This window comes from Equus caballus, chromosome 6 (genome assembly GCF_041296265.1).
Source record: "Equus caballus isolate H_3958 breed thoroughbred chromosome 6, TB-T2T, whole genome shotgun sequence".
Taxonomy (NCBI): Eukaryota; Metazoa; Chordata; class Mammalia; order Perissodactyla; family Equidae; genus Equus; species Equus caballus.
Genome location: NC_091689.1, coordinates 36995310 through 37067398, shown reverse-complemented (window position 1 = coordinate 37067398; position 72089 = coordinate 36995310). Strand labels below are relative to the sequence as shown.

The 72089-nt window shown below is 36.2% G+C and overlaps 1 long non-coding RNA gene and 3 pseudogenes across 3 annotated transcripts; 1 reads left to right on the top strand and 3 right to left on the bottom strand.

Moving 5' to 3' along the window:
* Nucleotides 1-16511: 16511 nt before the first annotated feature.
* On the bottom strand, nucleotides 16512-17570 carry LOC138924888 (olfactory receptor 4C15-like; annotated as a pseudogene).
* Nucleotides 17571-18370: 800 nt separating this feature from the next.
* On the top strand, nucleotides 18371-50320 carry LOC138924609 (uncharacterized). Of its 3 annotated transcripts, XR_011439598.1 has the most exons (4): nucleotides 18371-18568; nucleotides 23859-23958; nucleotides 47846-47940; nucleotides 48023-50320. It is a non-coding gene; the product is annotated as an uncharacterized lncRNA (long non-coding RNA). The 3 variants fall into 3 exon arrangements; XR_011439597.1 differs by having other exon boundaries at nucleotides 47846-50320; XR_011439599.1 differs by lacking the exons at nucleotides 47846-47940; nucleotides 48023-50320 and adding an exon at nucleotides 39840-40036.
* On the bottom strand, nucleotides 29571-30469 carry LOC138924517 (olfactory receptor 4C6-like; annotated as a pseudogene).
* Nucleotides 42892-43831, bottom strand: LOC138924516 (olfactory receptor 4C3D-like; annotated as a pseudogene).
* Nucleotides 50321-72089: the final 21769 nt, after the last annotated feature.

Sequence of the window (72089 nt, the reverse complement as noted above, 5' to 3'; positions counted from 1 at the left end):
AACTAGAAATCAACTACAAGAAAAAAGCAGAGAAAGGTGCAAAAATGTGGAGACTAAACAACACGCTTCTCAACAAACAATGGATCATTGAAGAAATTAAAGAAGAAATCAAATATTATCTGGAGACAAATGAAAATGAGAACACGACATACCAAATCATTTGGGATGCAGCAAAAGCAGTCCTAAGAGCGAAATTCATCGCAATACAGGCTCACCTCACTGAACAAGAAAAAGCTCACGTAAGCAACCTCAAACGACACCTAACAGAACTAGAAAAAGAAGAACAAACAAGGCCCAGAGTCAGTAGAAGGAGGGAAATAATAAAAATAAGAGCAGAAATAAACGATATTGAAACAAAAAAGACAATAGAAAGGATCAATGAAACAAAGAGTTGGTTCTTCGAAAGAATTAACAAAATTGACAAACCCCTAGCCAGACTCACCAAGAAAAGAAGAGAGAAATCGCAAATTAATAAAATCAGGAATGACAGAGGAGAAATCACAACAGATACCAATGAAATACAAGAGATCATAAGAGAATACTATGAAAAACTATATGCCAACAAATTGAACAACCTGGAAGAAATGGACAAATTCCTAGACTCCTACAATCTCCCCAAACTGAATCAGGAAGAAATGGAGAATCTGAATAGACCAATCACAAGTAAGGAAATAGAAACGGTAATCAAAAACCTCCCCAAAAACAAGAGTCCAGGACCAGACGGCATCTCCGGAGAAATCTACCAAACATTCAAAGAAGACTTAATACCTATTCTCCTCAAACTGTTCCAGAAAATTGAGAAAGATGGAGAACTCCCTAACACATTCTATGAAGCCAACATCACTCTGATCCCCAAACCTGACAAGGACAACACAAAGAAGGAGAACTACAGGCCGATATCACTGATGAACATAGATGCAAAAATCCTCAACAAAATTTTGGCAAACCGATTACAGCAATACATCAAAAAGATTATACACCATGATCAAGTGGGATTTATACCAGGGACACAGGGATGGTTCAACATCCGCAAGTCAATCAACGTGATACACTACATTAACAAAATGAAAACCAAAAACCACATGATCATCTCAATAGATGCAGAGAAAGCATTCGACAAGATCCAACACCCATTTATGATAAAAACCCTCAGTAAAATGGGTATAGAAGGAAAGTACCTCAACATAATAAAGGCCATATATGATAGACCCACAGCCAACATCATACTCAATGGACAAAAGCTGAAAGCCATCCCTCTGAGGACAGGAACAAGACAAGGGTGCCCACTTTCACCACTCCTATTCAACATAGTTCTGGAGGTGCTGGCCAGAGCAATTCGGCAGGAAAAAGAAATAAAAGGAATCCAAATAGGTAACGAAGAAGTAAAACTCTCGTTGTTTGCAGATGACATGATCTTATACATAGAAAACCCCAAAGAATCCACAGAAAAACTATTAGAAATAATCAACAACTACAGCAAAGTAGCAGGGTATAAAATTAACGTGCATAAATCAGTAGCATTTCTATACACTAACAATAAACTAACAGAAAAAGAACTCAAGAACTCTATCCCATTCACAATCGCAACGAAAAGAATAAAATACCTTGGGATAAACTTAACCAAGGAAGTGAAGGATCTATACAATGAAAACTACAAGACTTTCTTGAAAGAAATAGGCGATGACATAAAGAGATGGAAAGACATCCCTTGCACATGGATTGGAAGAATAAACATAGTTAAAATGTCCATACTACCTAAGGCAATATACAGATTCAATGCTATCCCAATCAGAATCCCAAGAACATTTTTCACAGAAATTGAACAAACAATCCTAAAATTCATATGGGGCAACAAAAGACCGCGAATTGCTAAAGCAATCCTGAGCAAGAAAAACAAAGCCGGCGGAATCACAATCCCCGATTTCAAAACATACTACAAAGCTACAGTGATCAAAACAGCATGGTACTGGTACAAAAACAGGTCCACAGATCAGTGGAACAGAATTGAAAGCCCAGAGATAAAACCATACATCTATGGACAGCTAATCTTCGACAAAGGAGCAGAAGGCCTACAATGGAGAAAAGAAAGTCTCTTCAACAAATGGTGCTGGGAAAACTGGACAGCCACATGCAAAAGACTGAAAATTGACCATTCTTTTTCACCACACACCAAAATAAACTCAAAATGGATCAAAGACCTAAAGATTAGGCCTGAGACAATAAGTCTTTTGGAAGAGAATATAGGCAGTACACTCTTTGACATCAGTTTCAAAAGAATCTTTTCGGACACTGCAACTCCTCAGTTGAGGGAAACAATAGAAAGAATAAACAAATGGGACTTCATCAGACTAAAGAGCTTCTTCAAGGCAAGGGAAAACAGGATTGAAACAAAAAAACAGCTCACTAATTGGGAAAAAATATTTACAAGCCACTTATCCGACAAAGGGTTAATCTCCATAATATACAAAGAACTCACACTGCTTAACAACAAAAAAACAAACAACCCGATCAAAAAATGGGCAGAGGACATGAACAGACATTTCTCAAAAGAAGATATGAATATGGCCAATAGACACATGAAAAGATGTTCATCATCGCTAATCATCAGGGAAATGCAAATCAAAACTACACTAAGATATCACCTTACCCCCGTTAGATTGGCAAAAACATCCAAAACCAAGAACGACAAATGTTGGAGAGGTTGTGGAGAAAGAGGAACCCTCATACACTGTTGGTGGGAATGCAAACTGGTACAGCCACTATGGAAAACAGTATGGAGATTTCTCAAAAAGTTAAAAATAGAAATACCCTATGACCCAGCCATCCCATTACTGGGTATCTATCCTAAGAACCTGATATCAGATATCTCAAGAGTCCGTTGCACCCCTATGTTCATTGCAGCATTATTTACAATAGCCAAGACGTGGAACCAGCCTACATGCCCAGAAACTAATGATTGGATAAAGAAGATGTGGTATATATACACAATGGAATACTACTCAGCCATAAAAAAAGACGAAATTGGCCCATTCACAACAATGTGGATGGACCTCGAGGGTATTATGTTAAGCGAAATAAGTCAGTCAGAGAAAGACGAACTCTATATGACTCCACTCATAGGTGGAAATTAGTATATTGAGAAGGAGATATGATTGGTGGTTACCAGGGAAAAGGGGGGGTGGGGGGAGGGTACGGAGGGGGAAGTGGTGTACCCACAACATGACTAACAAAAATGTACAACTGAAATCTCACAAGGTTGTAATCTATCATAACATTAATAAAAAAAAAAAAAAAAAAAAAGGGAGTCTATAGTGCCATAGGAGAATTAAAATGTAAATTTTAATCATTATCATTAAAAAATCACCAGTCTTTAGTTTAAGAAGCATTCATGCAATCTCTTCAAATCCTGTGAACTCAAGACTCCTGGACTTGCTATTCGGCTTTTTGAAATAGCATAATCCACAAGAACATGAGCTCTGAAGACAGGGATTTTCTTTTTTTCACTGCTACCTAGAATAGTACTGGGCAATAATAGGAAGTCAAAAAATATTTGTCACTTCAAATTAAGTTTTCAGTAAAAAATGTTTCTGTGGATGTGCCAGGTGCTAAGTGCCCATGGTAGAGGCTGCTAGTTTTCCAACAAAACCCATTCTCCCTTCTTCTGCAGTAACAGAGGGCACCTGTGTTCATGGCGACCTGAGCACAGCTGACATTCTCCAGCCCCTTTGCATCTAGGTGCAGCTCTGTGACTATGTTTTTGTCTTGTCAATTGGATGTGAGGAGAAGGGATATGTTAATTTCTAAGCAGAAATCTAAATATTGCACTGTACTCCTCAAGTAGATTTCCCCTTTTTGACATGTGAAACTAAGCTGGTGGTGTCACAACTGTAGGTAACAGTGCTCTATGGCAATGCTTCTCAAACTATAATCTGCATATGAAACTCCTAGAGTTAAATTCAAAGCATGATTCATTAGGTGTAGGATGAACTTTAGGATTCTGCATTTCTAACAAGCTCCCAGTGATGCCAGTGATACTAATATTTGCATCATATTTTGAACATGAAGACCTTAGGAGATGACCAATCAGCTGCTTGGGAGAAACCTGACTTCCTGAATAAAAAGGAGGAGATGCACCCCCCTGCCAACCTGGACCATCTACCTGCAATTGTTATATCAAATAGAATAAACTTCCTATAGTTTAAAGCACTGGGTTTCTCTTTTATAGAAATCTATCCTTATTCAATATAGAGGAAGAAAATCTCAAAGATTACCTGCTAGAGTTGTGTTTTCTTTTCTTGTTGTTGTTCCAGCATTATTGAGATATATACTTGACATATAACATTGTGTAAGTTTAAAGTGTACAATGTGATGTTTGGATCCATGTATATATTATGAAATATACACCACAACATCAGTTAACACATCCATCACCCCACTCTGGAGCAGCTATAAGTCAGTGTCTGACTTTTAGACTTACAGGCAGCTCTGAACTCTGTTAATACCCAGAGATGGGCAGGCTGTCATGGACTGGCTCATTTTGACCAAACACAAGAGCACTTGTGATGTAAACCAGAATGTGAGCTTAAGAATTTCCTCAAGCTCACCTCTGCTCACTTCTTAGCCTTCAGTCACAATGTAGCAGTATTTGGAGCCACCATAACAGTAATCACACTCTGGCATGGAAATTCTGTGGTTACAACTGTATATAAGTTGGTCATAAGATGACCCAGAGTATACTCATATGAGTTTCAAAATTATCATTTAAATGAAAACACGAAATGAGGCATTCTTATAGAAACCAGCAAGTCTTAGTATTAGGATCTCTCTGGTTTAAACTCATCAAGTTCTAAGCACTCAATTACAACAACTACCACACATACTTAATGAATTTCTGCCATGATGAAAGCGCTCTACAACTGGCTTGGTATATAATCCTGATAAAGCAGACAAATCTCATGCCTTCTTGGAGCTTACATTCTAGTGGGGACAGACAAGTGACAATAAATACAATAAGTGAATTACGTAGTATGTTAGATGATAAATGCTATTAAGAAGGAAAAAATAGAGTAAGATAAGAGATCAGGAGCACTGATGGGAGTGCTGTATTTAATATGGCATAAGGGAAGGCTTATTGAGGAGAGACTAGAATAATCAAGTGAAGCTGTTCACCAGGCACCTTACTGGAAAAGAATTCTAAACAAAGAAAACAGCTGAGGCAAATGCCCCAAAGTGAAGCCTGCCTGCTGTGGTCAAGGTTGCAAGGAAGCCAAGGGTGGCTGGAACCAAGGGATGTGGAATTACCAGAAGAGGCCAAGGAGGCAAGAGAAGGCTAAATAATTGCAGAGATTTCTCCCTTTTGTCTGAGTGAAATGGGACCATTGCAGAGTGTTAAGCAGAGAAGTCCTGATTTGCCTCTAGTTTCAAAAGGAGTTTCAGTCTGCTGTCCTGGAAGTGGACTTAGCAGAAAAAGAGTAGAAGTAGTCAGCATTCTTAGAGTTTATGGCTGTGGTCTGAGTGAGAGAGAGTGGCCGCTAAGGCCAGGATGACAGGAGAATTAATGGGAAAATATATCATATACTGCAAATAGTTTAAAGGCAAACTTTTTTTTAATAGGTTAGGTGTGAGCTCTGATATAAACTTTTGTGACTCCATGTTTTTGGCCTGGGAAATTGGAAAGATGGAATTTCTGGGGAAGGCTACAGGTAGAGTATATTTAGGGTGAAAACAGTCATTAAGTGTGAAAATGTCTATTAGATATACAGAGAAAGATGTCGAGCAAGTAGTTGAATATACAAGTCTGGCATTCAAGTGAGAAGTGTGAGATGGAGATGTAAATGTGAAAGTCATCAGCATAAAGATGGTATTTAAAGTCACAATAACCCTTGATTTTATTTTAGAGTTTTAATATAACATTTTAATGAAACTTCTCTGAGCTTTAGTGTCCTAAACACATGCATCTTCAGAGAAATCTCAGCGAATCTCAATTAACAGAAAAAGAAAAAAGCTTCCTCATAACCGATGACCTTCCACAAACACTTTTACCCAGAGTATTTGGGCAAAACTCAAGATGAAAAGATTTCTCCCCTCCATAACCTCATCTCCATTACTACTTCCCCTTTCTCCTTTTCTCTTTTTTCTTTTCTGTTTATATAATGTTAAACAATAGCAATTAATAGCAATGCTAAATTTGTGGCAAAACTGGCAAGGCAAGTAGCTTATCAATGCCTTATGTTACAATTCAGGAAAATCCTGCCTCATCATTTGCAGGACTTATACTTGAGAGAGTCTCCAGTAAAGAGTAAGAGATATAAATAAATCTTCCAAACTTTTATTATCAGATTGTGAAGGTCCATCAATGTCATTATCCCCAGGAGAGGTGCTTATACAAAATTTCTCAAAGAGGCATTATATGAGTTCATTTACCACAATTTAGGGTCCAGTCCTCAGATCTGTAGAAAAATAGTCTTGATTATATTTATTCTCAGTGATAGATCCATTAGTCACTCCCTCAGGCTCCTGTTCTCCATACTCATTGGTTAACAGAAGCTGAACAGGAATGTAAATTTAATGAGATACATTAAAAAGTATAAATCAAAACACCAAAGTGCTTATCCCAGTCACTGGTCAATATCTTTCTCTCCAGGAAGGAAAATCTCCATAGGAAGCCCAGTTGACATACAAAGTTTTTTTGCTAAAGCTAGAACTCAAGTAGCCATAGCCTGAGACATTTCTCCTAACCCAGAAGTGTACCTGCCAGCCAACTGGCAAGTCTGACACACAAGTCAGTGAAACACTTCTCTGCACTAGGACTATACCTGATACCTAATGAGGGATTTTGCTTCCTTAATCTATTGTTCTCTGTATATCCAAGCTAGAAAACTCACTTCTGTGGACATCTTCTCCTTTTGGATGGATTATTATGACATTAGCTCTATTTTTTACGTCAGTTGTTGCCTTTTTTATATACATGATCTCATCCATGAGGTGTTAGAGAGATAATTCTCAAATTGTTGCCAGTCCATCAATCAAAGATTAAGGAAGTTTCCACAGACTTAAATTACAAAAATAGGTATGTATATAAAACTAAATAGTATGCACAAAAAATTAACATGATAAACAGAAAATTTGTTACAGTACATGAAGAAAAATTATGAATCAATACAATGCATATATTTGTTCTAACTAGAATTGTCCTTATTTGAATAGAAGACCATGAATTTTCTCCTCGTACGTGTTCAACAGGCAAAGGAAAGGCCAGTATTATGGCTGTTACAGAGGGAAGACAAGCATCAATTAGGGACTTAATTAGCTGATATATATATATATGCTCCCTTGGGATCATAAGTTTCTGTGCTATTCACCGTTGAGCTGGAAAAGATAAGATCCAGATTTAGTAGAATCCGGAACTGATTCACCAACAAAATGAATGAGTCAAAATTGGGACCAATTTTTCAACTTAGATCAGAAACACGGAGAAAAGAAATACAAACTAGAATAATGTACAGAGGGAGGTAAAGCCATAGATACAACAGGATCTGGCTCATGAGCTGCAATGCAGAAAGCAGAAGTGAGGAGTGGGTTGATCCTCCCACAAATACTGCTGTTCTCAATATGCTGACACTCTGTGATATTGACTCAAAATGAAATGTGTCTGTGCTCTGTGATCATTTTTCATATTTCTCCAAACACCCCCCTGGAAGAGGATTAGATTGCCTACGTTGGAATGACAACATTTTCTCTTTTCTATTAATCCAATTTTATGTAAACTTTTACATAATAGGCAATTTGAGTCTTCTGTTTTTGCCACCTCGAGTCAGTTTTTGCACCATAACTTTCTCTTGGCATTTTTAACTTCTTCATTCCTCAGAATGTAAATGAGGGGCTTCAGCAAAGATGCCCCAATAGTGTAAAGCACAGCCACCACTTTTTCCAGTGGAAATGTGGTTAGAGGGTGAGAATATGTGAATATACATGGAGTGAAGAACAAGATGACAACAATAACGTGGTAGGTGCAAGTGGAGAGGGCTTTCCTTCTTCTGTATGCACTATGGTTACTCAGAGAATATAAGATATAAATATAGGAGATAAGCAGGATCACAAAAGTCACCATGCATACAGCAACAGAATTAAACACTATGTTGATTGATGACATACCACTTTCAACAAACATTGCATATCACGGAAATACTGATCGTAACATTGGGGCCACAGAAGGGTAATTTCCAAGCTAAGAGACTCTGTGCTGAGGAATGGATACAAGACCCACCCATGCCAGGTTCACCAATGCACAACAGACACGCTGGCTCATGATAGTTGTGTATCACAGGGCTTAGAAATGGCCACATAGTAATCAAAGGACATGAAGATGAGCACCAAGATCTTCATGCACCCAAAGAAGTGAACTGCAAAGATCTGGGTCATGCACTCATTGTAGGAGATGACTTCCTTCTCAGAAACAGAATCTATAAGCAGCCTAGGAGCAGCAGTTGGTAGGAAACACATGTCAGCAAAGGATAAGTAGAAAAGGAAGAAGTACATGGGGCTTCCAAGCATCTGGCAATGTCTTGGTCATCACAATAACTAAATTGACTGACAGAATTGTGAGGTAGAGAAACAAGAAGACCACAAACATTATTTTCTCCTTTAGTACCTCCTGTGTTAACCCAAGCAGAATGAACTCATTCAGACTATTTCAGCTCCACGGTTACAGCGAACATAGACAGGACGCAGATGAGAAATTGTTCATCTGCAAAGAACATGAGGAAAATGGTGACTTGGCAATAGCAATGGACTTGGACTCTGAATTCCAACTTTACAGTTCTGATTCCATTAACACATATAACTCAGTGGTCCTCAAAGTTTTTCATGCATTATAATTGCTTGGGAAACTTTTCTTTTTAATGCTACTGTCCATGCTTTAACCATGGGTATTTATTCAAGGTTTTCCTATGTGGATCATTATTTTGGGGGGAAAATAATAAGCCTACAAGTGATTGTGCCCTCTGCCAATGTCTGAGGACTAATGGCTGTGCTGCATGATCTTGATCAAATCACTTTAACTTCTTAAAACTCTTTCTACATATGAAAATTAAAAATCCAGTAGACATTTTATTAAGTATATGTATATGATGTATATGAGCATATAATATATATATATATACACATCTCAATTACTGAAAAATAACATCCCTATATATTTTTGAAATAATTCCTTTAGAGAATCCCTCTTGAGAAAACACATTTCTTGATTTGGACACCAGTTTGCATCCACTATTCATGGCTCTTAAATATCTTGGCTGGATTATTTTTTAAGAGGAAATTATTCCTCCAATTTTAGGCTTTTAGTGGCCATAATTTTACCTTCAGTGTCAGTCATGGCACATAAAATATTTGAGTAAATCACTGAGGGTGACATTATTGAGGAAAATTACTATATATTTGACATAATATATTACTCATAGAGGATGCATGGTATCAAGTTCCACATCCCATGGATCCAAAGTGATGTGCCACTTCTTATATTTCTATAAATTGAACAATGTCTTTACTCATATATGATTCTCCTACCACTATATTTCAGAGATTTGTATTCTTCCAATTTTTATCTCTCGGAAAACATAATTCAAAAACTGTTTCAAAATTTTAACACACAGATATTTCCCATTATTCTACTGTATTCTTTGTTTATATACATACATATCTATAGAATTCTAATCGCTCTGTAATATTATACTTTTTATTTTTGATTGTTAAAAGTCTTTCTGCATGCAGTTAAAGAGTATCTGTAACACAATTGTCCATTTTAGCAACTGTAAGTTAACATATCAACATTTCATAATATAAATTTTATAATTTATTTTTATGTTACTTCTTTTCAAATGTTGACTCTAATAAAAAGCTTTTGAATAAGCCTCTTCTCTCTTATAGCCTTTGCTTATTTTTAATATTTTATTCAGCTTAATTTTCCAGGAGGTTGCTGACATGAAATATGAAAATTTTCATAATTATTAATGGCCTTTTTATTTGTTTCAATATTTATTAGAGAAATTTTAATTATAAAACAAAAATATTTTCATAACAAAATATCCAAAGTTAACAGTAGATTGCAGGGTAAAAATAGTACCCTTGAAAAATGTATAATTAACCAATTCCACACTTCACAATTAACTTACTTTCTTACCCATTCTTCCAGGTTTCTAAGTGTTATATTTGTCTTGTTAAATATCCCGTCTTATGTAAAGACTGGATCATTTTCCATTATTTCTAAGATTATAGAAATATGGAACAGATTCCTAATAAAAATTTGACTTGGGGCATTATCTTATTTACTTGGTTAGTAGCATTAAAATCATGCTATATATTTCTTTGATTAATGATATGGTATAACACTTTATATATTTTATATTTTTATTTCTTGTATTTCATCTTTTCTGAATTATATATATCTTTTGTAGTTTTTTTTCTCTTTTTTCCAAGGAAGAGTCACCCTGAGCTAACATCTGTTGCCAATCTTCCTCCTTTTGCTTGAGGAGGATTGTCCTTGGGCTAACATCTGTGCCAATCTTCTATTTTTTGTATGCGGGTTGCTGCCACAGCATGCCTGATGAGTGGCATAGGTCTGCACCAGGGATCTGAAGCCACAAACCTGGGCTGGCAAAGTGGATCGCTCCAAACCCAACTGCTATGCCTTGGGGCAAGCCTCTGTAGTTAAGTTTTTGATATTTTTAAATTTTGAGCTCTTTAGTTTTTGTTTCATTTTTATATAGTCAATCTATCAAGGTTTCTCTCCTTTCCAGTTTAGTCTATTACTTCAGTTGGGGAGTTGTCATCTTTACTATGTCTCATAATATTTCTATGATTTTTTAAAAATATTAACGACAAATGATCTAGAATTTATTTTAGCATGCATTTTGAGAAACTTTTCCTCCTTCTCATGAATCACCAATCCATCAATGAATTAGTAACACAATCAAGTCATCATATATGTACTAGGAACCTACTCACATCTGCAGTCACTGTAGTGTGGCATTGAAAGATGTCCTCAACCTCTTTACATTCAAGTTTGAAGAGTAACATGCCTGTAGATAAGATAGTTACTTACATAAGAATTACACACAACTGTATGTGATAATACCAAATCAGTTTTGATTCCAAAGGTAGAAAGATCCCTAGAGAATAACCTGTTTGGTCAGTGAAGATTCAAAAATGAGAAAGAAGTGGAGTTATGGCTTCAAATGTGTTAAGCTGTATATTCCAATGAGTTTTGGGTGAGAAGAGTGAGTAAAAATCAATCATAAGAAGAGGAGAAGCAGTAAATGCTTCAGGTAAACATAAAGATGATCTCTGTAAAACTCCACTCTCATTAATTTAAAGTTGTAGGAGGTATATTTGTGGGCAGATAATGGACAAACATGAAAGTGAGGTCACATAATTCTATTTTGTTTTATTTTAAATAAATAAAGAGAAAGCATTTGGGGAAGTGAGTACAGAGAAGCAGCACTTGACAAAGTGTATGCATTAAGTCAGATCAACCCCACTTCAGAATCTGATCATTCAATTCAGTTACTATTTCCTAACACTCCTGGACAAGCCTACCTCTCTGATTTTGGGGTCATCACAGTAGTGAAGCATGCTGTTTTCCCTGCTTTATTCCTTATTTTTTTCCTTTACTTTCTGAAATGTTAACCAGTTCACTTATATTTTGTACCACAGTTCTTCTCTTTCTTTTCTCATAAATAGATGTCTGGTTCTATCTCCTATGCTCCTATACTGCTATATGCTTTATTAAACATATACATTTAATTCAAAATGACAAGCCCATATTATATATTGTTCTTGTTCTATAATCTAATCTTTTAAACAGATTTTCATTTTTTTAATTTCATTGGATCTGTGCATTTTCTCACAAAACAAATGTGGCCATTTGACATGTTTTTTTTTTCTGTGTACAGAGTTTGAGCTCTGATATGGAAAGTTTTACCAGGTACAGTTAGGCTACAACTAGAGTGAGATGCTACTGGATAGTATCTCTCTCTAGCATTCACCTTCTATGTCATATAAAACATCAAATCCCAGTCATCATGTAGATTGCATCCCAGAGAAGACAAATCCTGAGCCATCAGAGAAAGATGCCAAATGATACCTTAATTCCCTGTTCTGACTCCAAATCAAGCTCTGTAAACTTCATGATGAGACAAACATCCAAGCAGAAAACTAGAAACCTAAGTGAATAATAGTGAAGAGAAGGAAAGAGCAGAGACTGAATGAAGTCAGAGTAGGAGAGAGGAAAGTCATAGTGAGCAGACAGCAGAGAGAGAGTCAGGTAAATAGATAGCCATATAGAGCGGAGAGAATTGGAGTTATTATTTTTAATAAAAATATTAGAAAAGTTAGTTTGACCCAAGCTTTCATCCAAGAATTCAGCTTCTTTCTCCCTTAACACTGCACTATTACTTGCCCCCAAACCAGAGAGGGGGTGCAGTTGTAGGTCACGAGAAAGCATTGTCAAGGAACTTGAAAGCCCAGGTGTGTATAAAGTGCAGCCCTATGTTATGCCCTGTCCCACAAATATCAGCACTGATCGAAAACTCTTCAAATGAGCAGACCCCTGAGAAAGAAACTTCTGCCACGTGGTCCTCAGGGCCATGGTGCTGTTTGGTGCAACCTTTGTGAGCAGAGATGCTTTTGAGAGGTAGTGTAGTTTTGTCCTGAGGCTGGGGAAGGATTAGGAGCTCTGGACCACGATAACACTTCATTGGGGGAAATACTCTCCAGTACCCCAACTATTTGTTGGGTGACACACTGAGAATAGATTCCATCAGGTTAGTCTAAAGGAAGCACATAAAGAAAATATTTCAGATGGATGAAAAACTTACCTCTTTTCTTATAAGCAAAGAGATGACTTGCAATAAAGTATATTTTTCATATCTACCACTTTAATTTACTTAGACGGTGAATTATATGAAGCCTGAATGAAACATGCAACCTATACTTTATGCAGATTTACAATGCTTTCTATCCTAGAGGTTATGGGATGTAGGAAGTTTATGGGGAAAGAGACTGCTGCACGTGGCCGTGCTTCATGGTTCCTGAGCAGATGCACTAGGTGAGACAAAACCACACTTCTACTGGAGCAGGGGAGAGCATCGTGAAAAACAGGGGAAGTTGCTTAATTTGGTTCTTGGAAAGTTTTGGAGAAAACCCTTCTTGTGCTTTGAGAGAGAAATGCCTCTGAAGAGCTAGCTTCCTGAAGTTTCTCTTTTGGAAAAACATGAGTTAAGTGTTTTCTTTATATTGCATTGGATATTTATACTAATTCCCACAAAAGTTTGCAAATGCCTAAGGCAGGCTTTTAGCCTCAGGAGCTCCAAGGAAACCATTACTCCCTACTTTGTCCCAAAGGATGTCCAATGAGATACTTAGCTCAGACAGTCCAAGGGCAAAAGTAGACTTTGGGAACAATTAGTTAAACTTCAACTCACTATGACTTGCAGATGAGGAACCTCTGTTCCCTTCTCCATGTGATTTGCTCAACCCATCTCCTCTAGAGGCATGGAAGTCCCTCAGCTCAGGTATGGCTAGATAAATGAAATATGTAAGGTAGACATGAGTCTGGGTCTCACTACTTATCTGCTATGTGAATTTAAGTGTTTCTCAACCTCTTTAAATTCATATTTTCTCTTTATAAAAGGCTACAAGTAATAATCTTTATTTATTTATTTTAACATTTTTAATGTTATGTTCTCCCATTTCTAATCCTATCTTTGCTTATGAATCAGTGTACAGTAGAGGACATGAAAGAAGGAAAAGGGAAAGTAATTCTTGAATACTTCTTATGTTTTTCCTTTTTCTTTTTAAAGATGTATGCCCTTCCACTTACAGGGAAGACATGTGTTTATTTTAAATTGTTGCAACCTATTAAAGTTTGGGTAGATTACATTACAAAATTTCTTTGTTACCTGGAAAACCATGTTACTACCCAGCCCTCTGGTGTAAGAATTACCTGAAAGATATGACATTACAAGCTAGGTGCCTTAAATGAGGATGAAGTGAGAGGTCCAGAGTAGGCATGGAAGGAGAAAGATGGGCGATGGAAATTGAGGTGGAAGAATGCCATGAATAGATGATACCTTGCTCTGCACTTTGCTGAAGTGTCTAGTGGCAACCAACAAGCCCATGTGTCTCAGAGAAAATCATATCCCAACATCTGGCCTTTTTAGTTACAAATGGACTAGAAGAATCCTGAAGAAGGTTTTTAGGATGTTGCTTAAAGTCTTTGAGCCTCAGATTCTCCATCAATTAAATGAGAATATGAAAACCTACTCATATATATATATATATATATATATATATATATATATATATATATATATATATATTGCTGAGGAAGATTTGCCCTGAGCTGACATGCGTTGCAGTCTTCCTCTATTTTATAGGTGAGGGACCATCGCAGCATGGCCACTGATAGATGAATGGTGTAGGTCTACACCTGAGAACTGAACCTCGGCCACTGAAGTGGAGTGCACTGAACTGAACCACTAGGTCATTGGAGCTGACTCTGAAGACCTACTTTAAAAAAAAGACTTTATAAATACTGAAATATATAACATATGAAAGGAAAGAATCCCTGGCTCAGAGAAAGTGCAGAGGAAATATTTGTGCTTTTGTTAACCTTCCTTAGACACAAGAAGCTGAAGACTAAAGAAATTAAATAACTCGCCTAAGGTCATGTTGCTAATTAGTAACAGAACTGAGCCTAGAATCCAAATCTCTTAAGTACAAGTCCAAATCACTTTTTATTTTAATAAGATATACAGTAATGTCATAAGATTTCTTGGCCTGGAAAACAAGAACAGCCAATGGATGAGTCCATGCATTAAACTTCCCAGTCATAAAGCCCTAAATTAACTCCCTATGTTTGAGGGAATAATTAGCCTTCCCAGTTCTGGTGAAAACACTTTGCAGAAGCTAGTTTCAAAGGAGACCATTAAACTGGCCAAAGGCAAGAAGCTGAGTCAATGATCTCTTGATGTTCCTTCCAGCTCTGAAGTGAACTGACCCTGAGGGCTCATTAAAATTCACTGTACCCTGAATGACTGGATTACCTAACTGGACTCCATGTTCTGTCAAATCAGTGCCAGGGTTTTACTGAAGGCAGTTGACTACAGTCATTCATTCATGGAAACTGTCGAAATGGGATGAGATGATAACTGAGGTTTGTATTACTTTAAGTTTCACCCACCTCTGTCTCACCTCTAGTTTTAGGGTGAATTAGGACCTTAATTTAAACTCTGCTCATTTAAAGTTGCATTTTACTAAGATAAGGGTTCCAGTGAATAACTCAGAGACTCTGGCAGAAAATTAATATCATATATACTTCTTTGCATCTGAAATGGAAGATTAAGTAAAGAAAAAAATGATTATTTAGTATTTTTGTCTATAATACTCAATAAATAAGCATTTCATTAGTGTTAATGTGTTGAGGACTGAAATAGTTTTCTGTAAATAATTTATTCCAGAGGCCATTTGGCGATCTGAGACAAACCTTAATTATGGGAATGACATGAAAGAGGTGTCTGAATTTGAATGATTTTTTTATTGGTTGTTATTCAAATAGAATTATTTTGACCTAGGTAGAAGACAAAGGCAAGAAAATTCAAATAACCAAGTAAATTAAAGTAGAACCCTCTCTTGAAACCTATTGTTGACTCGAATGTCTCTGGTTTCTGATCCTCCTGTAGGGGAGGAAACTCAGCTCACTGTATATGCAGCTTTAGTACTGGTTTCACTCATAACAGCTTCCCTCAATAGTGACCTTTGATTGTACTTGTGTAAGAGATGCTCATTGCTGACTCTCTTATGGAATCTGGCTCCTCTTCCTCTCCCATAGCTGATAGGTATGGGGTGGTCACCTGACCCAAGAGAAACTCATCCATAAGCAAGCCTGGGCCAATCAGGCTTTGTCTCTCAAGAAATTCACCAAATGATACAAATTCTGTAGAGATGGTCATGGACCATGTCAAATGATGGGGTCATGTGATACAGGTACACCTACAGTTAGGTTCTGAGAATGCTCCAGTCTCTGCCCTTCTTGAGTTCTGATTGTTTTTCATCAGTCACAGACATCAGTGCCATAAATATAAACTTCTTTTCACTTGAAATAGTTTGAGTGTCTGTTCCTAATCTCTAAGATATTTTTCTCTTCCTTCCATAAGATTTTTTTAAAGCATGAGGTGAATGACAAGCAGTCTGATTTCTCTTTTCATTCTTTTTTGGTTATTGGATTCTAAGCAAGCATAAAATTCAGCTCTTTCTAATTTACATATGAGGATACGGAGTAACCAAATTAGAGTTGATAAGTGATCTATGGATGAAAACCTTATTTCTTGACTCTCATGTTAGTGCTTTTTTTATTTCATTACATTACCTCCTATCAAAAAGACCTATTCACATAAAGTTTTTGTATAAGAAAATTTGACTTTTTTACTCTTGACTAAAAAATTTTTTCAAAGTTAAATATTTTATTTTTCATTGGAAAACATTGTTATTCTGTACCACACTTTCCTCATGGCATTTTTCACTTCCTTATTCCTGAAAGTGTAAATCAAAGGATGGAGCAAGGGAGTTAGGATGGTGTGAAATATTGCCACCATTTTGTCAAAGGAGAAAGCAGTTGGAGGTCATACACAAATATGCATGGGACAAAGAACAAAACCATAACAGCTACATGAGATCCACAGGTGGAGAGAGCCTTCCTCTGCCCTTCAGTACTATGGGTTCTCAGAGAGAGAAAGATGACACCATAGGAAAGAAGCAATAAGGACAAGATTATTATGCAGATAAACCCACTGTTGGCAGCCACCAAAAGGCCAAAGATGTAAGTGTCAGTGCAGGCAAGCTCCAGTAATGGGTTCAAGTCACACATGAAATGATCGATGACATTGGGGCCACAGAAGGGCAGCTGGAAAGTAAAGAGAATTTGTATCATGGAATGCCAGAAGGCCCCTATCTAGGCTACCCCCATTAAAATGCTACAGAGCCTCCAGTTCATGACAGAAGAGTAATGCAAGGGTTTGCAGATAGCCACATAGCGGTGATAGGCCACGGCAGTGAGGACAATGACCTGCACCCCTGCAAAAAGATGCTCAGCAAAAAGCTGGGTCATGCAGCCTTCAAAGGAGATGGTTTTCCTCTCACAGAGAGAGTCCACAATCATCTCTGGGGCAATGGCAGAGGAAAAACATGCATCCAGGAAGGATAGGAAATCCAGGAAGAAGTACATAGGGGAGCCCAGGAGTGCCAGGCTGATCATGACAGTCACCACAATTAGCAAGTTGCCCCCAACAGCTGCAATGCAGCCCAATGAAAATACAACAAATACTATTTTCTGAACATTTGGATTCTTTGAAAGACCCAGGAGGACAAACTCAGTTACAAAGCTTTGGTTTTGCATGATTTCCAAGGGAAAGTTGAAAGCTACCACAAATGAAGAGAAAGTTACTTCAGACCAGTTTATGGTATCATAGTCATCCACAAGTGGAGGCATCCATCTGAAAAATTATCTTATGTGCTTCTGTCATCATTGAGAAAACAAAATTATAAAATTGCAGAAGGTGGTTTAGGATGTTAGGCAGAATTGAGGTGGAGATAAGTTATTAAATACTTTAAAATAGCCAGAGTTTCAGTTTGGGGTAATGGAGGTATTCACATGTGGAAGAGATGAGAAATAGTTTTCATCTCAACCACCAACTCTGATCACTTAATAGTGGTTTCCTGGAGTGAATTGTTGAGGATTCTAAAGTCGTATCCAAGTTCTGAAGAAAGGAGGGCTGTCAGTTAAGTAGTGGTGCCTTTCATTGCATGGAGTCAGAGCACAATGACTGGCACACCATCCCTGATCAGGAGACTCATATCTACAAATAGAAGAAGAAATGACACCCAGTTAAAGAAGCAGTTGAAAATCATGACAACTCCCCTAATTATTTCTTTAAATGTCTGAACTGAATTGGGACTTTAAGATTGATTAATTTGTTTTTTTATAAAAGAGAAAGCTCTATGGTAAGGTGCCTAGCTCAATACTAACAGATAACAAGTACGCATGTGTTGAGTTGGTGTTTTCCTTCATTCGTCATTTAAAAATAAGAACAGAGGTTTATAAAAAAAATAACAATACCTAACGAAGAGTGTTTTCCTTATGACTAAGTTCAATACTATGAAGAAAGCAATTATTCATGGCTTAGTGCATGGGAAACAGCCCATGGTAGGTCTTATTATCCCTATTTTACTGGGAGGTAACTCATGCTTAAAGAGATAAGGCCAAACAAATAATAGATGCTGCATCTGGAATTGTAACACAGGCTGGTTTCGACACCCAAGTCCCTCCCACTGGATCAACAGGGAAAGAAGCAAAGATGCTTCTTTTATAAGAAGAACTTTAGAGCAGGATTGGCCTTTCTACAGTCTCCATCCACCTGTAGATGGTAAAGCATTGTGAGTCCTTTGTTCTGTTTAAATGCAGCCCCTTAATGAAAGTCAAAGAGCGAATGACAGATTGTCAACAATCACACAGGTAAGAAATAGAAACAATGTGTCACATATAGTCAGAGTCTTGAGGCTTTATTAATTACTTACTAATTATGTATACAATGTGGCTCAATTGATCAAGTACAACTTGCCAAAGTATATCTGTTTTGAATTTATGACTGTATTGTAAAGTAGGGATGTTCATGTGTAGCCTATCCACTTATCTCACAGGATCATGATGAGGGTCAAATTGGAAAATGCAAAAAAACGCTTTTGATAAAATGGTTTTACAAATTGTGGTAACTACACTCTCACTTAAAAAGCCAGCCACCTTACCCACAGAAAGTTTTTCCATGAGTCATCCAGATAACTACTTCAACTTTTGACTTCATTTTCCATAGCAAGACACAACTTCAGAGAACTATTCTGTCCTCACCTACATGTATATAACAAAAACTTATCAGCCAGACAGTGCTTGTCTGTGTGTGTACATGTATATATAATTATTGTTTGTTAAATAGGTGAATGAAAGCATAATGAGGCTTACTGTGAGAATTAAAAATAAGTTGATTTTTATAAATGCCACCTAGAGCTAACAAAAACAATTTTCAATGTTAATAAAACTAGCAAAAGTAAAATTGCATGTACTAACATCTATCTATTTTCTTACTTTAAAATAACCATTTCCATTATGTTTCCAGCGTAGCAGTCATTCTTAAACAGTGCCAGCACTATAAACTTCACATCCAGCTACAAGCTGTCATAAAGAAAACAAGAGCATAAAACAAACCCCATAAGGTCATGAATCAATCAACAACCATTTATTAAAAAGTAAAGAATACAATAAATGATCTAGCAGTTATTAGCTTATCCTAGGGTCAAAGCAGAAAAGACAACCAAATGAAATGAGTAGGAACATTAGCTCCAGACTCATACAGACCGAGGTTCAAATCCAAGCTCTTCTACTTAGTTATATTATGTTGAGGTGTCGAGGAAAAGTAACATAAGTTCTCAAAGACTCGGGTTCTTCTTCTGTAACTGAGTGAAAATAAGAATGCGTATTGAGAGAGTTCTTGCGAGAATCAGATATGGCAATGCTCATAAAAATGTTTATGTAGTTAGAAGCACAGGAGAACATGACTATAGACAGTGAGAACAGCCCGCAGAGCCATTGACATAGAGCAGAAATGACAACGTTTTCACTACTAATTCCTGCTCCACCATGACTGATGTTGGTACTTTTTTTAATAATACTTTTATTTATTCACAAATATAAAATATTTTATGGTACTGTGCAGATACAGTGTTGTTTAAATATGCAACACTTGCAAATGTCCTTAATAATCCCTGAATAAATTATCGGAGCCCTCAGGCCCACATGTGTCTGCTTCTTCTTCAGGTAGCTTCATTGTACAAAGAAAGCCAAGTTGGGTAGCGAGGTGGAGAGGAAGACCAAAGTTCTAAATTAATCTAATAATAAAATAATTCTTAGGCGCCCCACTTTCCTTTTCTGAAGAATTTCCAACAATAGTACCATTTCAGAATTAAAATGTTTATTAGATATAAACAAATCAACCCTCTCTTTTTTCTGATAAAATAAATTTCCAAAATTAATGTTAAAACTTTGACAATGGAGAGTACAGTGTCCTCATAGTTTATGATCACAAATTTATGACTTTAGGTCATTTAAAAGGTAATTATCCTAAATGGAATGTGTTGTGCTGGATCGAACCATAAAACAGGAAAAGGGTAGTAGTGGGAAAATTAATAAAATATGAATAAAACCTCGTGTTTCATTGAGTAATATATCAATGTGCATTATATATTTTTGACAAATATAGTCATGGTGATGTAAGATGATAATATTACGGGAAGTAAAGGGAAGAGTATACAAGAATTCTCTGTACTATCTTGGTAATTTTCCTATTAGCCTTAAATTGGTCCAAAATAAAAATTTAATGAAAAATAATACAATAATTGTTCGGTTTCTGCTATCAAAAGGCTAGCAATCCCATCTTCATCACTTAACAGACATGTTTCATTGAAGAGATTGCTAAGCCTCTGAGTTCTCTCCCACAAGATAGACGCAGTAACACTTGTCCAAGCTGCCCGGCCCATAGGAGTCAATAAGACAGTTATGAATATGTTCTGTGATGTATAATTCAAAAGGAAAATTTGAAATATTGATTTCAGCATTATTTTTAAACAGTATCTACACACACAAAGTGAGCTAGAAAATTAAATCCATCATAAAAATAGAATACATATTTTTAAAATCATGTTTTTTTAATTATATCAATCATAAAATTGCAATGAAACTACTTCATGCATGTAATTCTTTTGGAAAACATTTTAGCAAATATTTCCAGAATCGTAAACATGTTTACACTCATCATACTAGTAATCCCAATCTTAAAAATTGTTCTAAAAGTGAAATAAGGTGTAAGTTTTACAATGGAAGATGATAAATGTCATTTATAATAGTGAAAATTTAGAAATATCTAAAATGTTCAATAATAGAAAGGTGTTTATGTGAATTGGACTACTACAAATTAATAGCACAGTGTTCTGTGAACAAAATACTAATTAATAATATGAGGACATAGATGGTAAAGCATTTTTACAATATGGTAAATGAGAAAAACAAGAAAAATTGTGATAACTTTATCCATTTGAACATTTTAGTATAATTTTAAAATCAAGAACAGAACATATGTAAATGGTAGAGACTTTATTTTCAATTCGTACCTTGATCTAATTACAAGATTTAACACTAAAATCTTTTAACATTTAAAACCAGCAACATTGTATTTTCCATCATCTGAACTGATCAGAAAAAGGAGATGGGGTTTGAGGAGAATTTTATTATCTATCTTGTATAATTAACTTGCATAGGAGGAACTAATATCCTAACATAACGTAGAATCTTGTACTAAAACTTTAAACTATTGTAAACCTTCCATAAGTAGTTGTATCATGGACCCAGCCTTCCCATCTCTCACTTTGATCAGTTTTAACGGCATATACTCCTATAGGAAGCAACTTATTCTGTTCACATTTCCCCTGGAAGATTCCATGGTCTTTCCTCTCTTGATATCTTACTCTTTAATATGCTGAAGCTGCAGCAAAGATTGCTCAGGACCCCTCACAGCCTGAACTATGGGCTCTGGGCGATCCTGTGGGGCTGTGACCTTGGGAATTTTGTCTCCCTAATATCCACAATGTCCACTATTTCCTTCCTATTCATTTTGGTAACAAAGTAATTCTAGTATCTATTCTTTTGAAAATAATAGAAATTTAAACTTTGAAGTATGTATAATGTTCAAACTTATATGAGGAATTAGTTGTAAGGTTATTAACTAGTGTTTTGTAGTTATATTTCAAGCAGTAAATTTTAGATGCATTTATATGTACCTATCTCCACATAACAGTCACATCTGCATATAGTTTCATAAATAAATATATTTATTGCAAATTAAAAGAATACATTAAAATCTCATTCTTTCTTTTTTTATATATAAATCAGCCATTTTGGGGTTTTGGTTTTACCTTTTTTTTTTTAAGATTGGCCCTGAGCCACCTGTTGTCAATCTGTTTCTCTTCTTCTCCCCAAAACCCCCCAGTACATAGCTGTATATTGAAGTTGTAGGTCCTTCTAGTTCTGCTGTGTGGGATGCTGCCTCAGCATGGCTTGATGAGTGGTGTCAGGTCCATGCCCAGGATCTGAACCAGCAAAGCCCTGGGCCACTGAAGTGCAGCACATGAATTTAACCACTGGGCCAGGGGCCGGCCCTAAAATGCCATTCTTAATTACTCTCCTTATCAAGTTATTCAGTGTACTATATTATAGATCTAGGATTATTATTTACCTGTGCAATAAAAGAGTTTTTTTCTTTGTCTATCTAGTTAAACATGTTTATTTCCACGACAATCTGGAAAATATGTTCTCTTCAGTTTTCACATCTTCTTCACTCCCACCAATATTACTTGCTGATATCCCTAAATATCTTAAGTTTTATACTCTTACTATTTCTGTAATTGGGGGAAAAAATAACCTTTCTCTGTTTCCACTTGTGTCACTCCTGATAGATGCCTGACCTTCTCTTGCCTGTCCTCCTAGCTATTCAGCTCATCTTAAGAGAGAGGTAAAGCCCCAACAACCAGCACTAAACCAGGCCAGAATTTTGGCCATTCAAATATTCTGAACAATTCTGATGTAGATATCGAAGACCATCTATGACATCAAATATACTCAGAGAAAATTAAGTTGATTTTAACCAACATTTAAAATTAGAGACTCGGGGCCGGCTCTGTGGCTGAGTGGTTAAGTTCATGTGCTCCGCTGCGGCTGCCCAGGGTTTGAATCCTGGTTGCGGACATGGCACCGCTCTTCAGGCCACGTTGAGGTGGCGTCCCACATCCCACAACTAGAAGGAACTGCAACTAAGATATACAACTATGTACCGGGGGGGTTGGGAAACAAAGCAGAAAAAAAAAAAAGATTGGCAACAGTTGTTAGCGCAGGTGCCAATCTTTAAAAAAAAATAAATAAAATAAAATAAAATTAGAAGACTCTGGTCTGTGACTTAAGTCACTCTTTCTTACCTTGAATGTCCTTCCCTGTGCCACTTGTTGGGGCTTTGTTGTGGGAATATTAACTGCTATACTATATATCAATAGCTCTGTAAAGGTAAACAGCACTTGAATTACCATGCTCCTACCTCGGTATTCTGTATACAGCCTCAAAAAAATCCCACTTTTTAATGTAAAACATCAGGAAGGGTACAGCATTAGAGCATGAATGATAAGTTAGAATACATATAGAAAGAATAAATGAAATGCTATTGGACAGCAAAGACAAAAATGTGCACCCATTGCATTTCGTAGTTATTTAGATTTAACTCGGAGATGAAAAACTGAAGATAGGTCTAATTTAATTAGACTTGAAATAATAGGGACTCCTAACTCCTCCAAAAAAGTTTACATTCTAATAGTAATGTTATTCATTGAGCACATATTATGTGTCAAGTTCTGTCCTATTGACTCTACGTGTATTGATTTAAGTTTCCAAATCCTTTGAACTTGATAATATTATAATTCCCATTAAAAATGAAGATTATGAGGCCATAAATGTTATGTACTAGCTCAGGTATACACAGTTAAGTGATCGACCCATGCGTTGTATTAAACTTGAGAGCCCACACCACAACACCCATAATTTTACGTACAATATCACAATTTAAAATCCTCTCTGCAAATGCAGAAATGTGAATTACAAATCTCACCATGTGTTGGTTCCTTGAAAATTCTGGTGACAGCAATCTTCTATTCTTAAGGGAGAAGAGTGCATTCAGTGGCTGGCCAAAGCGTGACATATGTTTCCAACTCTTATTTCTACATCTAAAGGAGAGAGGAAGAGGATCTCTGGCAGATGAGGTAGAGAACGTTGCCCACTCCTTCTCAAGTACTGTCTCCAACACAGTCTCATGGAGAAAAAAATAAAGAAGCAAGAGTTTCCTCCTTGATTTCCAACTGGAATTTAAAGAGGTTTCTCTGAGAGGTCATGAGCCTGCAGAATTGCCTCTCAGTTCCCCCTCAGGATTTGGAAATTTCCCATCAGTATGACTTTCCAAGACACAGTTATCTGTGGTTTGACTTACTCAAGCGTTTGTCCCCAACCAATTAGAGGCTTTTCTAAGTTTTTCTCCTTTTTAACTGCTCCTGGGTTTCGATTTGAAGATGCTTTCATTTTCCTTCATATTCAGGAGAACACTGTGGGTACTCAGATGGAAAGTAGTGTCTCTGGGCAGGTTTTGGGTAAATGCCTTAAATGCAAGAGCCTAGTGCTGGAATCAGGCACATCATCAATCCATAAGGACATGGAATTTTTTGGGACTAGAGCAGCAATAAGTGCTTGTTAATGAATAACAAATTTTATTTATAAGTGTACAAAGATGTACAGATTAATCTAAAATGTTCTTTTTTCCTATCAGTATCTGATCTTGATATGCCATGACTTTAAAACCAAAAGCACAATTTCTCATTATAAAGGATATTTTACTTTTTCTTCTTTTGAAAACAAGGAATGTCAGATCTCTGTGATGGAATGTGGCAATGGGATAGAAGCATGAGCGAAAACTTGAATGTAAGCTCATAAGGTCCCTTCAGAGAGGATCCATACCGAGGAATCTGTTGGTCTATACACTCTTGCATCCAACCTATTTTTATGTCTATCACCCCTCACAGAAAGAAGCAGAAGTGAAGTGACTCATCAGAAAGTAAAGGCCCAAAGCACCTTCACTTCAATTGCCTATGGTATTAAAGGATAAGTGTTATTTTCTTTTGGGGGGCGGTGGAGGATTATTTTCGGTTTTCTATTGAAATTTTAGATGGTTTCCTGACCCAGAAACACCATCTGACATGGATCACATTCCTGGAGGGGATCCTATTATTAAAGTATGACTCAACAGCAGGACTCCAGGAATGAGTCCTGGAACCCTGGTTCCTACATTAGACCACACTTACCATCTTGTACTTTATTCCATGCCCTGCTTTGCTTAATCCTTTATTATTTGCTTCCATTAGAGGAAGTGAGAGGGATAACACTAAAATAATAGTGTGAAGATGGAGTGCAACAGATAATACAACAAGCATGTTATTGGTGCAAAAGTTGGGTGAATTCAAAAAAGTTTACAAATCAGAAAAGAGAGAGAAGGACAGAGAGAGAGACAGGCACAAAGAAATGTGTGAAATGGGGGGATGAGCACGAGGGAAATAAATAGCAATTTGTACTTCTGGAATTTATCCAATAATCCATTCTTCTCCACAGATTTAAAATTTCACCTTCATCATTTATCAAATTATAAAATTTATACTATATCTCTAAAGATAGATGCTTCTATTTCTAGGCCATTTTTTCCATTCTTTAGGATTCTTTATTCCTGGGCATATAACAAAATATTTACAAACCAGATCTTTATGTTATGTTCTGACATCTAGTAGATACAATCACCTATCTCTGTTCTTCTCACTTTGTTTATATTACCAACTCTATAGAAACTCAGGCACACATCCATATAAACTTTAGAACTAGTTTATCAATTTCCATGAAAATATGCTTTGTCATTGGGGGAAGGTGTTATTAATTCATCACAAAATTGATATCTCTAAAAGCAGTTCCTCTCCCTAGGGTGTGCAGAACCACCCAAATATTTTTTACAGGATCTCTAATTATACAAATAGTTTGATGTAAAAAGAATTAATAATTATAAACAATGTGACTAAAGAGTATATTACAAAGTTCATGACTCAGTGTAAGATATAGTGCTTTATTAGTGGAGGTTTAGGATCATAGGTAGAGAGCAGGTACTTACATATTTGTTTATTGTCCAGTCAGAGCACAGAAAGATTCTTCCCGGTGTCCAAGCATCTCTCTTCCTGTCCAGGTCTAGAATCCATCTCTTCTTGTTCAATTCAGAACGTTTCTATGTTGGAAAAATGCCTCTAATGTTCTTTGATACCATCTATTTAATATTGTTTTACATCATAACTAATGATGCTGCATCATTTATCAGACTGTCTGTGAATACTGTCTTCCAATCTCTCTCAACGTTTCCTTGATAATGAGTGCAAATACAAATCTGATGAGCAGAGTTTGCAAGAAGATGTGAACAATAGTTCATTTCCCAGTCACGTTAAATGATTGGAATTTTGTACTATAAGTTTAAAACTAGTTACCTTCCAATCATGTCTACCCATGAGCTCTTTAGGCCATAATAAAGGCATTTCAGGAATGTGATGTCCCACAGCCCTGCCTTCCACACACCACCACCAGCTGGGAGAAGAGATGAAAGACCTGAGCCCAGACAAAGAAAAGTGGTCCTGTTCATGCAAGTTAGGCCCCTCATTACACGTGGTTTAAGACTGGAGAGTACAATGCTACCACATCCAGGGGAGGCAAGAGACAGCATTAATCAGAAGGGCCAGTTGGGATTGAGGAGCAAAGGTTTTAAAAGACCTTAAAGGAGATAAGTATATTCACCTCTGAGGAACTGTCTGGCACATGGCACAGAGCCTGTGGAAGGGCTCTAGTGACTTCCTTGGGTGTTAGCAGGAGGGAAGACAGAATATAGAATGCCTGCCACCACCTCCACCATCGTCAGTGCTATACATTTTGCACTGCAGTCAGACCATGCATAAATGTGAGCTGAGAATGGCCTACACCCCTGGCCCAAGCCAAGGGTCAGCATGGGGCCATTTATAGCCCATGTCTTGAACTTGTTCAGTGTCTCCCAAAATCATCACGTAAACACCATTCTAGGAATCAACTTAGTACAAGAGTACAAAAGAATAATGCACCAACCTGTGAAAGCCATTTGCTTGACACACTGCCCTACTAGAACTGAGGTTCTTGCCACAGGAGAAATTTGTGGAATCTAGCTGACAGGTTATAATTTCACCATGGATGGTCAGAACAGCTCTTCCTTATGCAATGGAAGATGTAGGTTCTGGACCTACTTTGACACTAGGAAAGTTACCCAAAATATTACAAATATTTAAGTTTAGGGATCTCATTATGATCCTTCTAGTTCTTTAACTCTATAATTAAAATACAAAATAATCATTAGAAACTTCTTACAGAGATCAATGTTATTACACTGTCATAGATGTTTTCTTATTCTTTGACATGAGGGAAGGTGAAGAATTGTGGCATAAATTCAGGAATTTAATTATAAATTACTGTAAGCATGCAGTAAACATTGTGTCCTACTAATATCAACATAGCAAAAGTTAAATGGAAGTTGTCAGGGATTTTGATGCCAAATTGCTCTGTCATCTAAAAGCTCATGAAGGATTTGATTTCTAATTGTTATATTAATAGAGTCACTTTGATTTCCATGTTCTTTTGGAACTTGAGTGTTTAAAAATATAGCGTTCCCTGATCAAGACCCTGCCTATCTTCCACATCTCTAGTTGGACCGCGTTCCCCCAGTCCACCGTGCACTGATTACCCTGACCTTCTTCACTTGAGACTACATCCTACCTTAGTGTTTCTGCACAAGCTTTTCTCTTTTGCCTTAGATCTTCTTTCTATTGATATGCTTAAGGATCATTCTATCTCATCATTCAGAAATCACTTCTCAGAAAAGCCTCCATGTCACCTAACTAGAGTTACCTTGTCACACATGCACCCCTCTATTACAATTTTCTGAGAATCAGTTATCCTCTATGACTTTATTTTCATTTGTATATATTGTTTATCTTCTGCATTAGAATGTAAGCTACAGGACAAAGGGAAACTTATTTTCTTAGTCATCACTGTATACCCAGATCCTAGAAGAGTATCTGACACTTTGTAAAACTCAGCAAATATTTTTCAATGAGTAAATGATCCTCATACTTAATGAAAACAGCTGGTGGTAATTAATGCTGGATTTATATTGCACATATACAGTTTTCATTTAAAAGTAAAGATATTGGAGCCAGCCATGATGGCCTTGTGGTTAACATTCAGTGCTCACCACTTCAGCAGCCCAGGTTTGTTTCCCAGTTATCGAACCACACTACCCATCTGTCAGCTGCCCTGCTGTGGTGGTGGCCCACATAGAAGAACTAGGACAATTTACAACTAGGATATGCAACCATACACGGGGACTCTGGAGAGGAAAACAAAAAGAGGAATACTGGCAACAGATGTTAGGTCAGGGTGAATCTTTCCCTGTAAGTAAATAAATAAATAAAAATATTGATTTAAATAGTTTGTTTGAAATACTGTAACTAATATTTTAACTATTGCCGTAACATATATCATATTTTTAAAAACAAGAAAACCATAACAGAATGCTGAATCATGCTATGACCTTACGCTTCCCATATACCTAGTCAAGGGAGGTAGTTTAAAAAGGCGTTAGTGTCTCTCTAGTGACAGCAACAAAAGGATCGGGGAGAAAATAAATATCCTTTGGATTCAGAAACCAAAATCTATAATGTAACAGCAAGAATCATGGATCTGGGAGGAAGTAAATATCCTTTGGATTTAGAAATCCATATCCATAATGTAACAGCGAGAACCATTCTCCCACAGTTAAAAAAAATATATCTATAGAGTTGTACTTTTTTTTATAAAGAATATATAATGTCAAGATATAGACACCAGCTTCTAAAGTATCTTGACTCCAGCATGATAAATTCTTATTCTGCTTCACAAAAGGATAAAAAAGATAGTGGAGAATTTTGGTAAAATGGCAGCCTCCATGTTAAATAGCAAATTATTTATCTGAGATTGTACTTGCTTCCAAGTAGAATTTTGACAGCAGACAAACTGGGAAAATTTTACCTCCTAAATTGTTTCTATCTATTTATTCTCCCTTACCTTCTTACCCAACCTGTGAAATTGCAAATATAAAAAAAGTCTCTTTTAAACTTATATTCATTCAACAATATTTATAAGCACCTACTAGGTCACTGGCAGTGTTCTACCAACAGCATGAGTGAATAAACACAATCTTTGTCCTTACAGGAATTACAATCTTGTAGGGAAAACAGACAAAATAAAAGTCAAGAAATAATTTATTAAAGTACATTTTGTGATCATTGATATTATGGATATAACTGGTTGAAGGACTATAGAATAACTCAGGGGATGATTAGAAAGAGTCAAGAGGAAGGACTTGTCTAGGAAGGTGGGAGTTCATCTGAAAATGGAAAAATTGAAGTGGAGCCAGCCAAGCAAAATCTCTGGGAAAGAGAATTCCAGCAGTGATCAGAGAAAGAATAAAAGCTTGGAAAGTCTTGAATTATTCAAAAGACAGTTTAAAGAGAGAGAGAGTGGCTAGAGCCTTGTGAGAAAAAGATGGAGTACAAAATGCACTGGAGAGGTGGGCAGCCACCTGACTGTTGTATCTTAACCTGATTTGCATGCTTAAAACGTGCCCCTGGCAGCTTTGTGCCCAATGGGTTGAATGAATGTGGAGAGTAAGACCTCATTGCCCTTGTTGGAAAGCTTTGTCCTCAGCATATAAGCTAGTGACTGCCCAGGGTCCCTAGTTTTATCCACAGTTTCTCATGAAGTTTTTCATCTCTGTGTTCCTCAAGGTATAGATCAAAGGATTTAACTCAGGCATGATGATGGAAATGGACTCAGCCGTTGTCTTTTCTACGGGCTAAGGGGCCACAGGCCTCATGTACATGACAATGCACAACACAAAGAACAAGGCAACCACTGTAAGGTGGGAGCCACAGGTGGAGAGAACTTTATGCCACCATTTAGAACTGCAAGAATCCAGAGGGCAGAGGACGACCACATAGGATGTGATGAGGACAAGGAAGATGGTCACACACATCACCCCACTGTTGAGGATGACTAAGAGGCATAGGATGTGGGTGTTTATGCAGGCCCATTTCAATAATGGAAACAAATCCCACATAAAGTGATCAATAATATTGAGGCCACAGAATTTATTTGGTACATGAAGAAAAGCTGTATCTCTCTGTGCATGGATAATCCTACCAAGGGCCCACCCAGGAGCAGGCAGCACACCCGAGAGCTAATGATGGTCATGTAGTGCAGGGGCCTACAGATGGCCACATAGTGGTCACAGGCCATCACAATGAGAAGGGTGATCCCCACACCACCAAAGAAATGCTCTGCAAAGAGCTGGGCCATGCAGCCTTTGAGGGAGATGGTAGTGCCCTCAGAAAAGCAGTCTACAATCATTTTGGGAGCAATGACAGAAGAGGAGGTGGCATCCATGAGGGACAAGGAAGTAAGGAAAAATTCATAGGTGATCTCAGACTCTGACTTGTGACCATGGTGGCCAGAATGTATAGGTTTTCCAAAACTGTGGACATGCACATGATGAGAAGCACAACAGAGTATATTCTGCAGCTCTGGATTCTTTGTAATGTGCAAAACAATGAATTCTGTCACATTATTAGGATTCTCCATTTATTGTGGGCTTATACAAGCACATTGCTCTGAGCTTGAAAATCTACAAAAGAATCATATCTTTAATTAGTAGTCACTGAGTGTATTGCACATTTTTGCACTCTTTGCCACACCTTTTTGTTTGTGTGAGTAAAATTGGCCCTGAGCTAATATCCTCTTTTTGTTTGAGTAAGATTTTTGCAGAGCTAACATCTGTGCTGATCTTCCTCTGTTATGTGGGATATCACCACAGGGTGGCTTGACCAGCAGTGCTAGGTCTGTGCCCAGGATCTGAACCTGTAAACCTCAGGCCACCAAAGTGGAGCACATGAACTTAACCACTATGCAACCAGGCCGGCCCCTATCACACCCATTTAACCTACCTTTTTCTCCAGCCATTGATACAGCAACCAGCTGCTAACAATTATGGCCTAAACAACTTGATCCTACTGATCCCCTCAAAACACCTCTTCACACCAGTATGTCTCTTGCTTTCTCTCTTGATACTTGCTGCCTTAGACACTTAGAAGACCCTGCTTCATTATTCTGATGTGTACGTACACCTGGAAAGATGAAGGAATCAACCCACCTTAAGGAAACCTTGGATCATTAGTAGATAGAAGCCAGTGGATAAATGATGACCAGCTTAACACAATCTTGGATTAACTTTCTTCCCTCCCCTGTTACACTCTCCCCATTTACTGCCTCCCGTATGTTTTCCAAAATAAAGTACCTACATGCCAGCTCTTCTCTTACCCTCTGCTTTCTGGAAACCTCAGGCTAGGAAGCCTACCTCCACTTATCACTGGGCACACCCAAGAACCAAGAACCTGGAGCATTTTGAGTAAATTCTCATTAATTTATTCCACATACTTGTTGAGCACCTGCTAGTTGAAGAGCCTGTAAGACAGGTCATGTCCCAAGGACTCTCCATTTACTAACAACTGTACTCTTTCCATGTATTCCTCTTCCTTCTTAAGCTGGATTATTATTATTGTTACATATTGCTAATATTCAGTAACTCCCTACTGTCTCAGCCAGTGGATTATCTTATGAGACATTTTCTTTATTTTAGAGATAAGATCCTGAGGCTTAAAGGAATGAACAAGCTGACACTAAGTTCTCACGACTAGTAAACATTGAAGCCAAATTCAAATCCAGCTTTTTCTGATTCAGATTCAATACCAATAACAAACTATACCACTTCTCTGTTGACAATATCTAGGGCTCACTATGAAAGAGCCACTGTGACTCGTGACAATTTTGTTTTTATAACAATCCCTTGAGATAGATTTATACTTTCTGTGGTTGTTACCCTAAACAACTCTACAATAAAATTCAAGAACAATTCCACAATAAAGAGGATGTTCCAGTTATATATACACATATATAAAATCCAATCTGAAACTAGAAGTTACAACCATTAACTAAGCTTCCAAGGTTCTATCATTTTTCATATATGCTGATTAAAGAAAATAAAACCTTAAGTCTCTGCTCCAGGAAGACCCAGATCCAACTTAGCTGACAGTCTCTGCACATGAGTCTGAATCAGAGTCAATCATTTATTCCATTTTTCCTTGTGAAGGGGTGCTCACAGATGAAATAAAGAATTCTAAAGAATAATCAAAATATCAATAAAACAACTCAGTTAATTTACACCGTGTACCATCAAAGTGCTAGGTATGTTGCATGCATGATTGCATTTATTTTTCGTATCACATGAGATATGTACTATCACAAATGCTATCTTGAGGATGAGGAAACTGAGACTTGGAGACATTAAACATCTCATCTAAAATAATTGAGGATTAGGAATCCAGGTAATCTCATTTCATAACACGAGATCTTACCCATTACACTATACCACTGAAGATGTGAACAATGGGTTCACTAGCTAAGCACAATTGTTGCTGCCACCAAATGACATGGTAAAAGAACTGTTTCGGGAGCATAGGGTACTTAAGCAGAGGCTGTCTGTCCCTTGGTGAGAATATATTAGACACTACCACTTCAAATGGGGATGTAAACTATGCATTCTCTAAGACTCACCTAAATATTCAAAGACACATTCTTAGAATTATCCTTCTTACTAAGTGAAGTCTACAGCTTCCAGACACTCTTTGCAAATCTACCATATGGATTAACCCTCTCTCCCATCTCCAGCCCAAGAACTTCGAAAGTTCTTTAACAGCATTAATGAAGGAGAAGGAACACGTTCTTAGATATCAAAGTAACTAGGTTTTATTCCAGGTTTCCCTCTAACTGCCAGGATATGCTGTTACATTGCTGACTACTCTGGGTCTCAGTTTCCTCATCTGGAGAATGAGACAGTTGTAATAAATGAGAAAAATGCTAGGGTTTCAAATAAGCCATATCAGGGACTCTCTCCCTTTCGAACACAGCAACATGGCTCTTATCTAGATTAAATGCTTACACTTCCAAGTAAGATTTCCTTTGAACCATCTCATGACTTACAATATTCCAGAACCAAATGCACTAGAAAGGATAATAATCTCCTTCTGTCTTAAAATCTGTGAATTCCTCACAAATTTCTTTTGACTACTACTACACTTCTCAACTTCTCAATCTGATATTCGAGACTGTCCCCCATGTAATAAACTTCATAATTTTATATCTCCTTCCCACTGCAGACAAATCTACCTCTTACTGCCAGAACACACATCTCAATCTCTTTAGTACAGTGGGAAAGGCCATAGGTTTAGAATGAGCAATTTTAGTTCTCCATCTCAATCAGGCCACTGACTGACTATATAACCTTCAAATCCTGCAAAAATAAAAGAATACAATAGAAATTAAAGTCAACATGTTTCAAGTAGTTATTATTTGAGGGTACTATGTTAAGAGCTGCAGGATTTGCTCTTATAATTCTAACAAAAGCCATATGAGAGGGGAACGAGTATCATCCTGATTTTCTGAAGCATTGGATAAGGGTTAGAAACCTTGTGCAAGTTGCTCAAAGCCTTTTGGTGTGTATGTGATCGAGTTAATAGCACTGTGGTTCATATATATAACCACCATGTTCTACAACCCCTCTAAGAATCGTATGTCCTGCCTCACAACACTTCCATGAGGATCAAGGGAAGTAACAGGCAGGAGAATGTTTGGGGAGTACTATTCAAATATCCATCATGCTTATTTTCCATTCCTATAAGCTTCTGATTTTTTGCTACCTCTGTCTATGTAGTCTGATATCAACACATCCATTACCACTTCTCCTTCATACCTCTCTTCCTCCCCAGTGCTCCCTTCACCACTGCCATCCTGAATATTTGTTCCATACACTTTAATAGGTTGCATATCAGCAATAATTCAATAATCTTATAATTTTTTTAAAATTTTATGTTGTTTTTATCTCCTTACGTGGATGCTTAAGGATAGCTAATTTATTCTTTTTCCACCAAATTTCTAATGCTGTGCTATGTACACTCTTGTCATTGAATTAAATTTAATTAAATCCATGATATTGAATTCAGCCAAAGAAAACTGCATTGAACCATGGGGACCAAGCAATGCTGGTGCCAGTCTCTGCCTCCAGAAATGAGAGAACGTTGTTGTCAGAGCCTGGCTGCTATTTCTTTGGCATTCAGGGTCAAATATCCCATTTACGATCCTTCATCTTTATCATTTCTACTCCTAGACATGCTTCAGCCAAACCCAAGAGCTGAACCACACCTTGGACTTCCAGTTCAGTATGAATCACTCCCATCAGATCCTTTTTGTAATAGTATCTTTTTCTTTCCAGTATTCCTGTGAAATACCATCACTCAAGAGATTGTTCATATAAAGAAGTGAGAAATTATATTTCTTCAATTATCTAATTATTACCTAGATAGTACATAGTTCTCATGTAATAGCATATCCCTCAGTCTGAGGGATACAAGGAAATACCCTAACTATAAAGAGGGAGAAAGAATGAGCACTCATGAAACAGTGCATGTTGGTATAAGTTCTGGAGGGAAACTATTAGTATAGTATGATCTATAGATTTCAAAGATGATGAAATGAGATAGTCCTTGACATGAGAATTTAGAAAATTCTAAATTTATAAACTTGTAATTTAGACAGTGAACAAGAATGACATCAGCGTGAGCAGGACCTAAAGAAAGAAAAGAAAAACATAGTTTACAGAGTGAAATATATGGACTTTGACATCACAAAAACTGGATTTTATTATGCACCTTTCAGGGGTGTAATTAACCAGAAGTTATATTTTCTCTCTAAATCTCAGGTGCTTTTTGCAGAGTTGTTGATTTAAACATATTAAGTTCCTAGCATTATAATTTACATTTTAATTTTTAAACTTATAAACATTAAAATGTGATAGAAATATTAACTTAAATTATAGTTTAAATGTTTAGTAAACATTATAATGCCTGGTTTGGTTGTGTGTCTCATAAAACTTATTTACCCTGACTAGCACAAGGCACAAGTTCCTTGAACATATGTGCTTAGGTGGACTGGAGTTCAATTGGGAATTGAGTAGTAAGAGCTACAAGATTAAAGAAACACACATAAAATTCCTGATTTTCTATGTACAGTTAATTGTTCCTTCTGAGTTCCTATAACATGCCAGACAAACTTTCTGTGCCTCAGTTTCATCCTCTATAAAAGAGGAAAGTAATGTTACCCATCCCAAAGGTTTGTCATAAAGATTAAAGGGTTTTACAACATAAAGGTCTTAGATGAGCATCCCCATTTCTTTCCCAGGATGAAGCGAATGATACTGACCGCAAATCATTTTAAAATAGATTATCTGCCTTTTTATTTTCAACACATGTGGGTTTGCATTTGCTTCTATTAAATCCTCAGTTGGGTGGCAGGAAATCAGCTCAAGGACTCCTCAACACTAGGTGGGATGTAAGTTTTTGCATTGACATTAAAAGAAATGTTTCCCAAAACCGTTTTCTAAAATAGTCTGCAGTTCTTACCAAATACAGAATAGTTTAAACAAAAATAATTTATTTTTATAAATTATAAAAGTTAAACATGGCCCTTGGAAAATATTCTGTATAGGCAGATAGAGTGATAGAAAGTTTAAAGTCACAGGATCACTCCCAACAACAAGCACTCACTCGACCTCCAATAACAAGTTAGTGCATGGTTTTCATATGTGCACCTGTAGGTAGGTATGCTGTGTATGCACAGTCGTGTATTTGTTTTACTCTAGATAAAAGTATATAAAAGTACAATAATATACTAGAATTTTAACTTGGTTTGTATGTGCATTGTGTCAGTTATCTATGAATTTTCCTTCATTTTAATTTCTATATGTTACTCCATTTTATGGTTACACCATAATTCCTTTAATCAGCCCATTTTTGCTTGAAATTTATATTATTTCTAATATTCTGCCTTTCGCACAATGCTGCAATGAACATCACTTACGGACTCTTTACTTACTGGTTTGAATATTTCTGTTGGAGAAATTTATGTCACCATCACGTCAAAAGACATGTCTATGTTTAACTTTGATAGATTCTGTAACATTAGTCTCTCAAAATCCTGAACAGTCTCATTTCCATCGATAGTTTCATTGACAACATAAGCAATAAAGATATGATCAGTATCCAAGAAAGCTAAATTACATGCGATGTAATAACTATATGGCCTATGTATGGATTTCCATATCTCACTAATAATAATAATAAATAATTTAGTATATGCTCTCTACCAGAAACTTTATTAGTACTTTATACATGTTTTCTCATTTAATCTTTGCATCTGGCTATGTTTGCACAACTTTTATGGCTGAGAAAAAGCAGAATATTTAATTACCTGAAGGCCATACAGTTAGTAAGTGATAGAGCCTGAATTTGAATCCAAGAAGCTGACTTTACACCTGATAGCTGTTTCTTGTGTCTGAATTTCTTATGGAGCAAAATAATTTCCTCAATAAAATCCTGGATAACAAGAAGTGATAGTAGTGTGTCCAGTGAGCTCCTCTGGGTCAGTGTTTTTAATGAACAATCAGTGGCCCTGTGCTCTTCAGAAGATCTGTGTCCTGGGCACACACATCATCAGTAGTGTACATCTCTAATTAAAGGCACTTAAAGGACTTTTTCTGTTTGTAGCCTTCCTAATTCACTTGCCTTTCCTTGAGAGATATGTGGATACAGAATTATCTGTAGTAGCAGTTTTATAGGGTCAAAATTACTATATCATTGTAGATAAAAAAAATCATTGTTTTCTTGGAATGCTTCTGGAGAGAGGGGGCTTAATCCCTGACCAACCTTTCTTGATTTCACCTCCCCTTCCCTGAGCAAATCATCAGCATCACCCTCAGCACCAGCACCAAAACCATCCTTGTGGGCAGAGCCACGCACAAATAATGTTTGTGCTTTTGTCTGGGGAAACATGAAGTATCATTAACTAATCAAAACAGAGAGAAAATACTACATACTTTTTTCTCAAAAGTGATTAGTAGAAAAATAAAGGTTAAAGGAAACTAGTACAAGAGGAAAGCAGAAACATATAGATGCAATGCATATGTATAATAAACACACACACAAAAATGTTGCATGAAAAAAGGGAAATAGAAATCTCTCTGAAACTGTCCTAGACATGCCAGCGAGTCCCATTCCTCCCTGTCCTAAGGGAACATCTCTGAAACATAAACACATTGTTTTATTTGCAAATCTCATGATTTGGAGAGAGGCCAAAAGGTAGACACCTACATTTTGATAATTTATCAAAAGAAATTAAAGGAAAAGAAGCTAAAAATTGTTGTTAGCTCAAAGCTCTCCATTCTGCGAGCACAATTTGTGTATATAGATAAAATAGGTGAACTACTGACATATTTTAGGTATAATATAATTATTCACATGTAGGTGATTCAGTTATTTCAATGGTTTCAAAATAGTAGTTTAAATTAAAAGAACATGTTTAATGCTCAAGTTTTTAAAGTCACCTGCAAAACTTAGTCTGATGATTTCTCCATGACCTCCAAATGCCGGTTACCTGATGGTCCCAGGAAGTAGAAGGTGGATATTGTGTAAGTGAAGTTTCTGGGATCAGCAGGGTCACCAAAAACTCTGGCCCCATCCAAGATGTACTCACACAGACTTTTATCTTCAAAAGAGCAGGAAATCATGACACGTTAGAGTTTCAACGTAGCAAATCCAAGGGTGGATGCAAGAAGACATGCACTGGAAACAAATCATCCAACCAGTCACTGGGAAGTAATTTTAATAGGACTAGAGTTTCTATTGATTTTAAAGAAAGATTTAAAACACATGCTCTAAGTATTCAAGGACTTAAATAGAAAATAACCCTTGTGGTTGGCAAAGGAATTTAAATGTCATCAAAATAAGAAAGGTTGCTAAAAAAGACAGCCACTAAGCTGTTCACAAAATCATTCACAGAACTGTTTCTGCAATTTGGCTGCACTTGGAGCTTAATTTGTAAACATTTTCCAATCCACATTTTAGAAGAAAAATAATAAGGCATTCCCCTTTGGGTAATAGACCTGAGCCAAAAGAGAACAGAGTGCCATTTTCAAATGACACAGAATTTCAGTGTGCATCATTTTGATCACTTGCATCATTCCAACTGCATCTTTTTGAGGCTGGTCTCTTTTGACTGAGGAGCTAATCACCATACCAGTGAATTCCCATCTACCCCTGCAATGATCCACTTTTACAAGCCACAGAACATCACTGGAGCCTGGACAAGGTGATGCACCACAAACACAAAACCAGATCATGGTATACACCATTCAATTATTTGCTCCACAGCTAATCTCTCTCCTTCAATAACAGAATGGCCACACAATGACCCAACTGCCCCGATAATATAAATGAAGAAAAGTCAATAGGATGTATTCTTGGCCACCTAACAAGTAGCAGGTCCAAATTTTTCTATCAAGAAATCTGAGACCCTTTCATCTTTTTTTTTTCCTGAAGATTGGCACCTGAACTAACAAGTGTTGCCAATGTTCTTTTTTCTCCCTTCTTTTGTCTCACCAAATCCCCCCAGTACATAGTTGTACATTTTTAGTTGTGGGTCCTTCTAGCTATGGCATGTGGGATACCACCTCCACACGGCCTGATGAGCAGTGCCATGTCCTTGACCAGGATCCAAACCAGTGAAACCCTGGGCCACGGAAGCGGAGCGAGCAAACTTAACCACTCGGCCACGGGGCCGGCCCCAAGCTCTTTCATCTTTTGAGACTATTATTAAAATTGTGTCACATCTAACTGAAGGACAGTTGCTATTACTAAGTATTAAAAAATGTACTTCAGCCAGAAAAAATAAGGACAAAATTTTTTCTCATTCCTTGACAATTAGTTTCCTCAAATGACAAGTTTTCAATTCAGAAACGTTTGGGGTTATAGTCTTCATTTCTTTTTCCACCTTTAATAGTAAAAATATCAATATCCTACATATGCAATGTATTTTGGAGATTATAACTGGTTCATTAACGTATTTGACCATATACCTGGGAAGTCTCCTGAGAAGAAAACAGCCTCTCGATTTTCCCAGATATGATCCTCACAGGTCCAAGATCTGTGCTTGGATTGTCTTTACCAATGTGCTGACATCACTCCATGTTCTTATCTAACCATGGGCTAGGCAGTTCTCCTCAATCTTTTCTTGTCATTATTGCTCCCTTAAGCCTCTTTTCTAGACATTTCGTTCCTGTAATCACCCACCCTAAAATTTTAACATCATAGATATATTATTTATGTACTTAATGTATTTCTGTGATTTATATATTAAAAAGTGTGATATTTTCATCTCTCAAGAAACTGTTTTTACCTACCAGGGATAGATAGCATCCCCATTGCAAATGCATGTGTTAGAGTAATTTACTCATAAAAAGAAAGGAGGGTAAACAATGAAGTTATATAAACTTGGACCTAACTAAAATTCTAGCTGTACTTCAAACAACTACACAATTCTTCTCTTCTGCATCACCCCCTTGATAAAACGTGTTTATCATTCTTATTAGTAACACAATTACATTTTTCATTTGTCACCTTATTTATTATTCACATATTCCCCACTGGAATTTAAGTTTCATACAAATGCAACACTTGTCTGTAGTATTCAACATTGTATCCCCAGTCCCCGGAACTCTCTAGTACATTGTAGTTAAGGAAGAATATTTTTTGGATAAAAGAAATCAGTGAAAATTTCCTGAACTTAAATGACTGCGGAGCCAGTTTTCAAGTAATAAATATTAACACTATGGGAAAACAATGGGAAAAGCCCTATAGAAACAACATTTAGCTCTTTAGGGTGCTACACTCCTGCCCAAACAAAGTATCACTCTCCTGAGTGACTGAGCTGTTTATTCTTTCCCCAAACATCTCTCTCACTCATGTGTCACTGTCTTTGAAATTCACCCATTTGAATTTCATTTCTTTAGCTCATTGGATCACACTTTTCATGATGCACATAAAAGGGAATACATCTTTGGAAATGAGATCATCAGATGGCTTTTCTCTGGCATAAGAAGAATCAAGAGAGTGCAAGTAACCTAGGAAACAGAGGTCAAGGTATGGATGAAGGGAAGAAAGTGGTCCCCCAAAATGAGGGGAGAATGCCTCAAGGCCAGTCTGTACAATGTGGCCAAGGATTGGTTCTGTGTTTTTGATATTTTCACATCATGCTAGCAAGGAGTATTGCGAAGTGAGAAGAGCAGACAAGGCAGAGTCTAAAAGATTTGATATTGTTGCTTAACCTCATTAACTCTCATTTTCTTCTTGTATAAAATGGAGAAAAGTCCTTTCTAATAAAGAAAGTAAAGCCTTTCTAATAAAACTTGTTGCTACACTAAGAGTGTTAAAGCATGTAGAGAATCTATCAAAATGTGTACCTCATAGTTGGCCTTCAACAAGCATTAGCTCACTGCCCTCCCTTAATGCCTAACATTTTCATTGAATGAAAATGTCATAAAAACCAAAGTATCCTTATACAATAGATCTAAATATTATTTATCTTATTATTTTTCGATTAAATATACTCATTTCCTCATATGTTGTTTTAAGTATCAGAAAAAAATCAGATAGCAGTTGGCTTTCATGAGAGAGTCCTGATGATGAGTGCAAAGAAATATCTTAACATTCCTTAAAATTGTTCACAAACCAGCAAGATTCCACCTACTGAGAATATATAACTGCCTCACATTTCCTCATTCAGTCCTTATACCTTCTGGGTTTGCCTTGACAATTTAGTCTGTGTCTTGTTAATCTTGTCACACCTCCACTGAGCACTCACAGTCACCCCTAAGACAAATCATTGGCCTTAGTTTTCCTCTTCAAGTCATCTCTTTTGTCTTACGGTAGAAATGACACTTTTTCCTATCCTTACACCTGGCTTCTATTCATCGCCTGACAGTCAAAATGAACCACGTCATTTAATCTAGGTTCTGTTGAAGTGTTTAATTTTCATCAGCGATTGCAAACTTGATCATTTTTAATAGATTAAGTGCTGTTTATATTATCTTCCAGGCTTAGACTTTGTGAGAAAATGTTCTATATCTTATGAACTTTAGACAGTCAGGTATAAGTTAGAACACACAATCACCCCAAAGAACAGGTATACCATGCTCTGGCATCACTGTATAGTCAAATTACATAGCTCCGTATGACTAGTGAATTTGAAAAAAGGACATTTGTGAGAGCTAACACAAGTTTGACTCTTACAGTTATAGAAGCTTTGATTTATAAAATATTATATATTAATATAAAATGACCTGATATGTCCCACATGCATAGAGCAGCATTACCACTTAAAGATATTGCTACATTTGACATAAGGTTACAACAAATTTTACACCATCTTTCTTGAAGGATAAAATGAATCATTAAGACTGCAAAAAAGTTCCTTTCCTATATACAACAACATACCACAGACAACTGTGCTTTATGTGAAAGAAAGTAGGACTGAGATTTAGAAGACTTGGATTCAAATTTTGTAGTTGAAAGTCCTGGATGTGTGACTTGAGGCAAATAAATTAGTAAATCTCTCTTGACTTCAATTTGCTACTCTGTAAAATGTGGATAGTAATAATGGGACTACCAATTTACTACATGGATAAGTCACGTAAATGAAGTGAATATGCCTGATAGATAATAAAGTGCTCATTTAATGTAAATATATGTATCACATCTACAAAGCAATAGCTTTGGATCCTGGCCATATGCCTTTTTGCTCAGATTAAGTAAAAGAATGTTTATCTTTGTTCCTTCAAATGGCTTCTCAAGTCTTGGTAAGGGGAAAAAAACTTCTTCTATATTCAAGAAAAACTGTGAGTCATAAGGATATTTAAGAAAATAAGACCAAATTAAGATTAATTTTAAAATTTCTGGCTTAATTTTTGTGCCAAGGAAAAATAGCAGAGATCCATTATAAATTACACTTCTTCCTTTTCTGTGGCCCTCTTTTGCTTTTGATAAATTCCTAGTGTCAAAAAAAATCTTCAGCGATTCTTTCACTCCCCAGCAGTTCCTGCCCCGTACATCTATCAAAGAATATCTATCCTCTTTTTTGCTTTACCAAAGGCTAAGCCAAAAGAAAAGAAGTTCTGAGATCAAGATTCTATGGAAAAGCCAACTCCATCCCAGTCACATACATGTGAACATTCAGTAAAGGAGCAGCGAGCCTGGAGAAAGCATCCTGTAGGATCATCGCACTATGTGTTTATGGTTGTTCTTCTGTTACATCGCCTGAACCTATGCACATGAGCATTGGTGCCATGGTAACGTACATTAAAGCACCTGTCAGAGGGCTTGGCCACTATTAATTACTCAATGAACATTAGTATCTGGGACTTATTTTTCTGTCAGTGATCTTTAAAATTTGTTGATGTTCTTGCACAGTTCATGACAGATGTAATCCTCCCTATTTATATACATCATCACCTTCTCGGCGTGAACAGCCTAAGTTATTCTCATCTTCAACAAAATCCTTGGGGCATTTTTTTTTTTTTGCCTTAAAACAATACAAATTTATTCTCTTATAGTTCTCTTCAGAAATCAGAAATGAGTCTTATGGGGCTAAAACCAAGAGATTGACAGAGCTGATTATTCTGAAGCCTCGGGGAAAGAATTCCTTTCCTTACCTTTTCCACATTTTAAAGACAACCTGCATTCTTATGCTCATAGCCCAGCATCGCATCACGTGTTCTCATTCTGCTGCTGTTGTGACATTGCTTTGTCCTTCTATCATCAATTCTCCCTTTGCCTCTCTCTGTTTTTTCTTTAATTTATTTTGTTGGGGGTATATTGGCTTATAACATTATGTAAGTTACAGGTGTACATTATTATATTTCATTTTCTTTATTGGCTCCATCATATTCACCAATAGTCTAGTTTTTATACATCACCATACATGTGTGCCCCTTTACCCCTTTCACCCTCCCTCATTCCCCACTCCTCTAGTAATCACTAGTCTGTTCTTGTTATGTATGTGTTTGATTACCTTCCACAAATGAGTGTAATCATATGGTACTTGTCTCCCCTTATGTCATGTTTTACCTCCGTGTTTCTCATTCTGTAAATGATGGGATTTAATACGGGAATGAGGATTGCAAAGAATACAGTCACTAACTTGACCACAGGGTAGGTGGCCACAGGACACATGCAGGTGAATATCCAAGGCACAGAAAGAGTACAGGTACAGTAAAGTCGGAGCCACAAGGTGGGAGGTATTTGTGTCATCCTTTGGAGCCATAGGACCTGAGGGAGGTCAGGATGGCTATGAAAGAGATGAGCAGCATGGAAAAAATAAGCAAGCACACTGCGCCACTGTTGGTTACCACAACCATTCCGAGCCCGTAGGAGTCCCTGTACGCAAGTTTCAGCAGTGGGAAGAGATTGCACATGAAGTGGTCAATGACTTTGGGACCACAGAAGGGCAAGTCAAGCATGAAAAGAATCTGCACAGTAGGGTGCAGGAGCCCCCTGATCTAGGCCACTACCACCAGGAGGTGGCACAGCCCCTGTTGCACGAGGTCATATGGTACAGAGGCCTGCAGATGGCCACATAGCTATCATAGACCACGACAATGAGGAGGATGATCTCTGATCCTCCAAGAAAGTGCTCTACAAAGAGCTGAATCAGGCAGCCCCTGAGGAAAATGGTTCTTCTCTGGCACAGCCGGTGGATGTTCATCTTGGGAGTGGTGACAGAGGGATAGGAGGTGTCTATAAAGGACTAGTAAGTAAGAGAGAAGTACATGGGAGCTGAAAGTGTGATGCTGAGGGAGATGGTGATGACAATGAGCAAATGGGCCAGAACGGTAAATAGAAAAATGAACAAAAAGACAATGAAGAGTATTTTCTGCAAGTCTGGATTCTGTGTGAGTCCTAAGAGAATAAATTCAGTCATATTGTTGGGAGGTGTGAGGTGATCCATTCAGGAAGTAACACCTTCCTGCCACCTACATTACCTACAAAGGGATAAAAAAAATCCATAATAATCATGAAGGGGTTGTAGTCTGTATTTCACAGTACAAAAATAGAGTAGTCACTGTAAACATGGAGCATGTCCTTGGCACTCTTTGCCCCAGTAATTGTTTCACTTCTTCCTCATTACCTCCATGTTGCTTTCAATCTCTTCAGACACCTAGTACCTGTCACCTATAAAACCTCTATAGGGCAACATTTGACATGTGGTTTACTGAGAAAATACTATATATCTGACATCTAGATTCTCCTGGTTCCAGCTCTATGACCTATTTTTGTGTGAGGAAGTTTTGCCCTGAGCTAACATCCGTTGTGTATTCTCCTCTATTTTTTTTCCCTTGAGGAAGATTAGCCCTGAGCTAACGCCTGTGCTGATCTTCTTCTATTATGTATGTGGGGTACCTCCAGAGCATGGCAAATGAATGGAATACCTCCGCACTTGGGATCTGAACCTGAGAACCCAGGCCTCCAAAGTAAAATGTGTGGAATTTTAACCACTTGGCCATGGGGCTAGCCCCCTCCAACTTTGTGACTTTGCTTAGTTATTTTGATGTGCTGTGCTTCCAAACCCTCCTCTGTGTCTGTGAGCTTACAAATCACAACTCTCAGATAGATTTTATAAGGTAAAAGTCATTCCCATTTCCAGGAGAATTTACATTTGAACCCACGGCTCTAACTGTGGAAAGAAAGACGTGGTCAATAACTATTTGTCAGAAGTAGACAGATCAGGGAAACAAATAAGTCATGGGTGACACACACTCCCTAGTACCTACCAAAACACTATGCTATTCACATGTGTTTTCTTGCTGTGCCTAGCACAGTGCCTGGCATAACATCTGCAATGCCTGGCGCCTATTGGGTGATGAATAAATGCTGGGTGAATTATCACACTTCCTACATCTTCATTTGTAAAAATATGCACGCTTATCCAGCTATAAACCTAGGATTTCCAGCCTTATCATCCTCCCACTCTATTTATCACTACCCTCTACTTTATGAGAAACACACTTTTGAAAGGAAGCTGCCTTCCAATTTAATAGTTTCTGACACACTTTATAGAATAAGTAGGAAAATATTAATTGCCTTAAGGAAAGAGTATGTTATTGGGTCATTTTACTTTTAAGATAACTATAGTGTTTGTTAATTAATAGTTTTTATTCTTCAAAATTCTGTTCCAAATACAATTTAACATAGTGAAATTCAGGAAATTTCCAGCTTCAGTAGACAGGGGTAAAAAAAAAATTCTTGGGTAGGTGTTCAATACAGAAGGATCTGTCAAGCAAAGGAAACCCGTATTTTTGAACTGTAAAAATAGGAACTTAGTGTGGAGAACAGAAAGAAAGAGTGTGCTAAATAAAGTTCTCTACATATATACACACAGACACAAACACATTTAAAATCTATTACTTACTATAAGTACCTATTACATGTCCACTCAGTCAATTTATTGGACACTTGCTATGTATATTAACCTATATATGTCCACACAAAGTCTTAAAAAGTGTTCCTGTTAAATACCTTTGGAAATCCCTCCCCCCAACATTTTATTACAAATGGCAGCAGGTCGTCCATCCATGAGATCCTCTCACTCCTTTGTGTGTCTGCCATATGCATTCTCACATCATCTTCTCCCAACCTCCATAACATCCATCATCCATCATTCCTGGTTATAGGAAATCACTTTACTAATAGAATGAGGAGGTTTGGGGACATAAATTTCCCAAAGGAAAGAAAAGAGGAAACATAAATATAAGAAATTGTACTCTGCAAAAAGGTTTCTTTTCCTTTCAAAGATAGTGGAAAAGAACATTACTATTTAATTATACAAAATAGAGATCTTATACTTATGTGAGAACAAAGTGCATAGCTTTGCTGCATTTTCTTATTCTGAGGTGAACTCTCCAACAGATCAGAAAAGAGTATAGTGACATAAATTAAAAATAAGATATAACTAATAAAAGTGATTTAGAAATAACTATGAAGAAATACAAATTACTTTCTCCTTTTTCTTTGACTCCACAATAACCTTTCTAGGAATAAACCTTAAAGGAAAATATTTTTAAAAGAGAAAAAAATTATGTATAAATATTTTAAATACAATGATTAAAAGCTGTGGAAAATGAGAAACTACATGGAAATTCCAACATTAGAGAAATGGATAAGTAAAATATAGTGAATATATTTGAATAATATGTAGTTTTCAATAGAGATATTTTAAAAATTATGAGATATCACAGCAAAATTTTTACATTGTAATATTAAGTGGGGAAAAACTTGGATGCAAACTTGAATAGGTAATACGATTCTAACTATTTTAAATATATATCAATAAGCACAAAAGACCTCAAAATATTTTTACTCCTAAGTTGTTAGTACTGTCCTTTATTCTATCTTTCTTGATACCTGACATGCTGAAGAAGAGATTTAAACCTCAGATTGGTGGGGGTGAGGGGTAATTATATGACTTGTAAGATCCATTGAAATCTCAGATTCTATAATTAAATGACCTCCTGGAAAAAATAACCTCACTATGAACTTGTATGACGTAGCTTCATGGCCAGGGCCCCAGGGAGCTGTTACTTCACCAAGAACAAAGTAAAGTTGTAAGATTAAAATGCCAATTAGGGGCCGGCCCCATGGCTGAGTGGTTAAGTTAGGACACTCCACTTCAGCGGCTGAGTGTTTTGTCGCTGGTTTGGATCCTGGGTGTAAACATGGCACCGCTCATCAGGCCATGCTGAGGCCACATTCCACATAGCAAAACCAGAGGCACTCACAACTAGAGTATACAACTATGTACTGGGAGGCTTTGGGGAGAAGAATAAAAAAAAAAGAAGATTGGCAACAGATGTTAGCACAGGTGCCAATCTTTAAAAATAAATAAATAAATAAAATGCCAACTAGCTGAGCTAAAATAAGCATCTTTGTTGATTTATAAATGGCATCTCTGGATACGACCTTTCTCTTCAGCCTTAAAAGTGCTAACATATATCCTATTAGTAGGTAAATTCTGTGAAGTTTCTTAGCTATGGCTAATTAGACCTCAGGGTATTTCACCAGCATTAGCAGATCTTGCCAACAACCCAATTATTTCACATCACTTAACCAAACATCAGTTAACTTATAGCACTCATCTTTAATTTTTTAACTCCTTCCTTAAGTCTACATGAAGACAAAACACCATGAAAAGAGAAAAATAAAAGCCAACCACTTATGAACTTGTATCTTTGATAACAGACTTACTATGTAGTCTGGATATTTGGATGCATAAATTAAACATTTAGGTGGTTAATTATCTGACTCTTACATTTTTCATTATAATATTTTTAAATCAATCTAACATTGATAGCGATTGTAATTTTTTTTAAAGATTGGCACCTGCACTATCATCTGTTCCCAATCTTCTTCTCATTTTTTCCTTCTTCTTCTCCCCAGTCCCCCCAGTACATAGTTGTACATTCTAGTTGTGAGTGCCTCTGGTTTGCTATGTGACACACCACCTCAGGATGGCTTGATGAGTGGTGCCATGTCTGTGCCCAGGATCAGAACCAGCAAAACCCTGGGTTGCCAAAGCAGAGTGCGTGAACTTACCCACTCAGCTATGGGGCCATCCCCAATCATAACTTTTAAATATTGTTTTCAGATGTACATTAAGTGATTGTTGTGAAACCTGTTGGTACTATGCACCACGTAAAGTTTACAGTACTTTTTCAAAGTAGTTGTTTATTTTGCCAGTTCTGGAATTAGATTAACATGATAATTATGAAAATAGTACAGGTACAGTGGTGGGTAGAAACATTGCTTTAGAACCAAACATCTGTCTAGTCTAGCTCCCCAAGGCCTAGAGTAGTGTGAAAAAGGAAAAAGAAGAGTTAGGTCTAAATCAGTCTGTTGTCCATGAAGGTAGTTTTTCAAAAGAAGAGTTCCCAGAGCTATACCAGAAAACTCTGTTTGCACAATACAGATCCAAGGACAGAGTGGTTTAAAACCCTGGAGAGACAGCAACACAGATTTTCAAACTGGAGGGGTAAGCCAGAATGAAAGCAGAATAAAAAGGAGGTAAGTGAAAACTTTTCCCAAGTTGTTGGTTGGAGAAAGTGGTTGTGCTGTGTATTCCATCTAAGTGGGGTCTTCTTTTCAGGGCTGACCCTAAAGAAAAGGAAGATGGAAGTTGAGGAATTTTATTCTCTGCCCTCCTTCCAGGACATCAGGAGGAATATAAACACACCTTCACATACTCACATACAATGACACTGAGTGAAGAGATTCTAGACTGGAAAAATAATCTGATGTTTTCTCCATTTCTTGAACTAATTTTTAAGTCAAAATATCACTTTCCTGAACTTGCTGTTTTTGTATTACCTGACCAGAACAAAAAAAACTGAGTTATTTACCTACTTCATAGTTAAAAAAGGAAAATTCTCTTCCTAATGTTCTAGGCTGATAAGAAGAACTAATTTATGATAAACCCAAAACAAATCCAAAAGTATCACCTTATATACTGAGCAGAGATAGTTCACTGTCTTGATTCCCCAGGATCAGCTCACAGGTATATTGATTCAACTCTCAGTATTAGGGTGACAATTAGACAGGATGTAGAAATTAGGATTAGAAATGTATCAATATCATAAAAAGGTTTAACTTAGAATATTTTCGTTCTTAAGGCTTTGATTTTTTATGCCTTAAACGAGGAACCTGAAACTCATAGCACGTCATTCTGCCTCTTTCCAACTCATAATATTCCTTTTAGATTGTATCTTCTCTGTTAAAGCGTGTATTCAAGTATTTTGTCTATTTTAATGATTGCATTTGCTTTTCTATACAGTCATGCAACACTGAATGAAGGGGATAAATTCTGAGAAATGCATCACTAGGCAATTGGTCATTGTGCAAACATCATAGAGTGTACTTACACAAACCTAGATGGTACAGCCTGCTACATACCTAGGCTACATGGTACTAATCTTATGGGACCACTGTCTAATGAATATGGGGTCCATCATTGAATGAAACATCATTATGCAGTGAATGACTGTACCTTAGTTGTAAGTATTCTTTATATATTATTGATGTAAAACTATCATCAGATATATAATTTGTACTTTTTGTTTGTAAATTTAGGTCTATGATCCATTTTGAGTTAATGATGTGTTTGGTCTGAAGTATAGGTTTTAGTTCATCCTTTTTGCATGTGAGTAGTCAATTAATTTTTACTATTTATTGCAAAGAGTATCCTTCCCCAATAAATAGCCTTGGTAGCTTTGACAAAAAGCAATCAGCCATTATGTGTTTATTATTGGATCACTGATTCTTTTACATTGATATATTTGTCTACGTTATACCAGTACCAATTAACATGTTTTGTAATTTTCAGGATTAAGTACTGTTCTTTCATTAAATTCAATTCTAAGTATTTTTATGTTATCATGAATCACATAGTTTTCTTAATTTCACATTCAGATATTATTTTGCTACTATTTAGAAATAAAATTGTTTTTCATATAATGATTTTGTATCTTGTGACTGTGATGAACTCAGTTATTCTAGTGGTTTTTGTGTGTGTATGTGGAATGCTTACGATTTTCTACTTATAAGATCATGAAGTCTGTGAATAAAATCAGTTTTACTTCAACTTCAGATGACTGACTGATTTATTAATCTATCATCTATCTGTCCATCTATCTATATGTCATCTATGTATCTATCTACCTTTTTAAATATCTATCTATCATCAGTACTGAGAGTGGACCTCCAGCATTATATTTTTACTTTAAGGGGAAATCACTCACTCCTTAAACATTAAGTGTGCTGCAAGAAGAATGTTTGGTAGGTTGAAGTAACTTTCTCTATTTCTACTTTGCTCAGACTATTTTTTTGTATCTTAAATCGGTGTTGGATTGTCTCAAACACTTTTTCTGCAATTATTGAGGTGGCTATATGGTTTTTGTGTTTTATTTTACAGAATTGATGTGTTACAGTAATTGCTTTTCGTTTGTTAAATCCACCTTGCATTCCTGGGATAGATCTTACTTGGTTGTGATTTATTACTCTTTAAGCGCATTATTGGATTTATTTTGCTAATATTTTTGCTGAGAATATTTGTATCTACAAATGTGAGAGATATCATATTCTGTTTTCTTTCCTCATGTTTCTTTTTTGACTTTGTTATCAGGGTAATACTGCCTTAATAAATAAATTGAAAAGAAGATCTCTTACATGAGCTAATCAACAGTTGCTATTATTTTTTATATAGATGTTTAGTAAATTTAGGTAGTGAAGCCATCTGTGTCTAGATATTGGTAGGAGTGAAAAATATTTTAATTACAAATTCAATTTATTTATTTTTATATGTCTATTCAGATTTCTATTTCTTCTTTTGTCAATTTTGGTAATTTTTCCTTTTAGGAATTTGTCCTTATCATCTAAGTTGACTAATGTGTTTGCGTATGTTGTTTATAATATTTGCTATAGTCATTTTAATTTCTACAAGGTCAATATGCTTCCTGCTTATATTAATTTGTATCTTATCTGCTTTTTGTTAAATTCTAGATAAAATTTTATAAATTTTACTGATCTTTTCAAGCTCAAACTCTGATTTTCTCCATTGTTTTTCATCTTTCTATTATTGGTGCGCATGCCAGTCTTTATAATATGCTTCCTTTTCCTTTTTGTTTGTTTGTTTTTAGTTCATCATTCTTTTTCTAGCTTCTAAATGTGGAAGCTAAAGTTCTAGTTTTGAGATATTTCTTCTTTTCTAATATAGGTATTTAAGACCTAGATTTCCCTCTAAGTACTTTAGAAATATCTTTTAAAATTTTATAGATTGTGTTTTTATTTTCATTCAATTCAAAATTTTCTACAATTTCTCTTGTTTGACCTTTGGCTTATACAGAAGTGTGTTGTTTAATTTTGAGAGTCTTGTCTATATTCTGCATACAAATTCTTTATCAGATGTGTGCTTTGAAAGACATTCTTCTATTGTATGTCTAACTTTTCCATTCTTTCAACAGTGGCTTTTGAGGAGCAAATGTTTTAATTTTGATGTCATCTCACTTACCATTTTTCTTTTATTCGATTATGATTTCGGATTTAAATCTAAGAAATGTTTGTCTAATGTAAAATTACAAGGAATTTTTCTCATGTTTTCTTCTGGAAGCTTTAAAATTTGATTTTACATTTAGTTCTACTACCATTTGAGTTAATTATTTTATGTGGTATGATTTACCAACTGAAGCCCATCTTTTGCACATGGATATTTAAGGGATGTAGCATCTTTTGTTAAAAGACTGTCTTTTCTCCATTGTACACACTTTGCATCTGTGGAAAATGATCTGATCATTTAGATGTGTGTCTGTATTTGGATCCTCTGCTCTGTTACATCGGTCTATATGTTTATACTTTGAATACCACATTGCCTTAGTTACTTTTTTTTATAGTAAGTTTAGAAATCAGGTAGTGAGGGACCGGCCCCGTGGCTGAGTGGTTAAGTTCGTGTGCTTCACTTCGGCAGCCCAGTTTGTCGCCAGTTCAGATTCTGGGTGCAGACATGGCACTGCTCATCAGGCCACATCAAGGTGATGTACCACATGCCACACCTAGAAGGACCTGCAACTAAAATATATGACTATGTACCACGGGGCTTTGGGGAGAAAAAAATAAAATAAAATAATCTTTAAAAGAATTAAGAAATCAGGTAGTGAGATTCTTTCAATGATCTTGTGAATTTCAATATTTGTTTTTTCTAGTTTTGACTGTATATAAATGACGAATCAGCTGGTTAATTAATAAAAAAAGTCTTATTGAGATCTTGGCTGGGATTTCATTGAATCTATTAATCAATTTAGGGAGTCTTACTATCTTAACAATATATACTCTTTCAATCAATACATTTAAGATCGCTATGAATAATGGTGAATTGACTTCTTCCTTATTTTATGCCCTCCTTATCCTTAGTAATATTTCTTGTTCTAAAGTCTACTTTGTTTTATATTAATATATTCATGAATGATATATTTTATATCTTTTTATATTTAACACAATATGTCTTTACAATTAAGAAGATTTATTTAGATAGTCCGGAGTTTTTTATGTGTCCAGTATGACAACCTCCATCTTTAAATTGGGTGTCTAGTCTATTATGGTTAATGTAATTACTTACATGGCTGAATTAAATCTACCATCTTTATACCTTATCTCTATGTGTTTAATCTATCCTGTGTCTTTCATTTTTGTCTTCTTTGGAAAGAATTTTTCTATGATTCCCCTTATTTTCCCTCCTCTATTGACTTCATATTTTTATTTCTTTAAAATAAAAATGGTTTTCTAAGAGTTTACAAAGACTCTTTTAAAATAAAGTATAGGTCTTCTATGGACTTAAAGAACAGTAAACTTACAGGTTCTCTTATCATGCTACTATTATATATTTTACTTGTACAGACTCTGTAAATGTCATTTTATGCTACTTTTTCCCTTCAGACAATCAGATGCCTTTTAGAACAATAAAAATATGAAAAAAATACATTTATTCATTGTGCAATTACCAGTGTTCATTTCCTTGTGTAGCTTGAATTTTCTGTCTGGTAGTATTTTCCTTCTCCCTGAATAACTTATTTTAATATTTCTAGTAATACATGCCTACAGGTAATAAATTCTGTCAGTTTCTGTTAGTCTCAAAAAAAGTTTTTTTGTCTGCCATTTGTGAAAGATATTTTCACGTGTATACCATTCTGGAGTGACTGATTTTTTGTTGTTTCCCCTTTAACATTTTCAACTTTCTGTCCATTTATTCTGACTTTCACATTTTCTACAATGAAATGTGCTATAATGCTTAACTTTTTCCTTTAGATCAGCTGTTCTAAAATAGAATTGGTTTTATACCCAATTGCATCCTCCCCATCCCAACAAGCACAAAGAGGACATTTGACAACACATGGAATGTCTTTAATTTTCCCAACTGCAAGGGAGTACTGCTGGCATCTACGGTGAAGAGGTCACAGACACTGCTAAGCAGCATACAATGCACAGGAATGTGCCTCACAACAAAAATCACCCAGTGCAAAATGCCAATATTTCTGAGTTTGAAAAGCCCTGTTCAATATATAATGCTTCTTGTATTCAATATTTTTTCTTTTACTTTTGTTCTTTTGTGTTTTATTGTGTGTGTATGTTTTCTTTTTGCTTTGTATTTTCTGAGCTTTCTTGATTTGTTTTGGCTATCTTTTTTAATTTTGGAATGTTCTTAGCCATTATCTCTACACATATTCCCTCTGCCCTAACCTCCTTCTCTTTTGCTTCTGAGTTTCAAATTATAGTATTTTTTACTATTTTATATTGGTACCCAACTCTTTGATGCTTTCTTTGATCCTTTTTATTCTTTGCATGTAATTTTGTGTGTTTTCTATTGTTCTATCTTTAATTTCACTAGTTCTTTCCTCATCTAGGTTGAAGCAGTTTTTGTGCCCCTTAAAAATACCCTTTATTGAACCTTCCTACACTGCTGATGGGAATGCAAACTGGTGAAGCCACGATGGAAAACATTATGAAGATTTCTCAAAAAATTAAAAATAGAAATCCCATAAGACCCAGCCATCCCACTACTGGTTATCTATCCAAAGAACTTGAAATCAGCAATGCCAAAAGTCCCATGCACCCCTATGTTCATTGCAGTGTTATTTACAATAGCCTAGACATGGAAGTAACCTAAGTGCCCATCAAGTGATGATTGGATAAAGAAGATATGGTATATGTACACAATGGAAGACTACTCAGCCATGAAAAAGGATAAAATTGTCCCATTTACAACAACATGGATGGACCTTAAGGGTCTTATGTTAAGTGAAATAGGCCAGATAGAGAAAGACAATCTCTGTATCACTCCACTCATAAGTGAAGTTAAACGTGTAGACAAAGATAACAGATAAGTGGTTACGAGGGGAAAGAGAGGTGCAGGATGGGCACAAAGGGTGACATGGTGCACCTAAAACACGACCGACAAACAATAATGTACAACTGAAATTTCACAAGCTGGTACACTATCATAATCTCAATAAAAATTTTAAAAGATATCCTTTATCTCTGTTATTTTTCATTTTTTTCTAGCACCTTTATTTGATTCAGTTTCATAGTTCCATGACGTTGCTGAAATCCCTGTCTATCCATTCGTGTTTTCTACCTTTCCACTAGAGCCCACAGGAGTCATATGTATTTTAGATTGCCTGTCTGTTACTTCTAACGTCTAGGTCATAGCTGAATCTAATTCTGTTAATATCTTTGTCTTTTTGTAGTGAGTTATTTTCTTCCACTTTTTTGTGTGCCAGATAATTTTTGCTTAAGAATGGATATGGTTTTTAGAACAATAGACACTGAAGTAAATGATAGTTATGCCTGGAAATTAACTCACTTTTTGCATAACATTAAGTGTGGGAGTTGAGCTGGCCTTCAGTGTTGATACAATGGGTACCTCAATGTACCAAAATATCCAAATTCCTCTAGTGTTACCTTATACTTAGGATGGGGCTTGGCCTACAAGATATGTTTAATATCTAATTAACTTTAAGCTGTAAGCCTTCTCTTTGCACATATACCCCAGAGAGGCTCTCTCTCCTGATATTTCCCCCTCCCATACCAATGGAATGCTATTACTGGTAACTCTACGGTTGTGTTGGTTAGTTGCACAGTGACCCAAGCTATCCAATGGGTTTCAAAAATGTTTTCAATTTGCAGAATATCTAGCTTTTTGTACTGTAATATTGAGAGCAAATCTCTTTCTGGCTTGCTACCTCCTACACTTAAGCCAAAAGCCTGGTAATATTGACTTAAGAAAAATTCAACCAAGTGAAACAGTAACATGTTTTTAAAAATTGTTCTTTAATAAATCATACTAAAGCCTTTTTCATAAATTTCTGAGAAACTAAACAAGTGAATTTCTCTAATGATTGCACAATTCCATTTCAAAACTAGAATATTAACAGATGCACCTTAAATGACAAATGAAATGGATATAATTCTATTTAGTAAACTGTTAAAGTAATCATTAGTGATAAGGGTTTAGAGGTCTTTTGACTTAATATGTGTGTGATGTTAAAAAATATGGAGTGACAGCCCTATTACTCAAAAAACCACAGCTGTGTTCCCATCCTTCTTTTTGTAAGATGATCAAATTTATGTATACTGAAATCTGTATTATTTTAGTAGTAAAAATACTCATCCATGGATAATTTTAAATTGAAATAAAAGTGAAATTCATCTCAATCAATACCATTAAGATATGCATTTCCAGGGACATTTTATAGTTTACTTTTGAAAATTTTACAAAAATTTGTAACATAGTTAAGTTATTGAATAGGACCAATATAATGATCATTATAATGATAGGTGTGTGTAGACAAAAATCACTTATAACTTTATTAACAAATGAAATAAATGGTCAACATACATATATTTTGGGTGCAAAGTAATATGCTAGTGTGATTATTAAAGGATACAATTCTGGAGAGTGGGTGGATTTAAACATGATTCCTGGGACAAAAGAAATGACAGGAAATCTGATGATCTGTATATTTCAGATTAATTATTATGAACATAACATAACCACAGTATGCATTGGACATTAGATTTTTCTTCTTCACTTAAACTTATTATAAGTTATTTTTGAAGTCATTTGAAAATTCTAAGAGATTTATAAATTAAAAAATTAACTTATTTAAGAAGCACATGAGTTAAAAAAGCTTGAACAAAACTAATAAAAACCTAGCTCTATAGCAGCTATAGAAGTTATCAAAGATAATTTGAAATTTAAAGTTAGAAAATGAAAGCATATGAACTTTTATATCAGTATTTAATGAAAGGTATTAAGGCCTGCAAGGTTGAATTCTCAAATTATTGTCTTGATTGTGTCACCTATTAATTTTAAAACAGTTGTCAGAGAACTTAAACAATATATATCTCCATTTCCTCAGAATAAAATTAAGGGGATTGTGTCTCTGAATTCACAAAAATTTAGTCATCCTTTGCCAAGATAGAAAAGATTTATTCTCTGAAAATGGATTGTTTATCATTGATTCCCAGCAAAATTTGTACAACTTTTCTGCTAGGTAGCTATCATTGTTCTAGTTTATTTAAATATCAAATAAATGACAATGTGTAGAAGAAGATGGTTTATTTGTGAATACAGAAAACAATGTTGGATATTTCTTCTCTAAATATCAACAATAAAAAGGTGATATTAATTTATCATTTTAAGTTTAAAATCATACAATCATATCAAATTATTTCATTGAACCAACATAAAATTGTTGCCTAGTTTTAATTTTACCCTTATAAAAACTGCTAGAATTTCTTTTCTCAATATATTACTGTCTAAATTTGGAATTTTATTCAGACAAAAAGTATAAAAGGGAAAACTGATGTTTAAGAATTTCAAGCAAGGGGCTGGCCCCGTGGCCAAGTGGTTGGGCTCACGGGCTCCGCTGCAGGCGGCCCAGTGTTTTGTTGGTTTGAATCCTGGGTGTGGACATGGCACTGCTCATCGAACCATGCTGAGGAAGCGTCCCACATGCCACAGCTAGAAGAACCCACAACAAGGATATACAACTATGTACTGGGGGGCTTTGGGGAGAAAAAGGAAAAAATAAAACCTTAAAAAAAATTTCAAGCAAAACTGATAATAGAAGAGATAAAAGAAAAGATCAAAGTGATGTAATAAAGTGTCCACATTAGATACCTGTGTCTATGATGGCATCTTATAATAAATATTACCGTGTTACTGGGAAAATTAATCCTCCCTCATATGCACAATAATCTGGATTTGATTTTTTCTTTGTTTAGATTATAATTAAAAATTAGAGTTAATTTAAAGCAACATTCACATTCCAGGAAAGCAAACAGCTCTCAAAACTTACAACAAATCCGTTGAATTATTTTATGAAGACTGCCTAGAGAGTCCTGATGGAGAAAACTAAGATATACTCATGGTCAAGCTGCCATAATAGCAATAATAATAACAATAATAATAATAATATATTTACAGTGATTGGTAGGTGATATAAATGAAGCATATAATATGAAACATGAATATATTTTCTTTTTTTTGTTCTATTTGAAGAAGCAAGCTAATACACCTAAATCTCTTATAAATATTTTCATCCTGTACACTGGAACATTTTTAGAGATCATTTAGAACAGTAGCTAAAAGTCATGCAAATTTTCATTCTTTTAAGCACCTAACAATATACCCTGTGTGCATAGAGCATACAATAGTAGCTCAAAATATTTGTTTAGTAATTGAGATTGTTATATGCACTTATCTCTTGAACATAGTTCATGCTCTTTACTCCTGCATAAAACTAGTATCTTTCTCCTTTGTTTCTCTTAATAACTTTCTTATCCTTCAGAGTCAGGTAAAGGAGGCATGCAATTATGAAACAATCCCTCTCACAGCCACAAATGATTTTACAATCTCTCTCCCCACCAACACTTTTATTATATTTACTAACAACTCTGGATGTGAGGTTCTTGAAAGTGAGACTACATCTTTTCCTGTTATCTATGTCACTAAATTTAAAACACAAAATTGTTTTCCTATTTAGCACCTATAACTTTTAAATTATCAAGGAAGAAATAATAACAGAACTAGCATTTATGGCACATATACTATATGCCAGATATGTTGTCTATGATTTATTTTGTTCCACATATCACTTTATGAGCTAAGTCATATTACATCATTTTTTTAACTAAAGCCGGAGTCAGGACAATTGATCTTCTCTGGTTTATACCATCAGATTTGGTCTCTTTAACTTAAAATTCATTGTCTTTTCATTGTAAATGTTCTTTCTTTTTGAAAATCTAAAGTGATTTTTAAAAGTGAACTCTTGATACAAAGTTCATTACAAAATCAGAAAGATGTTCTGCAAAAACTGAAGTAAATATTTACCAGTATATGCATTTGAAATGAAGAAATTGTTTTCATTATTTTGCTGATGGTCTCCTTGACTTCTTTATTTCTCAGACTCTAAATAAGAGGATTCAACATGAGGATCACTACTTTGTGTAAAACACAGAGGCCATTTTGACTGTGTACCTGGAGTTATTGGAGTTGGGTACCTAACGGAGGAAGAAAATGGCGGCATGGAAGATGGTGATGGTGGTCAGGTGTGAAGCACAGGTGGAAAAGACTGTGCAGCATCCACCAACTGAAAGCATCTTCAGGGTCATGACAGTGAAAACATAAGACATGAGAATGATGAGCAATGTACTCACCTCATTAAAGGTGGCAACAATAAAGAAATAATTGGCTGAGATAAGAATCAGAGCAAGAAAGGGAAATCAAGGAGGACAGCTCAGAGAAGTGATTGATTATACTGACACCTTGTAAAGATAACTTAGCACAACACATGAGTAGCAAAGAATATGCTAATCCCCATGCATATGCTACAAGTACTAGCACAGCACAGAGTTTCTGTGACATCGAAACTGTGTAGCACAGAGTGTTGCAAATGGCCACAAAGTGGTCATAGGCCATCACAGCAAATGGAATTAATTCAGTCATCACAAAGGTGCAAAATAAAAAGAATCACCCCATATGTTCTGAAAATAAAATGGTTCTGTCTTCTGCAAGTAGGGTCACCAGAATCATGGGTGTAATGATGGAGGAATAGCAGAAATCCACAAATGAGAAATAGCTTAGAAAAAAGTACTTGGGGATGTGTAGTTTGGGGTTAGTTTTGATAATCACAATCATTCGAAGATTTCTTACCACACTGAGGCTGTAAATGACCAGAAACATCACAAAGAGGGGGGTTAGCAGTTCTGGGAAATATGAGAAGCCCAAGAGGGAGAATATGGCCCCAGCAGTTATATTTCTCTGTTGCAAATATTTTTCCTGATGGTAGGATCTGAAAATCAGTCTTAGAAATAATACATTATGGAGAACAATTGGCACGTGAAGCATGCTTAACTTTCTTCTCTGTAGAATATAAGGTGAGACAGAATAGATGTGTTATAATCCTGATAGGTGTTAAGTATCCAAGACAGAAATACCTAATGATTCAGAAAAGAATTCCTAGTTAATTTTACTTTTTCAAAAATTATAAAACAACTCTATTCGTGTTCTGAAATATAATTCTAAGACTTAAGAATGTAATTATGAACTCAAGAATTTAAATAGTGGTGCCGCCCTGTGCCTGAGTGGTTAAGTTCGCTCTCTCCACTTTGGTGGCCCAGAGTTTTGCCAAGTCAGATCCTGGGTGCAGACCTAGCACTGCTCATCAGGGCATGCTGAGGTGGGGTCCCGCGTAGCACAACCAGAAGGACATAGAACTAGAGTATACAACTATGTACTGGGGGGCCTTTGGGAGAAGAAGAATTAAAAAAAAGAAGTTTGGCAACAGATTTTAGCTCAGTTGCCAATCTTTAAAAAATAAAAAAGAAGTTAAATGGTAACATGTAATCAAATCCTCATGTAAGGCATTCTGATCTTATTGAATTCATGAATTTCTTCAAAGAAATGTCTAGTGAAATGAAAAAAAATGTTTTTTCATTCCTACAGTTACTAATGAAAAGCAAAGCACTTGAAATCACTTGTATAATTGGAACTAATTTCTATAAAACTATGTGCATATATTGTGATATGAAGAAATAGTCTGTTTACTTAATTATATCTGTATTTGAAATATCAGTTTAGCACTTTATCATTCCTCTTTGTGACTACTTCAGATATCAATGTAAATAGTGATTTATGTTTTTTTAATAAAGAATATCTATTGAACTGCCTACCCTATGCATTACACCATGTGTAGCAGCATCTCTGGCCTCTAACTCGATGACAATATCACCCAAACCCCTTTTTCCTCCATTGTGACAATCAAAAATGTCTCCAGACATTGTCAAATGTCCCTTTGGGAGAGGAGAGGGATATATGATCACCTGTAGATAAGAACTATTGCCTTATCCTATAAATTTTCACCTTCCTTCTGTCTGAATTCAACTGAAAACTAATTTGCAAATTAAATATGATTGTTTCTTATCTCCCAAACGATGTTATTTTATGGATTAAACAATTTGTATTATTGAATCTTTGTATACAATTTGTATTATTGTATAATTGGGTCTTTAAATCTGGGAAGTATGATATTTAAAATCTTCTTTCTAATTATTTATTCCTTTTTTTCTTTTTCTCTTGTGAGCCAATATATTTTTTTTACCACACTTTACAATCTTATTTAGAGTAGGTTCTGTTTATTACATTTCCCAGAAGCTTCAATTTATATCTTTCAATTCAATTGTATTTAACATTTGCCTGTTCTCCCTTGTACAACTCTTCCAAAATGTCACAGAAGATCACAGACATACACTTGAAAGCTCTCAAGGTCCTTCCATTCTCCCACTCCCTGGAAAAAGTTGTACAGACACTGGTGTGTAGGAGTTCAGCTAAGTCAGACCGTCTGTACAAAGCTCTGTAGCAAGAGGGCCCTTCCTATTCCAGAGACTTAATGTTTACAGTTGCTCAAAATTTTCCCCTAATGATTTTTCCCATGAAGAACTGACTAAACCTAAGGCATCTTCTATATACCTTACATGAAAAAAGAATATCCATATTTCTCAGAGCTACAAACAAACTTGCTGGTGGAAAAGGCAGCCCTTGTCTTGCCTCTGGAGAGCTAGTCTGGGGGAGACTCTAAGATTCATATCTACTTCCACTCCTTGTACCCCTAGGACCCTAGAGATCATTGCTTGCCTTATTTTCCAGAGGACTTAAATCAAGCAATTAAAAGTATTGTTTTCTGATGTAATTCTGGTTTCTTGAAAATCTGAATAAAAGCAACAGCAGCTTTAGAAACATTTTATATAAAAGTTAACAAAGTTTAAATGTCTTCTCCTCATGCACCATGATCATTCTCACAGTCTCCTCAAATTCAAATTTCTGTATAATAAAAAGTCATAGCAGAAGTTATCTTTTTTATTTACTCAACAAATATTGCTCTCTTTTTAGTACACTGTTTTATTCTTTTTAAGTTTTTTCTAGCTTTATTGAGGTATAATTGACAAATAAATATATTTAAGGAGTACCACCTGGTGTTCTGATATACATACGCCTTGTGAAACAATCACCACAGTCAAGCTAATTAACATAGCATCACTTCAAATTACCTTTCTTTTTTTGTCTGGTGAGAACACAAGTTCTAACCTCTTAGCAAATTTCAAGTATGTGACACAGTATTATTAAATATAGTCACATTTCTGTATACTAGATCTTCAGAATACAGTCAGCTGTATAACTGAAACTTTGTACCCCTTGACCAACATCTCTCCATTTCCCCCTCCTCAGTCCCTGGCAACCACCATTCTACTTTCTCCTTCTGGGAATTTGACTGTTTTAGATTCCACAAATAAGTGAATCATGCAGTATTTGTCTTTCAAAAATATTTCTTAAGTATTTACCACGTCCCTGGGCTCTGTAAATCATTACTGCTCCTGCTTACCTAACCGCACTGAGGGATTCGAGAGATCCTGCTCATGACCCTCAGCTACTTTATTATGTTCCTTCCAAGGGTAATAGGGACAGGGCATCTGTTCGTGTATACCAATTATAGGACTACAGGTAAGAATTGGGTTTCTCGTTGTCTCAGAAGGAAGCTATGTCTGGCTAGAACCAGTGTATTAGCGTTTCTAAAGTTATTGCAAATATCCTGGATACCTGATAAAAAATATAGTGTATTCACAGCATGATAACATATTTGCTTTCAATTAAAATACCACATTTCCACAAAATTTTTGATTCTCTCCTTTCTATATAATGACAGGACCAGGAAAAGAATTTGCCACCCCAAAATATGCCTCTTTGACATAAGGGCTATTTTGAGCTGACTGTTAATAAAAAATAGCAGGTGCAGTGAAAGCTCTGAAAACCTAGTAGAAGTTACCCTTTTGTAAGGGAAATTTATAAGAGAAATTGCCACTTGTAAGGGTGCCTCCCTCTCTGTGCCAAGAAGAGAAGGATGACTCTAAATCTCTAGAAACTCTTATTAGTGGAGATAGCTTTATCTGCATAACAACTTTACCCTGGTTTACTGTTCTTTTCCTGGTAACCTCCTGGAATTGACCCTATCTCCACAACAGGGTGGTAAAGGTATTTTTCAGGGGCAAGGCAGGAAGCCAGCCAGGATCATGCACAGAAGAGGAAATTTTGATCTTCCAGTGGAAACTTATCCTGCCAGCATTTCTGCATACCAGCCAGTCCTCCCTGATCCCTAAAACCTTACTCCATACCTTGAACAGTTGAGACAGATTTGAGAGCCTGGCCTCTTGTCTTCTTACCAATTAATTTCACAATAAAGCCTTCCTTAATTCAAAGACTGATATACCACACTTTCAGATTCTGTGAGCATCAGGTGGCAAGCCCTTGCTTGGTAACATCTATCATCATTGACATTTCTTTAGGTTACATTTTTATTATTTCACACTTACTGTTCAATAGCCTCCAAATTGGTCTTTATGCCTATAGATTCACCATCTTATATCTGTCTGCCACACTGCCACTAAAATAACTGTTTTCAAATGAACTTAACTAATATTTAGACATTTGGTTGAATATGCATAAAATATCTCTGGAAGTGTATATTAGGTATTTTTCACTGGCTGAGGGAAAAGAAGTGAACCATGGGAATATATCAACTATTACAAAAAATACATTAAGAAGAAACTAAATTAAAATAAATAAATGAAAACTATAATGGGCAAGTCAGTTGTAGGATTGTAAATATGAGTGATTCATACTCACTTATAGGTACATATCCAAGTTCCTAAAATTTCCTCCCAGGTTTTCTCTGCTACATTTATCTGTCTCACACTTTCAGTACAAATTTCAGTCTCTATAATTGTCTGCATCTATATTTATTTATGTCTATCATCTATATATCTATCCATCTATATTTATGTTGTTTTATATATCTGCACATTTATGCAATGTCTCATCAATCTGGATACCCTTAACTTACCGTGTATCTCATTCATCAACAAAACACTGCTAAGTTATGAACCCTTCCATGAAACATTTCTAACTCTTCCAGACAAAAGTTATTATTCTTTGAAAGTCACAATTTCTGTGAATCATCCTTTGTTTAGTTATTGCTTGCATCACAGTGTGATGTAATTACCAGTTTATATATTTACATGGCTTTCTCTACAGCTGGAGTGTGGGTTCCTGGATATCGTGCACAACCTCTCTTTCACTTGTGTATCCTCCTCACATATTTCTATGTCTACCCAAGAGTAGAGGGATACACATATAGGTATTATTGAAGCAGAACCCTTAGCTTTATTTTCTTCACCTGAAATATTTGGAGTAAGTCTGATGCTCTTCACATCAGAAGTGAGAATGTACTCACTGTTCAAGTCCATGTATTTATTGCAGCTACCAAACTTGGATCTCAATTTTATCATCGAGTCTTCTGATCCTTCTTCTATACTATATTGACCTTCAGCCTTTGATGCAAGGATCAAATAGTCATGGGTTGGAAAGCCTGATTTCCTATTAAAATTAAATTTACAATCTATGATGCAATATAAATTCAATTATTTATTATTTTTCCTGACAGAATTCTAGAGAAAAGCATTGATATCCAAAACTCTTTAGATTAGGATGTGGACATCCTTTGGAGGTCTTAATCCCGCCTACTACAAGTTTTTTTCAAGGGCATCTTATTCTATGTCATTCAAGAGACCTTATATTTAAAAAAATGAATATAGAATTTCTCAAACCCTCTAGAGTGAGTGAGAAATTAACTTTCAAAATTTCATGCAAAAGAGATTCTTGATGGATAAAACCTAAATCTACCTACACCTGACTCTAACACAGAACCACAGTCTTGCTACTTAAAGTGGAGTCCACACACCAGGACCTGCAGCATCAAGAACACCTGGAAGCTTGCTAGAAAATGCAGTCCTTGAGCCCCGTGGAGACCTGATGAGTCAGAAATTGCATTTGAAGTACAAACCTTAGTGATCCATATGCACAATGACATGAGAGAACTGCTGGATAGAGAAGGCTTTCTCACCTTCTCACTGTTCACCTTTGGGGCTGGACAAGTGTTTGTGCAGGGTGCTGTCCTGTGGATTACAAGACATGGATTTGTTCAGACATTGCCAAATATCCCCAGGGGCAAGATTACCTCTTGTTGAGAACTGTTGTCCTGTATTTAAGAACTGCAAGTATCCTGACAGAAGTTTACTCCCTTATTTGGGATCCCTTATTTTCAAAATATTATTTTATTTTCTTAGTGCAGTAACATTGACTTATAACATTATATAAATTTAGGATGTACATCATGATACTTGAATTTCTTTGTAGTTTATATCACGTTCACCACCCAAAGACTAATTACAATCCATCAGCACACACACCTGCCTGATCGCCCCTTTCACCCTCCTGCCTCCTCTCTTCCCCTCTGGTAACCACCAATCCAATCTCTGTCTCTATGTGATTGTTTGTTGTTGTTTTTAACTTCTACTTATGAGTGAGATCATATGGTATTTGACTTTCTCCCTCTGACTTATTTCACTTAGCAGAATACCTTTATGGTTCATCCATATGGTCACAAGCGGCTGGATTTCATCATTTCTTATGGCTGAGTAGTATTCCATTGTGTATATATATCATACCTTCTTTATCCATTTCTTCATTGATGGGCGCTTGGGTTGCTTCTGATCCTTGGATATTGTGAATAATGCTGAAACGAACATAAAGGTGCCTGTATCTTTACACCTTCATGTTATCATGTTCTTTGGATAAACACTCAGCAGTGGAATAGCTGGATCGTATGGTGGTTCTATTCCTAATTTTCTGAGGGATCTCCACACTATTTTCCATTGTGGCTGCACCAGTTTGTACTCGCACCAGCAGTGCACGTGGGTTGCCTGCTTTCCACATCCTCTTCAACGCTTGTTCTTTCCCATCTTGTTAATTACAGCCATTCTGATGGGAGTGAGGTGGTATCTCATCATACTTTTAATTTGCGTTTCTCTGATAGTTAATGATGTTGAACATCTTTTCATATGCCTGTTTACCATTTGTATATCTTCTTTGGAGGAATGTCTGTTGAGATCTTTTGCCCATTTTTTAACTAGCTTTTAAATTTTCGAGCTCCTGAGATGTATGTGTTCTTTGTATATTTTGGATATTAACCCCTAATCAGATATATGGTTTGACAATATCTTCTCCCAATTGTTAGATTGTCTTTTCATTTTGTTGATAATGTCCTTTGCTGTACAGAAGATTTTAGTTTAATATAGTCCTATTTATTTCTTTTTTCTATTGTTTCACTTGCCTGGTCAGACATGGTACTTGAAAATAACTGCTAAGACCAATGTCTAAGAGTGTACTTCCTGTGTTTTCTTCAAGAAACTTCATGGTTTCAGGTCTTACAATCAATTCTTTAATCCATTTTAAGTTGATTTATGTTTATGGTGTTAGATAATGGTCTACTTTAATTCTTTTGCATGTGGCTGTCCAGTTTTCCCAACACCATTTACTGAAGAGACTTTCCTTTGTCCCTTGTATGTTGTTGGATCCCTTGTTGAAAATTATGTGTCCATGGATGTGTGGGCTTATATCCAGGATCACAATTCTGTTCCATTTATGGGAGTATGTGTGTTTTTGTGACAGTACCGTGCTGTTTTGGTTACTATGGCTCTGTAACATATTTTGCAATTAGGGAGTGTGCTACTTCCAGCTTTGTTGTTTTTCCTCAGGATTCCGTTGGCTAATTGGGGTCTTTTGTTGTTCCATTCAAATTTTAGGAGTCTTTATTCTATTTCTATGAAAAATGTTGTTGGAACTTTGATAGGGATTGCATTGAATCTGTAGATTGCTTTAGGATGTAAGGACATTTTAATTATGTTAATTCTTCTAATCTAAGAGCAGGGAATATATTTCCACTTCTTTTTGTCTTCCTCAATTTCTCTCAACAACGTTTCATAGTTTTCACAGTACAGATCTTTCACGTCTTTGGTTAAGTTTATTCCTAGGTATTTTATTCTTTTTTTGCAATTGTAAATGGCATAGTATTCTTAATTTCTCTTTCTGCTACTTCATTGTTAGTGTATAGAAATACAACTGATTTTTTTATGTTGATTTTGTATCCTGCAACTTGACCATATTCAGTATTCCTAAAAGTTTTTCTGGTGGATTCTTTAGGGTTTTCTATACATAAAATCATGTCATCTGCAAATAGTGACTGTTTCACCTCTTCCTTTACAATTTGGTTCTGTTTTATTTCTTTTTCTTGCCTGATTGCTTTGGCTAAGATTTCCAATACTATGTTAAATAAGAATGGTCAAAGTAGGCATCCTTGTCTGGTTCCTGTTCTTAGAGGGATGCCTTTCAGCTTTTCTCTATTGAGAATGACATTAGCTATTGGTTTGTTATATATGGCCTTTATTATATTGAAGCACTTTCCTTCTACATTCATTTTATTCAGAGATTTTATCATAAATGGATGCTATGTCTTGTCAAATGCTTTCAGATGGTCAAGTGACTTGTTTTCTTCATTTTGTTAATGTGCTGTACCATGTTGATAGATTTGCGGATGATGAACCATCCCTGTATCCCTGGGATAAATCCCACTTGATCATGGTGTATGATGTTTTTAATGTATTGTTGTATTAGATTTGCCAGTACTTTGTTGAGAATTTTGCATTGATGTCCATCACTGATATTGGCCTGTAATTTTCTTTTCTTGTGTTGTCCTTTTCTGGTTTTGGTATCAGGGTAATTTTGGCTTCATAGAAGGAGTTAAGAAGCTTGCTCTCCTCTTCAATTTTTTGAAAGAGTTTGAGAAGGATAGTTATTGTGTCTTCTTTGAATGTTTGGTAGAATTCACCAGGGAAGCCATCTGTTCCTGCACTTTTATTTTTGTGTAACTTTTTGATTAGTGTTTTGATCTTACTGGTGACTGGTCTATTCAAATTCTCTATTTCTTCTTGATTCGGTAATGAAAGGCTGTATGATTCTAAGAATTTACCTATTTGTTCACAATGATCTGATTTGTTGGTGTAGAGCTGTTCATATTATTCTCTTATGATCTTTTGTATTTCTGAGGTGTCCATTGTATTGTCTCCTCTTTCATTTCTGAATTTATTTATTTAAACTCTCTTTTTTCCTTGGTTAGTCTAGCTAAAGGTTTGTCAATTTTCTTTATCCTTTCAAAGAACTAGTTCTTGGTTTCATTGATTTTTCCTATTTTTGTCTCTATTTATTTCTGCTCTGATTTTTATTATATCCTTCCTTCTACTGATTTGGGGCTTTGTTTATTCTTCTTTTTCCAGTTCCTTTAGGTGCACTGTTAGATTATTTACTTGAAATTTTTCTTGTTTGTTGAAGTAAGCCTGTATTGCTCTAAACTTCCCTCATAGAACCAATTTTCCTGTATCCCATAGATTTTGGCATGTTGTATTTTCATTTTCATTTGTCTACAAGTATTTTTTTATTTCTCCTTTGATTTCTTCATTTACCCAATCGTTGTTCAGTATCACTTTGTTTAATCTCTACATATTTGTGGCTTTTCCCAGTGTCTTCCTGTAGTTGACTTCTAGTTTCACACTGCTGTGGTCAGAAAAGATGTTTGCTATTATTTCAATCTTAAATTTGTATAGACATGTTTAGTGGCTGAATATGTGATAGATCCTGGAGAATTTCCCATAAGCATTTGAAAAGAATGTGTATTCTTCACTTATTTTTTTAGGAGCAATAACCCTGAACTACCACCAATCTTCCTCTTTTTTGCTGAGGAAGACTGTCCCTGAGCTACCATCCATGCCCATCTTCCTCTACTTTATATTTGTGATGCCTGCTACAGCACAGCTTGACCAGCAGTGCACAGGTCTGCATCTGGGATCCTAACCGGCAAATCCTGTGCCGCTGAAGCAGAATATGTGAAGTTAACCACAGCGCCACCAGGCCAACTCAAATTCTTCAGTTTTGGGATAGAATGTTCAATATACATCTACTAAGCCCATCTTACCTAATGTGTCATTTAAGGCCAATGTTTTCTTATTGATCTTCTGTTTGGATTATCTATCCATTGGTGAAATTGGAGTGTTAAAGTCTCCTACTATTCTTGTGTTACTGTCTATTTCTCCTTTTATTTCTGTTAATAATTGCTTTATATATTTAATTGCTGCTATCTTGGCTGCACACTTATTTACAGGTGTTATATCCTCTTGTATTGTTTCTTTTATCATTATATAGTGCCCTTCTTTGTCTCTTATTAAAGTTTTTGTTTTAAGTCTATTTTGTGTGCTATAAATATTGCTACCCTAATTTTCTTTTCTTTGTCATTTGCATGGAGTTTCTTTTTCCATCCCTTCACTTTCATTTTTTGGGTGTCTTTAGGTCTGAAATGTGTCTCTTATATGCAGCATTTACGTGGGTCTAATTTTTTATCCAATCAGCCATGCTATGTCTTTTGAAGGAGCATTTAGTCCATTGACATTTAAAGTAGCTATTGATAATTATGTATTTATTGCAACTTTGTTGCCTTTTTTCTGGGTGTTTTAGTAGTTCTTCTCTGTTCCTTTCTTCTTCACTTGTTCTCTTCCTTTGTGGTTTGATGCCTTTATTTAGTGTTATGTTTGGGTCCCTTTCTCTTAATTTTTTCTGTATTTATTATAGGTTTCTGGTTTGTGATTGCAATGAGATTCATATATGCTAATCTACGTATATAGCAATGTATATTAATTTGATGGTGTGGTTAGTTTGAACTTTTGCTAAAATCTCTATTCTATTAGACAATCCTCCCAGATTTTATGTTTTTGATATCATATGTAACCTCGTTTTGTCTGTGTATCCATTACCTTCTTATCATGGAAATAGGTAATTTTAGTAGTTTTGAATTTTAACTTCAGATCTTCAATAGCCGGTTGATTTGCTACTTTTACTGTGTCGTTGCCTTCACCAGTGGTTTTATTGCCTTTTTATTTTTGATAATTTTCTTATTCTATTTGTGGTTTTCTCTTTCCCACTTAATATGTTCCTTTAACCTTTCACGTAAGACTGGTTTCTTGGTGAAAAACTCCTTAATTTTTGCTTGACTGGGAAACTACTTTCTCTCCTTCCATTCTTAATGATAACCTTGCTGCGTAGAGTATTCTTGGCTGTAGGTTTTTTCCCTTTCACCACTTTAAATATATCATGCCACTACTTTCTAGTCTGTAGAGTTTTGGCTGAGAAGTCACTTGACAGCCTTAGGGACTTTCCTTTGTATATCACTGGTTGCATTTCTCTTGAAGCTTTTAGGATTCTCTCTTTATCTTTAATTTTGCACATTTTAATTATAATGTGTTTTGGCGTGGGTCTCTTTGGATTCATCTTGTTTGATGCTCTCAGTGCTTCCTCTACTTGGATGTCTATTTCCTTCCTTAGGTTAGCAAAGTTTTCAACAGTTATTTCTTCAAATATATTCTCTACTCCTTTCTCTCTCTCTTCTCCTTCTGGGACCCCTATAATACAATGTTAGTGTGCTTGATTTTTGTCCCAGAGGTCCCTTAGACTGTTCTTGTTCATTTTAATTCTTTTATCTTTTATCTGTTCAGCTTGGGTGATTTCCTCTTGTCTTTCATCCAGCTTGCTGATCCATTATTCTGTATCATCTACTCAACTATGTGTCCCTCTAGGTAATTTTTCATTTCCATTATTGTGTTCTTCATTCCTGATTGGTTCTTTTTCATATTTTCCAATTCTTTGTTGAAGTTCTCACTGAATTAATCCATTCTTCCCTGAAGACCAGTAAGCATCCTTATGACTTTTGTTTGAACTCTGTCAGGTAGTTGTTTATTTCTGTTTCATTTAGTACTTTTTCTGGGATTTTGTTCTGTTCTCTTACGTGGAACATATTCCCTTGTCTCCTCATTTTACCTCTTTGTTTGTGCTTATATCTATGTATTAGGTAGGTCAACTACATCTCCTGATCTTGGAGAGGTAGCCTTAGATAAGTGATGCCTTATGAGGCCCAGCAGTGTGATTCTCTTGTGACCAGTTCCAAATTTTCCAGTGCTGACCTCCATTGGCTACATGATTCCTTCTATTTTGGCATGTTTACTTTTGCTGCAGGGAGGCCAGGCTGCCCCCTTGGCTGGTTGGTTGTAATGCTCAGCTGCATGTGGCTACTATGGACCCTCCAGTCAGTTTATAAGGCATGAAGAGCCCCAGAACAGTTGGATGAAAGGTCTAAAGACACACTCCTTTTGTACTTTTTCTGTTAAATGAGTAGCCCCCAGTGTGGCTAGTTGCTAGGCTAAGGGGCTTTCAATTGCTGTAGGCCTCTGCCCTGAAAGTCTGTCATCAGCTCCCTCAGGATGGCAGCATAGTGGGGCCAGCCCAGGCATGGGAGCACCTGATTGTTTCAGGCTTTGGAAAGTGGAGCCAATTCTCTATGTAGCTGTTTAAGAAGCAGAAGTCATCTGCAGCTGATAAGGTCTACAGTGCCACACACACCAACACAGGCCTGCCATGTGTGTATGTCCTGACCCCCTGAAGCAGACCCACTCATGCCACTGCAGAGGCCACACACACTCCCCCAATGCCCCACACACTCTGCCCACTCCTGGCACATGCCCTGCCACACAGAAGAAGACCCACTTTCCTGCCTGCAGAGGATCCAGGCACCCAGCATATGCAGGCTGGCAAGTTGCCCAAGGGCTTGCTGTTGGGTGGGGTTGCTCTCTAAGGTGGGCTGCTTGACCTGGCTGAGATGGATTAAATTGGTGTTATAATAGGTGGGGCAGACCCTGGGCTGACTGGAGTTCTTACTCCAATGGCTTCTGTTATCATCTGTGTCAGCACACCTGTACTAGGTCACAACAATGGTTACCACCAATTTCTCAGTCCCTGGAGAGATCTCACCTCTCACTGAGATGCAACCAAAGCCTATCACATGAGTCTCTTTTGGCCAAAGGACTGTGCACCATTCTTTTTGGTGACTCTAGGTTGCTTTCTGAAATGGGTAAATTTGTGCATGGGCCCTTTAAGAGCTGAATTTTTTCCACTTATGTCCAACAGGTTTTCTAGAGGGATTCCCCCATTGTAGTTAATAACCAGAAATGCCAGTTATTATGAGACTTGTCTCAGTTGTGCTGAGTCCAAAGGATGTTTATAGTGGTAACCTTCCCCCCTCAGGTCCCCCACTCCTACAGGGAAAGCTGTGTACCTTAGGGTTGCTCCTGGCCAGCTGTGAAAGAGTGTGGCTTGTAAAGGCATCTTCCACCTTAGTCTGGACTGTCTCTTGTTGCAGGGGTAATTTTTATCCAGTTTTCAGTTCTCTCTCAGGGGTAATTGTTCGAAGAACAGTTGTAACTTGGTTGTGTTTATGGATGGAGATGAGTTCAGAGTCTGCCTACACCACCATCTTGACATGAACCCCATGATCAATGTTCTTATCTTAAGGTCATCTGATTAGCAATCTTAAATCTATCTGTTACATTAACCATCCTATTCAAAGATTCTGGGGATTAAGATGCACACATATTTAGGAGGCTGTTAGTCTACCTGAAGTATATATTTTTTAAAAATATGTCACTTGATGTCACTCAAGGATCCTTATATAAAAGAATCAAACACAGACTTTATCATAGCCTCTGGAATTATCGAATACAATATACTTTCAAAATTACATATGGATGCAATATTTTATTCAGAAGATTTAAAACTATCTACGCACCTGACTGTAACACAAGACCACAGCATTGCTGCTGAAATACTGGTCCACAGACCAGGACTTGCAGCATCAACATCACCCAGGATCTTGCTAGAAATGCAGAATCCCTTTGCCCTCCAGGACCTGCTGAATGAGAATCTGCAGTTGAACTAGAATTCTGGGTTACTTATATGTATATTGGAGAAGTGCTGGTCTAGAATAGATTTTCTCACATTCTCACTTTAACATTTGGGAAAGGATAATTTATTTGTGTTGGATGCTGTTCTGTGTATTGTAGGTATGTAGCAGCATCCCTTCAGACACTGCCATAAATCCCCAGAGGCAAAACCATCTCTGTTTGAGAACCATTGGCTCAGAGTTTGAAAATCAAAAGCATTCTGCCAGAATTCCAATCAATGTTTATTCCTTATTCTGTTTATAATTTTGGACAGATCACTAAACTCCCACAAGCTCCATTCCTGTAACAGGGAATGGAATTCATAATAGTCCTTCTTCACAGAA